The 72,089-nt window shown below is 40.9% G+C and overlaps 1 long non-coding RNA gene across 1 annotated transcript; it reads right to left on the bottom strand.

The window, feature by feature from the left end:
- Positions 1 to 42,059: 42,059 nt before the first annotated feature.
- Positions 42,060 to 70,358, bottom strand: LOC121133680. The gene is made up of 2 exons (XR_005870637.1): positions 70,222 to 70,358; positions 42,060 to 42,458 (listed from the first exon to the last, which is right to left on the bottom strand). It is a non-coding gene; the product is annotated as an uncharacterized LOC121133680 (long non-coding RNA).
- Positions 70,359 to 72,089: the final 1,731 nt, after the last annotated feature.

Below are 72,089 nucleotides of genomic sequence, written 5' to 3'. Positions count from 1 at the left end.
AAACGTGGTACCCCAGCACCTAGGGAGAAAAGCTGAACAGGCCTCACACCTCCAGCTTTTGGTGATATTGCAAACAATTGGGAAACTCATTAAGTTCTTGCAAAAGGACAGAAGTGTCACAGGGAGGGAGGGGTGGTTTCCCTGCGGAGTCAGTAAGAGGCCATGTGTGTGGACCATATGGGACGAGAAGAGGCCTTTCACAGATGCCTGTGGAGACAGACAGCAAGGCATATAGAAAGGCAGGAATGAGATACCCTGTGCGGAAACCACCGTGGACATGAGAAGAACCCGGACCGGGTTTCTGACTCCCCAAGCTCAATCATCTAAAGCCTTGCTCTTACATAAGCCCCCCTGGAATGCGGGCCATTTCAGTTGAGAGGATTGAAGTGAAGGGGAAAATTCCTAGTTTGTGTTTACTTGGAATTGACATGATTACATTTTCTACCATCGGAGAATGGAAGTATAAGGGAAAAATATCTTTCTGAAACTGCATAAAAAAGCAAGGAAACCATAGTTGGCATGAAAAATATCCACGGACCAAAAAATATTTCACCTATTACATGTAACCAAAACTACCTCACTTAAGTGTCTCGGTTTCTTTGTCTGTTGCTATGGGAAGATATTTCAACAAAAGCATCTTAGGGGAGAAAAAGTTCATTTTACAATGCCCAATCCATCGTGGCACACTGGGGAAGTCAAGGCAGGGTTGAGCTGAAACTAGTACATCTACAGAAAGGAATTGACAGTAATGAATGCAAACTGATTCTCAGTTTCCCTTCTCTAATTGCACACTTCAAGGATGATCTTTTCACACACCGTGTAAAGATGCACCTCTGTCCTTTCTCACCTGCCTGAGGCACCTTCTGGTGGTTTAATAAACAGCTGTGCAGGAGAGGAGAGGCGGGACTTCTGGGCAGAGACAGGAACTATGAAAAACAATCTGAGGAGAAGAAAGAAGCCACGTGGCAGACTGTAGATAAACATAAATGGGTTAATTTAAGTTTTAAGAGGTAGTTGGGAACAAGTCGAAGCTAAGGCCAAGCTTTCATAGCTAATAAAACGTCTCCTTGTCATGATTTGGGGGCTGACCATCCAAAGAAAGACCCATGACAAGAGAAGGTTACTGTTCACAGTGGATGGGTCCAAACTTGTAGGAGAAAATGCAGGCATGACCTGGTGGCCAGCCTCCCTGTCATACTGCGCTTCTAGATAAGGGACACGGTTCAGAACTCTGAACTTTGAAGTCACATGAGTAACCAGTAGATGCACTCCCTGTGTCTCCTTTAATGGCATCTGCTGCATAGAGACCCTGATGGTTTGAGTGTTTATTGCCCAATGTGAGGGAGTGTGCTAAACAATCACAGTCTATAGGCTTCCACTGCACAAATGGTCGCGCATGGGCGATAAAGCAGATGCTGTTTCCTGAAACTTTCTCTGAGGGGTCCATCTCTGAGCCCTGTACTAACTTCATAAGCATTACATTCTTATCAGGGACACCCTGGACAGCACCACCTCAGTTAACATAATCAAGAAACCCCTCACAGTCATGCCCAGAGGTGCATCGTGAGAGTCTGCCAAATCGATAACTAACACTACCCATCGCATTCGCTTTGCAAAAGCACCTTGAAATATTGGGTAGAAAGTTTTAGCAGCCTCTGCCTAGCACCTCTTTTTCTATGAGAAACACTGAAAAGTTCCCTTTGGGGAAGACTTTATCTGGGATGCTGAGGCTCTAGGTTCACCTAGACACAGCAAACCAAAACAGTAAAGCTTCTACATGAATGAGTCTCTGGTGGGTATGATCAGTAGGAGTTATCTATTTTTTGTTTGTTTGTTTTTCCAGACAGGGTTTCTCTGTATTGCTTTGGCGGTTGTCCTGGAACTCGCTCTGTCAACCAGGCTGCCTCAAACTCACAGAGATCCGTCTACCTCTGCCTCCCAAGTGCTGGGATTAAAGGTGTGCACCACCAAAGCCCGGCTCAGTAGGAGTTATCTTAAGAAACTTATTACCTATAAAACATGCATCAGTGGGTTCCAGGGTCAATACAATAAGGGATACAATGTTAAGATAAAACTAAAAGACTGAAAGGAAGACAGAGATAGAGAAACAATCTGCAGTGGGTTTATTATCAAACATCTCACAGTGGATTAGAATGTCCTCCTTGTTTCGTTTGCTATTGGTGCTAAGCTACAGTATTTTAAATTTTTTCTCACCTAAAATTTCTTTACCTCTGATCTCCTTCTAATTTGCTTTTCTTGCTGCTGTGGCCAAAAAAGGAACTTGGGGAGGACAGCATTTATTGCCGATTCCAGGTAGGTTTCAGCCCCCTATGGAAAGAAGCCAGGGCAGGAGCTGAAGGCAGTAATGTGGAGGCAGGAACTAGAGCTGAGGCCATGACAGAATGGCCTTTCTTACAGCCCAGACCTACTGTCTGCGGACAGCCCATTCTGTAGAGGAATGGGCTGTGTTAAGAATAAACAATGATTTTGTTAAAAATGAAATTGCATCATCCCAGGTATGTGTCGGGTTAACAAGGTAAACCATGGGGATACTGGAAAAGTCATAAAAGAAATGCATCTTGTCAAAATTAAAAACAAAACCCTAAGTTTTTAGCTTGACCTTCTAGGTGCTTATTATCAACTTCCTGCCCAACTCTATCTCCTTGAAAACCCTTTCTGCCTCTCACAGCCCCGTGGAGTTGCACGAGATCCTATCTAGAGTTCCTATGTAGAAACCCCTCGGTGTGCGAGCCACTCAGTTAAGCAGGGAAGGCGAGCCTAGATTCCCACCTGGTAACTGGCTCTCAGATCACTTCTCCCATTCTTCAAGTCTTGCTTCCTGAGTGACTAATCGAGCGATTTCATAAACAAATTGGCTACTGAGAAACAGGCCCTCTCTAGGCGGGCCGAATGTGCTCAGCGGTGGATAGAGAGGGCAAGGGTAGGTAGTGGAATTCACAGCTGCTTGGATCTGAGGACCACAAAGGCTGTGGAATATTCCACTCACCAATTGCCATAGTGTCTATAATACATATTTGGGGTGGGCAATGCCATTGGAGTGCAATGGTTCTGTAAGTATTTCATACTGTTACATAAGTTTGGTCAGTCAAGAAGATGCCGACTAAGCCACTCATGGGAAAAGACCCCAAAGACATGTTTCCTGTTCTTTGTACAGCAGCCTTGACATTTCATAGTGTTCCACCCAACATCTTACAGTTGAGGCTTTCAGTTTTTGCAATTCACTTCAAATCCTGCCTCCTGATTTCTTTACTAATCGTACCTCGTCTGTGATCTGAATCTTCTCATCTGCTGGGAATCTGTTGGCTTATAATAGAAAAGGATGCTCACTTAGTTTTCAAAGCCCTTTTCATTCAAACAAGGTTTTAAAGCTATGGGTGTATCTGTTTCTTTCCACGGACAACACTACACTTTCCTTATTACAGGCAACTCCCCCCTTCCTTGGGTACAACTTAATCCTTACAGAAACGACTTGCAGCTGTTGAACGAATCAATACTTTCTGTACTGATAGGAAGCAGCCAGACATCTCAACTATTCAGCTTTGTTTTAGAGTAAGTTCACAGTTTAGTTCATTCTTGAGACACCAGTGAAGGAATGGTAGAGGAATGTGTTTGTGGCGGACTGAATGTTTGTGATTAAAATACTGTGAAGACAACACAGATAGACTTGAAAGGAGTTAGGAGGCCCCGCAGACGGGGAGGCCTTCGCTGAGGAAGAATGCACTATCTCTCAAATTGGTAGCTTTTGACCTCTGGCACTGGTAAATACCAGGCAAACGATGAACAGATTTCACTTCTGAGCAAACTAGCCGCTATATAATTTCCTTTCCCTTGCATCTAACTCCTCAAGGGCTGCAGTACTCGGGGCTACAGAGTCATATACAGGAAGATTCGCTTTGATAGCAGGCTCCTCTAAAACCCAATCATTCTTTCCTTCAACCGTCATTCCTAAGCCACACTGATTTCCTTTCCTGAAAACTTGTGAAGCCTTGGGGAAACCAATATCTTGTAGACTTTAGTGACTTCATATTGACCACGATATTTATAAGGTAATGGCCAGAGCATAGGCCTGAGCGCTAAGGGTTGAGAAGAACGACCACAAACCTATAAAGAGGTGCTTCGACACTCAACATCTGCTAGTCTAAAGTGATTTAGATCCTATTTCTCAAATTCACTTTAATTTTCTATAGAACTGAAATAAAATTATTCATGTCATAGAGCTCGGGAGGCATTAAAGAAATCCATAATTAATATTTGATATATAATAATCCACCACCAAACTAGCCAATAGTTATAAATATCCAAGCTTAACTTGCAATCAAATGCTAACTTGCTTTAGGGTCTATCAGTTTTTACAACATTACATAAACTTGATTAATTATATTGAGTCATCCTAGAGATGTTCAAGTTCAGGACATGCACTAGACTCATGAGCAACTGGAAAAGAAACCAAAAAAAAAAGGGGGGGGGAGAGAATTTGGCCTCTCATTTCTTTATGTCCCTGAGTATCTTTGTCCTTAACGCCTCAATGGTTTCTGCCCCTTCTGTGGACCACATGGAGGAAGCTGGGATGATTAATATCCCCCAGGGGCTATAAGCAGAGCCATTCAAGAAGGACAATTGTCCATTTCCATGATAATTCCTGCTCTTTGGTGAAAGATTTCACATGTTCACTGGCTGGAGGGTCTAGGAAGACATTTGCCATGATTGTGTTGACAGAAGGGGTCAGCAGTAAAGAAAAAAAATCAGTTCCTTGAGAACAATTTTTGTGGGTGGCCATGTATTGCAAGAATTCCTTCCCTAGGGAAGCATAAGCAGTGTCTACACTCTTTTAAGGCCCCAGTGACAAGCCAAAGTACAATCTCATCAGCAGTCACTGTGGGGGACAAATGGGTTTATTGAACTTACAAAGAATGGATGAGGAATCCCTTAAAGGTGTGGGCAGGCAACCCCATGGTGGCCACATTAGTCCACCCACCATGGATTATGGCTTCCCAATAGACTCGTAAATGGAGCCCCTTTCAACTAACCTCCCCAAGTCTATACATTTCTAGCACCCCAGGAGGCCTAGTGCCATGTGCCATTAGGATAGAATCACAAGCAAATTTCTTGGGATGGTGGAAAAGCAGGTGAGGGTTCAATTGGGAGGAAGTATCAACAATCAGTCAATAGTACCATTCCCAGTAGCCCCTTGCAAGCAGACATGCTGATCTGAAGAAGATGGTGGTTGTTTTGCTTGGAGGACTATGTTCTACAACACCATGAAAATCACCAGCCTTGCCTGGTTCTTCTGTGAGGGTTCCTCTTAAGTTGGAACGTGTCTTCTCAAAGGGAGTATTGCCTTCTTGAGTCGTTGCATGGAGTTTTCCACAGATTGTATAGATGGCATCATCCTAACTAGCATCTGTTTTGAGCACAACTATTTTCATTCATGCATAGTTGCTCATACGATCGCCTGGCCAAAATGCTGTTTTCTTTCCCTCCTGATGTTTTATAGATGCTCAGCACCTCATCATACTTTTAGAAGATGAGGGTTTCCTACATACATACCACTTCTGACAAATACACACCCACACATGTTAATGCTGAGAACAATAAAATCCAGACAGGCTAAGTCCACAGCTAACATTATAGCAAATACGTGAAGACAAAACACAGGACTCAAGTATTGTAGACTACTTATCTTCTTCCTAAATTAAGCAGGCTATTTTTCCCATCACCAGTTACCACTTCTGATACAATAATTTATGCCTGGCACGTGCATTATTCTTGTGTCTGAAGTGTTTCTCTTTGGAAAGATTACCTGCCCTTCTCAACATACCCTGTAGATAACTCTGATTTCATCCAACTGGTTAAAAAAAAAAGCTGTGCTGTGTAGATGCCGAGAAATCATTTACAGTGACAAAGGCATCAGAAAGGGATTTAAGTTACTGTAAAGGTTACAGTTATCAGCGCAAATATGAAATAGCAAAGTATTTGGATAATGACTAAAATCTGAGGTATTAGAATCAGACAGCAAGGTATGGACTTGACAGATGGGGCAACAGACACCAGCTGAGAGAAATAATGAGGATAGGAGTCAGAGGAAGGGAATGCCTTGGGGCTCTTTCCAGGCGACCCCAGTTACCCTGTGCCCAGTTCTAGAGACTTCCTCAGCCCTTGGCCAACGTGGAAAGGAACCTAATTGAAAGAGAATCGACTGAAAAGTTCAGTTGACATGAAACACCCTAGTGGGACTATGTTTGATGTTTTCTTTACTATTAAAGGGGGTTTGATTATTTTTGTGCATTAGTTGTGGTTGAACATGTCCTAGACAATCTGATGGGAAAATTTCCTTAGAAATCTGAATTTCACAGAAGTGATCCTTGACAATCTACTTTCTGAAAATGGGACTCGAAGGAATGTGAAACTGGGAACAATGTAAGAACTTGAAATGGAGCAATGTCTGCTTCCCAAAGAGAAAAGAGTGACGATAACACACGGATAGTAGATCTCAATTTTTATTATTGAAAATAGATTCTTCTCTCATATACTGTAACTCAATAACAGTTTCCCCCACTACATTCCTCTAAGCACCCCACACACACACACCTCCCCTTTTCCCTACATCTATTCGTCCTCTGTATCCCTCCAGAAAAGAGCAGGCCTCCAAGAGATGGTAACCAAACAGTACAAAACAACACGCAGCAGACAAGGTGACATCGAGGTTGGACAAGGCAAGCCAACAAGAGGAAAAGTCAAGATGGAAGACGGCCACATTAAATGATGAAGAGAGGAGGATGTGTGCATGCTGACCTTGGAGAGGAAATACATCAGCATGTAGCAATTTAACTACATTCACTCTCAATTAGCTTTCGGGAGGGCACAATAAGGATTCCTGTGTGTAAGTCATCACAGTCTGTGGTCCCATGGTAGAGGGATGCGCTGGGGGGGGGGGGTCCAAAATTATTTTCTTTATTGAGGCTGCCATTTTACACATTTTCATCCTTCAGACCCCACACAATTTCACCAAAATGAAAATGCATAAGGGAACTCTGATAACACACACGGAATGGGAGTCATTAAAAGGGAAGGTAAAGAAGGTGGTAGAGAATTGTAGTAGAACTGCTGGGACTTTGTCAAGCAGCAATGGTCTCCACGTGGGCCATGCCATGTGATCCATGCCATGTGGTTCACAGGAAAGTCAGTCTACTTGTTTGTGCTGTGCTTAGTGAAGATGTTTTGAGGTTAGGAGGGATTTGCTACACGGGAGTAGAGCATCCTATCTAGCGCTCACACAAAGACGACAAAGGACCTGCCAACCCTGGCAAAGGGGATTTTAAAAGTCCAGTGATAACTGGAGAAGGGCACGTGTTCTCTGTGAAGAGGCCAAGAAAAAAACAGCTGAAAGTAATGGGCTAGCTGATTGTCTATGGGAGAGACCACACTGCGACATGAATGAATGTGAATGAAGAGAGAGAAAGGCAGAGAATTTGAGTCCTATCTTGTAACGTGAATCATCAACCAGATAATCGCTTTTGGCAATGCAGTGTCTTTACAGAAACATTATATTACAGATGAAAGTCCTCAAGCTTGAACTCAGTCAAAGGCAAACGTGCGACCAGGCTAAGAATCACGGCACTCTCTACATTAAAAGGTGCCTGACTTCCAAGTGTCAAGACTGAGGGTACTTAACTGGAATGATATCTTCAACTGAATTTGATGCATAGTATGTGACATTGAGAACACCTTAGCTAGTCATGCTGTTTCTGTTAAAGTATTTTACATCTAAGCACCCTTTTAGCATAATGTGTATAAAAGAATGTTAATATGTTTGTTTTGTATGAAAAGGGATAGAAATCTATTCTATAGGAACAAAAACTGGACATGGCATGGTACCTTATTTTCTGGAAATTATTCAAAATGGAGTATTATTCTCTTATCCCTAAGGCACGAATTAACATATCTTGGTTAGAAAGTTCTGTTTGTCATCAGGATAAGATATGCATGATTATTTGTGCTTCAAGAAATAATTTCAAAGTCTATATTAAGAATATAATTTTAACAGAAATTCCACATATACTTCCTTTACTTCACAGAGACGTGTTAGTTAATTTTTTAATCACTTAAATACACCTCTTATTATAAAACCAAACACATTGAGGCCTAATAAATGTAAATTTGGATTTTCATAAGAGCACATCAAAGAGTTATTAGAAAACTAATACACATTTAGTGTTGTAACACTTCCACAATTGTTAAGCTAAAAAACACAGTTTCTAAGTTCGCCTACATCCAAACTTTTATACCTATATATTTAGTTTTAAGGGGTAAAAATAATTAAAAATGTGGAATGAAAAGAAGAATAGGAAAGAGGAAAAAAGTGAGGTCAGGATATGTAGTTTTTTCTTCACTTCTCAAGGTCATTACATTTCTGCTTTTTCTCTAGAAAAAAGAAAAGAATTTGAAAGGACACAAGTACGCTAAGTTGAAACAGAAATATAATTGTGACTGAACTGTCCATGGGATCTTCCCCACCATCCTTATGGGATTTGGGAGAAATAGAACTCGTTTTTGAGATAGAAATAATAAAACTCATTTACATAGCATTTCCTGTGTATTTCACTGCTGTTGATTTGTTCCCACCTGGAAACTTCTTTTATCACCATAAAAATCATTACCCAAAGTCTCCTTTGGCCCACAATGCTCTCCCCAACAATTCCAGACCCACTGCAGCCCAACTATTTAAAAAAAATAATCTCACAACTAAAAGCAAAATAAAGCTGACCAGAGGTGCTAACCACTGTCCTTAAGAATAAAAATACTTTGCTAGACAATGTTGTCAGGGTCAGAGCTTTTCATTGACCCATAGTCTATTCAAGCTGAATAGTGCAAGTCTATTTTTATCACTGACTATATTATCATTTCACAGATGGTATGCTCTCCTTTTGTACTTCTAAAAAGTACTTTATGTGCTCATAAATTTGATTCATTGCCTCTTATAAATTCAAATGTTGTTATCTTAAATGTACTGGAGAATATTTTGATTGAAAAGACTAACTATAAAATCATCTAGTATAATCTTCAAAACTTTGTTTATATAAGTATATATACTCTGAGGTATGTGTATTTTATTTCCTTTTTATAAGGTTATATATTTTTTCTGTTTTTTGTATGAAATGTTTGAATTCTAAGCAAATGTAGCCACATGCTTGATGTACCAAATGGTATATTATTTAAAAACACACAATAGGAACACTAGAGCCACAAATTTAAATGAAACACACAACTTACTTTGTGATTTATTAGTGAAGCAGAATAACTCCCATATAATAGCAGATGGAGTGAGTTACCATTCTCATTGTTCCAAGAGTTTTCTGTTTTTAATACCCAACCACCAAAAGGAAACACAAAGCCCTCTTTCTGTTGTCCTCAGTTTCTGAGGTTATTTTGCATTAGTTTTGGTGAATTTCTCTTGTTTACTTAAAAAAAGAAAAAAAAAAAGGAATGTCTCAAATAGTTTAAGCTTGCCCCAAACTCCCTAGGTACCACAGAATGACCGTTAACTTCTAATCCTTCTGCCTCTACCTCCAGACTTCTGGGATTATAGGCATGTACCACCACACCCATTTAATGAAGGTTGTGGATGGAACCCAGACCTTCATGTGTGCTAGGCAGGCATTTCACCAATGGAGCTATATTGCTGGCCTTACATTAACAGAAACGAAAATCTGATCCACATAATCTGAAGCTGAAACTGAAGAAATACCCTCTGCATTGGAAGCATTTCTGCTATCTCAACTTTTCCTTCTTAAAATATTCATTTTCCACATTTGAAAATAAGAATAGCCAAGACTGTAAATCACTTGGACCTAAATGGCCAATATATCCCATCGTGTTAGTCTGAGTAATTGAATTCCATAAGTATACCTCAATTAAAGGCATCAAGACAGACAGAATTTATGTGAGAATGTTGCAAGACAGACTTCAATCTAAAACTCTGTGAGGATATGACTTGGTCATTATGTCACAGTACTCCATAATCTGGAACTCAGGGGTTATATTGTTGAGACAGAATAACACCAATACATTAACCAAAAAAGATGGGGCTGGATGAAGGAATCTGAGGCTGGCAGCATTTGAGTCAAGTCACAGAACTCGGTGGTCTCATTTGTGAGTATTCCTGATGCCAGTAATGATGTTGCTGGAGTTTATAATAAAGTCTCTTTTGCCATTTTCCATTGCAATCTGAGGATCTGAGAAACTAAGTTACAGGAAGATTTCCAAAAGCATTGCAGGAAGGATCTTCTAAATAAACTACTCCTAGGAATATTTCACAGGGTCAGTTTTGGGGGCCAGTAACACAGTGGAGTGTTTATCTAGTGCATATGGGTCCCCAAGTTTGATTCCTAGATTACTTTTGAAAAGAAGTCTGTTCTATGGCTAACTGTATTTGGGGACACTAAATGTCATATTATACATTCCTTAAGAAAATGGAATTTTTAAACTCCATGCTTCTCATTAAAAAAGCTTCTGCTTTTAGGAGAAAAGTCAAACAAAACAAAACAAGACAAAAACTGCTTGTGGGACCTAACAAATAGGTAGGAATTTGCCTATGGTCATGCTTCCTACTTTACTCTAGACTGTTGTTCATTTAAACTTCACTATGTAGCTTTACCAAGTAGACCTCACTGTGTGTGGACCCATCATGTAGACCTCACCATGTGGACCTATCATGTAGACTTTACCAAGAAGAACCATCATGTAGCCCTCACTATGTAGATCAGACTATGAAACTCCCACCATAGAGATAAAACCATGTAGACCTCATAATATTGACCTCATCATCTTGAACCCATCATCTTGATATCTTCTGTCTTCCAACAATGGAAACTCCCCTTGTATCTATGCTTAGGATTTGCTCTTCACCCTACTTGGATGCCACACTTTTAAAAAAAAGTAATTTATTTTGATTTTTTGAGACAAAACCTCATGTAAACCTGGAAGAATGACCTTTGTATTACATTTCACAAATTCTGGAATTGCAAGGCATGTACTACCAAACTTGTTCATATGTTCCTCTTTACCTAGCTAACCATACTTCTTGCTTCTGTTTAGATCTCAGTTCTTATGAGATGCTGTCCCTAAATCCATCCTCTAATTAAATTGATACCTTACTGTTTGTTCTTATGCCATTTTGAACTTTTTAATCTTCATACTACACTACAATTTACTGTCCAAATATTTATATCTTTTTTTTATCCCTGTCTTCCTGTTACTTTAGGAACTATGAAAACAGAACCCTTGTAGGTTTACTGATGCTCTTTTGAGCAAAGCATGGTGCTGTTCCCAGAGCACAGTAGGGACTAGATAAATATTTATTACCAGAGTGCTGTCCATAACGGTGATTCATCTGAGCGTGTGAAGAAGGAATCCTATTGAAATTTGCTAAAGCTAAGGTTTCTCTTTTTTTAAAAAAATAACTTTTATGAGTGTTTCACACTTGGTAATATTAATACAGGCTACAGAGCTTCAGTTTCCAGAAGCATTGTCCTAATTGTTTAGTTTATTTGCAGTTTAATGACTAAACTCTAAAGGCTGGAATTTGGAGGTTTAAGAGCACTGGACAAGTCTATGCATTGACTGAGGTTCAAACGAGTTAAGAGAACAGCAATATTTGAGTCTGTTAACCCCAATCATTTCAGAAGGTACTGCATAGCATGCTCATTCGTTCCTTTTCCTGTTTTCTGTGAGGAGGAGGAGGAGTTAAAGACTATATCATAAAGATCATGAACATGGATATTTGTGTAATACCAAACTGAAAAACCTAAACAAACTCCATTAAATAAAAAATTACTTAACCATTAGTTAATTGTTCATTAACTAATATAGTTTTGGCTTTTAACTTATGTATATTCTTAAGTTAGATAATGAAAATCAAAAGCATTATTATAAGGATGAACTATTACCCCAGGGCCAGATCTTAAGTTCACATAAAAACGTGCAAAAAGCCTGTTAAATGGTGATTATTTTAGTCATCTATTCATTTATACTTGAAATGTATGCTTTTGCAAATGCACCAAATTCCATGTAAAGGGATGTCATTTTTGAAGAAATCTCCAAAGGACTTTAAACTTGGCTTTTGAATTACCTTCCCAACATTACTTTCCCTTCGGGATTTTTTGGGCTTAACGTTCTAAATAAGTTCTGCCAGAAACCAGTGAGATGTGTCCAGGAATATTTCAAATGCTCTCATACATCAAGGATCAAATCTTAAAACCATGATCTCCATCTCAAGGGCAGAATGGTATGCAGAACTCTTAGGCTGGGCAGGTGTAAGGAGAGCTATTATTTGCTCAACTCTCTGGAAGGTGCTCCAAATATAGAATTCTTTCAAAAGCCACAAGTCCCTCAGTAACCACACACGGGGATACATTACTAACAAAGAGTGGGGTAAGTATCAATGGCTTAACTCGACACTCCTGCTCCCTCCTACCTGTTTAGCTCTATTCCCCAACTTCATTTAGAGCCAATGGACTTCAAATGGAAACTCAGCAAGACGTGTTCTGGCTTTTCTACTTGTGACTTGCCCAGTGTCATCTATGATGGCTTCTTTGATGTGACCAGATCTATTTTCAACAGCAGTGAATGGTAGGTTTTCATCACGCCACCAAACTGGAACACACATCACACTATTACCTTTCTGAAACTTGGCCTTAGGCACTGAACGACAAAAGTTACCCTGTGCTGCAGCTGAGTTCAAAGTAGACAGGGCCTCTGGGTCAGATGGAGCTCAAGTGTCTCCTAAGGCACACACCTTCCTCCTTTGCAACAGTCTGCTTTGCTCTTAGAAAGATCGCACTGAGAGAAAATTCACAGTGAGAGGTTTTTTTAAAAAAAGGATTTATTATTATTTTATGTCTGTAAATGTTTGCGTATATGTATGGATGTATGCTATGTGCCTGCTTGATGCCTTTAGAATCCAGAAAGGGATACTAGATCCACTGAAACTGGAATTGCAGGTAGTTCTGAGCCTCTTATCTGGGTGCTGGGAAGCAAAACCAAGGCTTCTACAAGAACAGTGAGCATTCTTAACTGCTGAGCCATCTGTCCGGCATCACAACACAGGAGTTTTCTAATCACTTCCTCTACAATATATTCCAACCGCCCCTGGTTTGGAAGGGTCTCTCATTTCTTCTATCAGAAGGAAAACCAATGAAATCCTAGTCATCATGGGAAAACGTCAGGAGGATAGAAAGCTTCTGTGGAGTGTGAATAGTGTTGAAAAGTGGGGTGGGGGTCAGAGAGAGGGAGAGGAATCCCTAAGGAGACAGTCTTCCCGAGGAAGCAGGGATAGAGGACATCGGTGGCAGAAAGGACCTGACAAGGTCAAAACTGCTGTGAGCACCCTGTTTGGAGGGAAGCTGGCTCTATGTGTTTGTGTGGATGGCATGTATGACTTGTCTTCCCTGGGGAGGGAGGATCCTACGCAAGCCTTTTAATGATCAAATGAGAGACAATTCTAACAAAGGTTAACAACAGGGTCTAACCCATCAGCGCGTGAATGGATAAAGAAAACACGGCGTGTTACTCGGGAGAGAGAAAGCATGTCACTGGAAGACAAGGGGTGGAAATGAAGGCTATCATTCTAAGTAAAGCCAGCTAGGCACAGACAGATGGGTGTCGGATGTTTTTTCTCATATGTGGAAAAACACTAACAGAAGGAAAGAAAACATGATCTGCAATCCGTAAGTAGACAGTGGAGGTGGCCCATGCCTTTTATACCTGCATTTGGGAGGCAGAGGGAGGGAACTTAAAGTTCAAAGTCAAAGTCAACCTGGTCTACAGAGCTAGTTCCAGGACATCCAGGACTACACAGAGAAATCTTGTCTTGAGAAAAAAGGAAGGAAGGAAGGAAGGAAGGAAGGAAGGAAGGAAGGAAGGAAGGGGTAAGGTGTCTGGGGTAGGGCAAGGGCAAGGAGACTGCTAAAGAGCGTGGATGCTAACAGGTCAGTTATGGATATGTCACAGTGAAACCCATTAAGCCACACAGCAAAATGACAGTAGTTATAATAGAAAAACACCTCAGAAAGTTTAGCAGAATAAATATATCTTGTCATAGACAGAATGAATAACTATTTGGGATAAAATTCTAAATCACTTTATATAACAGCAAACATATAGATACAAAGTATACCAAAAAAATCAGGCATATAGAAGTTCAATACATAATGAAAAAATTAATTAGAAAGTAGTTTGATGAGATTACTCATTAGGTAAAGGCACTTACTGCCAAGACTGAAGACTGGAGTCCTGTCTTTGGAACCCACAAGCTGGAAGAAGAGAACTGACTCCTACAGGTTACATCCACATGTACATTGTGGCATTTAACAACACATACAGGCAGACAGACACACACACACACACACATGCACGCACATGCACGCACGCATGCACCAGCATGCAGCACCTTTACTCAGATAAATAAACATAAATCTAAAAAAGTAAGAAATGTAGCTTAAATCTTACACACACACACCTTTACTCAGATAAACAAATATAAATCTAAACACCTAAAAATATAGCTTAAATCTTACAAACACACACACACACACACACACGATGATTGTCTTTAAAATAAGGTGCCTCCACAAACAAACAAACAAACAAAAAAATGACTAATGTCCTCTCTCTATTTTCTCAGACACACCTTGGTTCCCTGTGGTAGACAGTGATTCAAAGCATGAAGCTTCACTGTTGAACTGTGTCATACAAAGGCGAAAATACAGAAAAGCATATTCATATGTCTTCAAGTGCAAGCCAAGCATGAGATTATAAAGGGTTTCTCTTGTTTTCAACCCTACTGGGGTCAACAGCAACCTTACTGGGTGGAGGCCAGGGATGTTTAAACCAACAGTTGAGTACAATTTACCAGGCTTTAGCTGTGGCACAGTCACCACAGATCCTGACTTTCAATTTAGGACGCAGGGAGGCTTAATGAGAGTTCACAAAGCTTTGCATCAGTCTTGACTAAGAATGCATCTGACTCCAGAAATTAATTCTAATTTCTTTATTCAGCTAATCTGAAAATATGTGGAAATGTTGGTAAGCAAAGTCACCAAAGGTCTTAATGGCATTATGAAAAGAAAAAGGCACACAAATGAGTACAAGCATCTTTTACCTAAAGAAGAGGGGAAAAGAAGGAAAAGGGAGATTGGGAGACTCGCCTTTCAAACCCTGAAGTCACAAGCAATTAGAAAACCTATAAATGCCAATCAGGAAAGACGACGATCAACAAGATTATAAGAGAAGAAAGCTACAACGAGTGAAAGACAGAGAAGGCTGGGAATTTTAAAGTCGGAGCGGAGGTTTAGGGCAGCTGAGAAAGTGGTGCGTGCTTCGGGAGAGAAACCCCAGGTAACAAACACAGGTCTCTGTGCTTCAATGTGAGGCACATTAACGAAGGAGATGAGGCCAGCTATCAGATACAGTGTGGCGGATTTTCAAAGTTATAAATGGAAAGTGGCTGCTGTTCAGGAGGTCCCATGGCTCTACCTTGGGATCTGTCTATTTAATGAAATCCGAGCTTGCAGGAAGTTCCAGAAAGGAACCTCTTAACTTAGTGGGGGAAAGGAGCTATGTGAAATTGACATCATTTTAAAAGATCCAGGAGTGGGTACCTGACACCAGCAGTCATTGGGGGTGGGGGAGCAGGATTCTTGAAAACAGTATGGTACATTTGATTTTAAGTTTGCCATAATATAGTTCGCACCCCTGTAAATATGCTCATAGCTGAGGCTCCGTTATCAGTCACCACCGTTCCTCTGCCCCTCCTCATCCTTGCCACACACACATCGCAGATCCATCAGTCCTGTCAGCAACCAGAAAATAATGAGCAAAGGAAACCGCAATCAAATAATTAAACCTCATTGGGGGGGGGGACTTAATTCCCCTCATCCTTTTAAGATTGCTGTACTCCACACAAAAGTAGGTGCTTCTCTCTTCACTGATAATTTGTATGGAAGCTGTCAAGCACAGCCTATCCTGGGTGTAAGAAGAGCCCGGCAAGGGACCAGAAACAGGTGCTCCTGACTGAGATGACATCATCTGTACCCCGTGTGGTGGGTATGTCCATAGAGTTATAGGTATTTGAGGCCCAGAGAAACAAGTATCTGCGAAAGAAAATACATATCACTTGACAGCAGAAGCGAGCACAGAAGGGAAATCCCCAGAGGGTTCCCCCAGCAGAAACTCTGAAGGAGAGGCGGGATTTCTTGGTAAAAAGACAGGCCAGGGGAAAAATATGTCTACCCAACTCATTGCAGAGAGCAGAAGGTTGTACAAATCAGGGCTACAGAGTCTTCATAAACAGGAAGAGAGACACACACAGACTCGATAGTGAAATAACAAATGCGCCACCCAGAAGTATTAGTTTGTACTGAGTTCAAAGCCCAAGTAAACTAGAAACTGGATGAGGTTGGCTTTCTGTAATTAAGACCTAGGATCCAAGAGATTCTTACAATAGTTTAAAAAAACAACCCTAATCCAATTTCCCAGAATCTTCATCAGAGTTTCTTCCGTCCATCTGTCCTCAAAACACTTCTGAAAGACAGTGGCACACAGATAGCTAAGCCCACTGAAGAGAAGTATGGTAGTTAGTGAGTAAGATGTACTTCTCCAGTATCATCTCATGCAGACATCACAATTTAATTACCTACTTTGAATGCTTTAAACCTCAATGCCTCATTCGGTATGTACGTTTTTAAGCACATGGCCTAAGGTCATTGAAATAGCATGTCTACCATATTGGCATTAGAGTTTTATTTTTAATGTAGTCAGACATATTCTAGATTAGCTGTAATTCTTCAAATCAAATAGTTTCTTGATTAGATACCCATGTGAAAAGCCATGAAACTCATCTAAATATACTGTATTAATTAGTCACCATACTGAAAACTGAGACATTTTATCAAAATTTCATGGCTATTATGTTCCTACTAATTATATCAACACATACTTATGGGGTGCCTAATCTGTGTTGGATTTCATTTTAAAGCTACAGAGCTAGTGATTTATATATAAAAAAAGAACAAATATTTGGCCCCTTGGCCCTTATGTCCTAGTATGGGATTCAGCCAATAAACAAAGACATAGACATAATATTGTGTTTTAAAGAGGCAAGATAACATATGAGGGGATGGAAGGTTGTTCGTTTAAGTAATTTGAGAGTCAGAAGGGCATCTCTGAGGAAGTAATGTGAAGACAGAGAAAGCATGGGGACATTAAGTACTGAGAAAATGTGATGGCAAACCCCCAGGCAGAGGCACTGGACAGTGCAGAGGTGTAGCACATGTTCTAGTTGGTCTTAGCGATTAAAAACCCGCAGTCAGTTATTAGAGGGCAAAAGCTAAAAGATCAGAGAAGCAGAGCGGCAACCACTGGAGGCCTCACCTCCATGAAATCCTCAGACTGAAAAGAGACGGAGCTCCTGTCTCTTCCTGCCCAGCCATATCACTTCCTGTCTGTCTGTGCAAACCTCCAGACCTCTCCACGGTGAACGCTAGCTCTACCCTGTGATCTTCAGGCAAGCTTTATTTGTTTAGATACAAACAAGACTTCACCACATGAGAGTGCTGAGTCAGGGAGTTGAGCATGCTCCAAATGGAGCAAGAAATCAAAGTGGCTGATGAAAATGGACACACAAACCCTGAGATGAGAGAGAGAGACAAATGAAGAGGTCAGGTCAACCCACAGTGAAAATATTTCACATGGGCGCTGCTTTTATTTTTTTCATGTGATAGAAACTCCAGAGAGGAATTTCAGATGTGCAGTGATGATGTTTTCATTGTTGACTTGACCTGGGAAGACAATTTGAATGAGACACTATCTATCTAGATCCGGTCAATATATGGGCACGCTTGAAGAAACTTTCCTGGTGAAGAGAACCAAGTTGGGAAGACCCCTCCACCATGAGCGCTAGCCCCCTGGAGGAGGGTGTGGCACAAGCATATGCACATTGACCTCTCTGTTCTTGACTCTGGGTGTGACCAACTGCTTCAGACTGTGGCCCCCTTGACTTCCACACAGTAAGACACTGGACCAAAAGGCTTTGTGAGCTAAAAACATACTCTTTCCATCCTGCATTTACGTGTGAGTGTTTTATCTCAGCAACGGGGAATCAAAGCCAGAAGCACAGCTAATAGATTCTTGTCTCAGCTAAAAAGAGTAGGCCACAGGGGGGGGGGTCTAACAAACTCCAGGCTGGGAGAAAAGCAAGTTACTGCAAAAGTGGAAGACTGTAAGTTTCTGTCCCACCTGGTTCCGCAGCCATTAAGCCCCAAATAAACACACAGAGACTTATATTAGTTACAAACTGTTCTGGTCGATAGCTCAGGCTTCTTATTAGCTAGCTCTCTCTTAATTATTAAACCATGTCTACTAACCTGTGTATCTCCATATGGTCTTGGCTTACTGGTGATGCCCTACCTTTTGCTCCCTCTGCAGCTACATGGTATCTCACTGGCAACTCACTGTCTCAGCCCACTACCTTTCTCTACCCCTGTTTGATTTCCTGCCTGGCTAAATCCTGCCTGTCCATTGACTGAAACTGCTTTTTTCATCAACCCATAAGAGAATCACACATTCACAGCATAGAGGACATTCTCCATCATTTAAGTGCTACGCTTCCTCTGCAGCATAATAAAACACAAGGGTTCCTTTGTGCAGGTGTGAGAAGGGAGAAAACGAGCTGAAGAAGGAACTCACTGACATTTCCTCTGAGGCTATTCACTCTTGAGAAGGACGCAACACACAGGTAAACTACCATGATGGATAATCAGAGTAACTTGAAAGCTTTGAGGCTTAGCTTTGGTACAAAAACCTTTGCAAGCTCAGCAAGCCGGAGAGGCTGACATATAAGAGGGGGGCACCATCTTCAGCAAATGAACGATTCCTAAAGAACAGGGAAAGACGGTAGGAAATCACGTATGACTTCACTTCAGTTCTAGGTACACTGAAAGGCAGGTCAGCGTGAAACTCAGTCTCTTTGACAAACCCCAGCCACAGACCATACACAGATGGTTTCAGTGTGGGAATTCACATTTGCCAAGTGAGGAGTGGGCAACCAACAAGCCTCAGGAAACCAACACTGACACTATCTGAAGGAATGTGCTTAATGCTGGATTTCCCAGAAATTCTACATATACAATTGTGCAGAGCATCTTAATTTAAAAGAAACTCACAAAACACACAAAAAGCCACAAGTACACAGTCAGCAAGAGCACAACTGAGGACTCAGACTTGGGAGGCACAATGAAGTCATCCAGATAGCCAGCATCACTGTTATCAAGCTTAAAAATAAAGGGGACTATCTGGCAGGCCGAGCACGGTTTTAAAATAACCAATCGAAACTTTCCTTACAAATAATAGAAATTTTAAAAATTCCATGAATAGCTGCATGTTTAGACAAAGTCATTTTAAAAGACAGACCTGAATGTCAAAAGGAAAATAAATCTGAAGTAATTAGCTAGACTTCGATGCAGGGACACATAACGATGGGAAGTTTGAAGAAAAAAAAACATTGAATGTAGAGTTAATGGCATTGAAGACAATGGTCAGAATCAATGATCTACACGGAAAGGGAACAACATGGAGAACATGAAAGATTAGTGTTTCCCAGGACAGTTTGAAGACCCAGCTCCCAGGTGTAGGCAGACCAATGTATTCACAGCTGCGCTCCATTCAAAAATACCAGAGAAAGTTAACACGTGAAGGGAAAATGACGAACTTATTAAGTTCATGGTTCTAGAATCTCCCTTCACTCCAAGATCTGGCTTCCTCCATGCTACGGATCTCTGGCAAGGGTGGCAAAGACATTGGTGAGAGCATGTATTAGAGTAAGATGCACACAGCATGAGCTAGCAGAAAGATGCAGACAGATGGTGAGGCCTCATACTTCCCTTAAGGACACATTTCCATGACCCATGGCTTCTCATCAGGCTCTGATTTTTATGTGTCCACAGCAGCTCTCAACACCCTGGTGTAATGGATGACAAACCAGGTAGAAAGGTAGAGAACACCCCACCCCTCCGTCTTCTGCCCAGAGGAGTTGGAAGCTGTGATCCGATCTTCGATCACTATCCAAGAGAGCGAACACCTTTAGATCCCCCTTATCCTTTCTCACATAGCACCCGAGACCACGCCTTAATGGGCTGGTACCCCAAATTCTATTGGCTGAATGAGTTCTTAAAACACCCTGACCCCCAAGACAGCACCCCTAACAGGGACCAAGTGTTCAAATATATGAGGTTATTAGGGACTTGCTTATTCAAACCACCATACAATTTAATTTAATTTAAATGCATAAATATAAGCTAAGCAAAAGAATCTAAACAATGGTAGTTGAGCTCTAAAACAGATACACATGTAACCACACTTCATGGATATGTGTGACTCTCTCTCTCTCTCTCTCTCTCTCTCTCTCTCTCTCTCTCTCTCTCTTTTCTCCAAGGAAAAAGAAGGAATGCAGAGATACATTGTACAGAAATGGAAATCAAAAGGCCCTGGTATTCATCAAGTGATATATAGATGAAAATGGAGATTTCTAAATGCACAAAACAATTGCAAATGGATTAAAAACAAAAGATAAAACCTTAATGTTTTAATAAATATGTAGAATGATACTTTTAGGAAGAATTAAGACTAACATGAAACTGAAATATATTTCTTCAAGTCCTAAAGAAAAGGTCAACTCAAAGGAAAAATAGGAAAAGACACTATCAGCATTTTCCAGAAAAAGACTGTAAGAGACAAATATATATATCAAAAACTAAACTTGGGGGATTCAGGGCTGACTAAGAGGTAAGAAGTCTTACACTGCAAGCATGAGTAACTGAGTTAAAATAAACAGCACCCACAAACAACATCCCAGTGTTAGTGTGTGTACACAGCAGGTTCTTGACACTTTCTGGTCAGCCAGTCTCCCTGAAATGGTTGATGCATTTCCTGTTCAGTGTCAGACCCTGTCTCAGAAAATGAGATCAGAGTAACAGAGGTGACAGCATCTTCCTCTGGCCTCCACAGGTACGTGGACACATATGTGCAGCGTCTAGAAACTGACATGTGAAAAATGAGGCTTAAAGATGATATGGAAGGGGGAAGGGATGGGAGCAGAAGAGTCAGGTCAGGGGAGGATGGAGGGAGAGAGTACTGGGAAAGACAGCTTCAATCTGGAGCATCCCTAGAATGAGCCTGAAACCTAGTGCATTGGAAACTCCCGGGAATCTACAAAGGTGACCCTCCCTAAGACTCCTAGCAATGAGGGATACAGAGCCTGAACCAACCATTTCCTGTAACCAGACAAAACTTCCAGGGGATGGATTAGGACATCAACCTACCCACAAACCCTTAGACTTACAGTCTGTCCTTCCTACGAGATGTGTCAGGGTAAAGGTGACACAGAAATTGAGAGACTAACGAATTAATCACAGTCCCAACTCAAGACCCATACCCTTGAGAGGGAGCTCATCCCTGAGGGCCAGGACCCCAGAGGTAGAATAACCCAGAGACCTGGGATAGAATCAAACACAACTGACAAAAAAGTCAATGAAATTGATTCTTAATGATAATCTCCAAACTTATTGACAAGAGCCTAGCGTGATCTGTCATCAACAGAGAGGATTCACCTAGCAACTGAGGGGAAGATGAAGAGGTTCACAGCCAAACATTAGGTGGAGCTTTAGGAGTCCTTCAAGAGGGGGGGGGAGCATTTTATGAACCAACCCCCCTGGGCTCATAGGAACTCACAGAGCCTGACCTCCCAGCCAGGAAGTCTATATGGGACTGACCTAGACCCTCTGCATATATGTTAGAGCTGTATAGCTTAGTCTTCTTATGTAACTCCTCACAGAGAGAGCAGGGGCTACCTATAAATCTGCTGTTTGTTTTGGGGACCCATTCCTTCTACTGGATTGTCTCATCCAACCTTAACAGAAGAGGAGGTGAATAGTCTAAGATTTGATGTATCATGGCTGCCTGATAGGGGTGGAGACTTATATGAAGAGAAACAGAGGAGTATAGCAGGGGGAGAAGGACTGGGAGGACAGGAAGGAAAGAGAACCTTTGGGATGTAAAAACAAAAAGTAAATAAACAAAAAATGAATCCAGAGTTTTAACATATTACCCCCCTCACACATGCACACACTAAACCTAAAATTTGCTGCAGTGAAATAATATTTTACACTAAGTAGAGGTGCAAAACTTTTAAATGTGAGCTGAAGTGCTAATAAATACTGTAATTCAAAAAGAATTCTAATTGAGAATTCACAGTTCACCAAAGAATTTGCTATTGGCGGGCATGTAAATACTGTCATCTTTGGAAAACAAAGAGCCACACTTACCGGTGTTCAAATAAAAATGTATCAACTCTACACCATCTACACATATTTATGCAGAATTAAGCAGAAGACAGATTTTCAGAGCAGCGTCATTCGTATTATGAAATATTAGCAAGTTAAAATGAAGCATAATTTTTCCCACATTGGATGTCAACTATCCCAAGTTTTGTGAAACTCCGTGTCTTCAGTCATTTAGAAGTAAACTCCCATGAGACAATCTGCATTTGTAAAGATATATAAACTTGTGAAGTTTCCCTTGCATTGCTGATGTCCTTTGCAGAGCTAAAATTAGCCACGGGTATACTCAAATGATTAACACATCCTCCAAGAAGCTAGCCTCTTCCAGGAAGGCTCTTAACCTCAGGGTGGTAAAGCCTTTCTGTTTATTCTACAACAGCTATAAAATGACACTGTCACTTGTCACTTTCCTTGGGAGATGGTACTAAATGATTATTGAGAAGCTTAAAAGGAACTAGATGGCTCTAGAGAATGAAGGACAAGTAGGGTATTGTTATGTTTGGTCTTTTCTTTTTTACCCTAATGAACTTGGAAAACATTTTTTTGATTGGTATCATTCCAAAAATTATAAATGAGGAAAAGCTATGTGTTGACTCCCAAAGGGCAGTTGAACTTTGTGCAGAACACTTAAGAAAACATCCGGTGGGATATTTGCTGATGGAGTTGTCAACTCATCTTTAAGATTTCCCCTTCTAGAAGAGTACAGCAGCTACTGAGTCCAAATGCCAGGAATACTTTTGTATCACTCAGATCTCCTCTCCTGCTAGCCACAGAGCAGTTCCAACCAGCTACTGCTGGAGGCCTGCACGTGTTGTTTATCCAAGTGCAAACGGAAGGTTAAAGGATAACACAAAATTGTGAGAGGCAGGGTTAGGCCCAGGAACTCAACATGAGAGTTTCAGAAACGAAAAGTGTGTGTGTGTGTGTGTGTGTGTGCTCGCACATACATTTAATACCCCTCCACTTAACAGCACGGAAACACCACACCAAATGGCTAACAAAGGAAAATGTGTATGATTCTTACAATTAAGAACTGAAGCACAGAACATTTGGTCCTGACCAGATGAGATGAGGTTACTATTTGGCCCAGAAACTCCTTCCCTCATTTCCCTCATTTCCTCCTGTCTTGTCCCCTCCAGGGTTGCAACAGCAGGCATCTTTTGGATGGAGAGATTCTGAGGAAAGGACAAAGGTCACTAATGTGTGTATCTACAAAGAGAGGAATTTAAAAGGAGACAACTCAAGTAGTTTTTCTGTTCTTTTCATCTTTAATCAAATTATATATAAAAGTTACATAGTTCCAGGCATTCTAAAAACAGTCTTGATTTATTTTCCTCAATTTAGTTCATTTCCGCAAGTTCTATTGGATGCTAATCATGAGCGACTTGTCAAGGGGAGAGGAACCCAAACTTAGACTACTATCACACTTAGATAATGTGAAAAACTAAAAACAATTCAGAAAGGTGAGATTATTTGTTCAATCTTAGTTATTCTTTTAGCACTGGGATACACATTGGAGATTATTCATCACCTACTTGTGATTTGTAATCCAGTGAGATTAACTATAATTAAGTATCACCACAGAAATGTATACGAGTAATTACATGAGCATCAGTAAGAAAACCAGAGTCAAAATTGTACAGTGGGCTGAACTTGAACTGTTCTGACTACCCAGAGGTTTCCCAAGCCATTGGTGTTTCTTTTCCAACCTGAAGATGGTTAGAAGCTGGCTCCCCAAAAGACTCAAGGGAAAAGGACACATGAAGATGGTTATATGTACATTTTTAATAGCTTTCAAGATTTGAAAGCAGGGAAGATCATGTTTTGGCAGAGTGTCAAGTGTAAAATGACTGCATAGAGTCACTCACCCACATAACATGCACCACATATACCCTCAGAATAAAAAAAATAAATTAAGACAAGGTCTCTAAACAATAACTCAGACCCTGGGGTAATGCCACCCCTAGACAAGGTCCAACACCAGTGTCATGGAAGGATGCCGGGAAATTTTAAGGTCCAGATGTCTTCAAATATTGTGACACCTCTGTATCTTCTTGTCCCAATTTGCAGTGGCACAAAATTCCTATCATCAGTTTCATTCCTTTGGATTATACAAGCCTACAAGCCATGAATCATGACTGTTGGAGACCTGACAGGGTCTGGCCCTTATCTCTTGCCATCCCCCTGCTCTGTGTCTTCTTTTCCCCCACCTTCTGTACAGACCAAACGTTCTATCAAGTCTCCGTTGTTCAGCTACTGTCCCAAGTTCCTCCCTCAGGAGATTTCTTACAGGTCACCTCCCCTTGTCTTTATGTGTGTTTTTCTTCGTTATCTTATTTTCTAGTTAATACTTTTAATAAAGAACCCAATAAATTTCTCAGTATTATTTTCCAAAGGGATGTCTGACCTTACCTGCAGGCCAGTCTATTTTCATTCTAATGTGTGTTAAGATCCTATACTTAAGCCTATACTTTCCTAATTTCTAATGCTCATCAAAGACGTTGAAATAATCAGTAGCCACTTGAGTCTGCGTTTCTTGTTAGAATGAATGCAATGAATACTAGTTTTACAGAAGAAATGCTGTATTTGCTTTACTCATGATATCTGTAGACAAACAAGATAAAGAGGCAGGGAGGGAGAAGAGGGGGGAGTTTGTGTGTCAACATCCTTCCTTTAAAAGCTACCCATGGCCACTTCAGGTAGTGTAAGTATAGCTGATTCTAGCCTAGAACACATATATGACACAACCCTACCCTCATATCCATATGTGGCCCCTTTAATTTATTCAGAGATAGTCAAGTCTCTCGAACTGGGCCACTTAATGGCCATCCCCAGATTGCTTCTCCAAGACCTGTAAGAAACCATAAGAAACGTTCTTGTTTCACCCCAAAATCACAAGACAAAAGAAAATGCAAATGAAGGAGTTCCAATCATTTTCATTAACCATATGGGAGAAGTCATCCATTGTGGGAAAGAAGAAACAGACTCAAACTCAAGTCGAAATGTGGAGGTAGAGGAGCATAGCTACAGACTATAAACGTAGCAGAGACAAACACAATGATGTCTCATTAGGGCCTCTGGTTCTACCACAGGTGAAGGCTTGACTCCCTAAGTAGCAAGTTTTCAGTAACACAAATCAAATACTTACATTAAATTCGAGTTCCGTCCCTGAGAAAAACAGGCATAAGTAAGTGCTCTGCTTAAACAAAAACATCTGAATGTAAATAAGCACATGGAAAACACTCTTCATTTGGTGAATGGTTGAAAATGAATGAAAGAAATGGTGGAAATTGTAAATATTTGTGAAGGCACAGACAAGCTAAAGAAATGGAGAGATTACAATTTCAAAGTGAAATATGAAGTTCCTGACTGATAAGGGGGAAGTACAACTTTGAACAACTACAAGTAGATTAATAACAGTTGCACAGTAAACAAATATCGGCGGGGGGGGGGGTGTAGGATATAGAAGACCTGGGTTTGCTTCATGACCCAACTATTTAATCTACCATTAAAGTTATTGCTGAACAACAACAACAACCAAAACCAAAGAGAGAAAAAGAGAGGAAGGAAGGAAACAAAGGATGGAAGGAAGAAGGAAGAAAACAGAAGGAAAAAAGGAAAGAAGGTAAAAGAAAAAACAAGAGAGAAAAAAAGAAAAGAAAGAAGAAAGGAATTCAGAATTTAGTTGTACAATAAAGAAAGCCAAACCAAAGATCTAGAATTGTGGTCTCATTCCAGGCTCTAAGTTTTAATTGGAGTAAAACATAGTGACTATAGTATGACTTGGACTGTTGAAATGACATTGAACTTGGATTATTATATTGGAATATGATAAGTATAGTAAATGTTTAAGTATAGTAAATGTTGATATATTTAATGTCTAGTTTCAAATCTCATACATCTGAGTTATTTACAGAATCAAATTAAATTTAGTAAATATGCACCTATTTAAAGAAATTTAGCTACTAGTATTTTAAATTCCATTAATTGCTATGTTGATTCATGTAAAGATGGTTAATAGATTAAATGATAGAATATACCAACAACACAGCAACTACATGCTTAGTTGTAAGGCTGAAATTAAAGTTCAAAGGTTCGTTCAAATTAGTGAGCTGAATATCTAGATCTTAAGTAACTCCAATGAGTTATATACAGTGTTAGAATATATAGCAAGAACTATCATTAAACTGAAGGGCTAATAGTAAGCTAAGTTCTAAAATTTTGTTCAGTTTAATAACCTAAATATTAATACAGATTCAAAGGAGTTATTTTGTTCATCAAGAGCTGTCCCTATTCCAAATACGAACAGATAGTATATTCAAACAAATGCATTTCTATTAGTTGCTCTGAAGGTAAAATAGAACAGTGTGTCTAGGAATTTCTCAAGCAGACTAGTCAACAGTGGCGCATGCCTTTAATCCCAGAACTTTGAAGGCAGAGATAGGGGATCCTTGTGAGTTTGAGGTCAGCCTGTTCTACAGAGTGAGTTCCAGGACAGTCAAGGCTACACACACACACACACACACACACACACACACACCACCACCACCACCACCACCACCACCACCACCACCACCACCACCACCACCAACAACAACAACAACAAAAGAATTTCTGCAGGTCAAGGAGTTGATCATTACCATGTTACTGCAGTCTACCTGATTACTTAGCATGTTGATAAGATTGTTAGATAGATCCATCCTTAATTTACCAAGAGTACATTATCTTGGAACATGGTATGGATCTTTAAATTTGTTATGCTTTTGGAATTGAGTGCTGTATCACTATTAGCATGTTTGAGAATGTATTTCTTCATTTACACAGGAGCAAAGAGGGTTGATCTCCTGAGGACTGGAGAGACCCAGTAGGAAACAGGAGCTCATCTGATTACGCTTTCATGTATGCATATGTTTGTTCCAGGACAAGATGCCAATGAATTCCCCTAACTCTTCTCTCCAATTTCTAATTATTCCTAGAAAGAAACTGTAAAATAGTTTGTTGATAAGTTTTTATTTGGTGGCTTTAATAGATCATCTCAGTGATTGGTATACAGAACTTAATGCTACATAACTCTAGTGCGTGTAGAATCTGGGAAAGTATCCTGTTTTCCTTACTCTCTTCAGAAATGATGGTACTCATCCCTGGGAAATCATGGGTTCCATCTGTGTACTGACAGCTGTCAAGGGTGTGCTAGCTATTGCATGGAAATGACACAGAAAGGGAGATAACCTTTGGTTCCCCTGAAGTGAAAGCCATCTCCTTTGTAGATGCCATTCACTTCTGTCACAAAACAGAATGAAGTAATTCTGGGCATGCTCTTTATATGAGTGACAGGGAATACTTGTGTATATTTGGTATGCTGTTTTATAAATGTTATATTCTACATAATTTAGGTCACAGCCAATATGGTATGTGTGTGTTCTTTCAAACTTCTCTCCTTATTGTTATCATTTTTGTACAACTGAAGTTAGTTGGAGAAGATGGGTGACAAAAAAGGGACAATCTAAAGTATTTGCTTCATCTATTTCTTGTAAAGCATTCTACAAATAAATACGAGGGGGGAAATACACAAAATCTATTGAGAACTATGTTTCAGAAATGGAGAATTTTTCAATAAGGAATATGAGCAAAACTTCTGCTCTGGATGAATACATAGTCATCTTAATGCATTTGACATCAGTCAATGTGTGCATGAACTTCACATGCTAAAGGCGTATGAACCAAATGAATTGTAGACATCTGAGGAGGATTAGACTTGGCTATAAGCAATTCAGCAGTGAAACTTAGGTGTTAAATCTACCACTTACCTGCTTCCCCTAAGTCAGACTGGAAGGGCATATCAATGCCAGTATTGCTAAAATTGATTCTTGAGAGGTGAAAATTCTTAGATATAATAGTGGTTTGGGATAAACAAACAAATACACACACACACACATTGCTAAGATTACACAAGGAAGAAAAGTAATGAGGGAAAACGGGCTTAAAGCATTCTTTGTCAGAAGAAAAATTATCAAGTTGAGAACAAATATAATGGCAATCTTGGCTAATTGGTGAAATTATTGAAACTACATTTATCCAACATTCCTTTCTCCTTCTTGAAGTTTTTATTTTTTCTTCTAGGAAGATTCCTTTGCCTGTGTGGCTGCTCTTCTTGGATGTTAAAGTGTTGTGAGATTTCCCTAAGACCACATGTTTTCATTACGAATTAACTAGATTTGTTGGCAGAGGGATATATGTATGTAATATTTTCTGATGGTTCACTTGAATGAATTTAATTCAATCTTTGAGTGCCGTAAGAAGACTATAAATGATGGAATTACATTGACACACAAGTTATAACTTCTTGTTATTTGTAAGAACTCTACCTACTCAATCCTCAAGGCCCAAATCAAGCATCATATTTTTGAAGCTGAAAATATTACTTCAAGATAAAAACAATTATTCCTTCTGAACTGGCACTATAGGATATGAATGCCAACTTTCATACTAACCACACTCTATAGTAACAATTTTTCTGTATCCACCTTACCTTCTACATTGAGAATTCCAAGTGAAGAACAATTTCTTATTCAGCCATACTTATTGAAACTAGAGACCAACTAGAAGATGTGCCTCGTGCCACTGCTCAATAATACTTGCACACAGTGTACAAAGACAATTTGCATTTCAAGAAAACTAGCAAGTAGTCCTACCTTAGAGAGGGCCTCAGCATCAACCAGAAAGTACCTAGTTAACCCATAGCACACCACGCCATTATTGTACTATAAGGCACTGCTTGCTTGACAAGTCATTGTTGTTATATGCGGATTCACAGCTGAGTGGTACTGTTAATTATTTTACTAGTAGTTTACCTTCTGGCACTATGAAGGCTAGCAAAATGGGAGGAAGCTTGTGGCTCGGTTCTAGTTTGATTTATGTGTCTTATGTAAAAAAAAAATGCTCACTGTCTTTAGCAGTAAGCGCTGGTGGGCAACCAAGACCATTGGGAATGGCTTTTCTTGTTTATAGGACCTCTGGGAAAGGAAGTAGCCTCCAATCCATGTCTTTTCAGAGAACTACCATTCATCCATTAAAAACTGATTTTTATATTATAACTGACAAGAGTTAGAGTGAATTCTTCAAGTAATTGTGACTTGCATTTCCCTGTTGGCTACGGATTTTGAACGCTTTAAAAAAATACAAGAGCATCCTTTGTTAATACATAGCTCATGGAATAATAGATTTTCATGTGGCTTTTTCATATGTCTCCTCAGTTTCAGTTGCCCATCCCTCCTCCCTGTCTCTCTTCTCCATCATTCCACCCCGTTCTTTGATTTGCTGTTCCCACACTCATCATTCTGCCCTTTTATGTCTGATATGTTTTATTAACCCCTTTACATTAATGTGCTACCCTAATGACCTGTTTCTGTATTTCTGATTTTCATTGTCACTCAGAGTCACACACACTACTCTAAAAACGTGTTGCTATGATCAAAATATAAGGGCGAATTTGTGGCAACTGTCTTCCTGGGCCTAGATTGACTAAAATTCATACATATACATATATATCTATTTATCTATATATATATGTAAATCATCAGGTGATAGATATATATACTGACTATTTCCTTTCTTTTATGAATAGAGCTACAATGAACACGGAAATGCAGGTATATATTTTTAGGGTGTGGAATTCTTGAAGCATATGCTGAAGTATTGCTGTGTCCTGTGGCAGGTCTATTTTCAGTTATGAATAAACCACCACACTGACTTCCACAATGGCTGCATAAGTTTACACTCCCACCAGCAGCGAACATGGGTTTCCCCTTTCTCCACAACTTACTTAGCACTTGGAGAATTTGGGATTACTTTTTATAATAGCCATTCTGACTAGAGTTAGAAGAAATCTCCAAATAATTGTGACTTGCATTTTGCTGTTGGCTACTGATTTTGAACACTTTAAAAAATACAAGACAAGGTTGTTAACATATAGCAATGTGCACAGTGCAGTTAGTGCCACCCCTTAGCAGATCTTATCTTGACAACGAAAAATATGTTTTGTTTCCTTTTCTAATATTCATGGACCAAAGAAGAGATCTGACTCATGGAAGAGTCAAAGTCGCCATCAATTCATAGCTCTTGCCCCAGATAGTCATATTCTAACAGAAAACAACACTGCTGAGAGTCACTGGACTCTGAGTTACAAAACTCACTGGACCATCCATCCTGTACAGCCCAACTTGCAGCAAAACCAATATAATCCAGAGTTAGAGAAGAAACCTTTAATGAGTTCTATCCTTTCAAGGCTCAATATTCATAATTAAGCCAGCAATTAAAGGCAGAAAACTATGATCAGTGGGAGAGAATCCTGGTAACTGTCTACATAGATTAACCATTCACAACGACAACAAAAAGGAATTTGCCCATGTATGCTTCTATTGTAATAGGAATTTTCTACTTTGTACAAGAGGCTTTATACTTTGAGGTCGTCATGGCTCCTTAAAACATTCTGGAGCCACTGTGACTGGGCTGGTTGGTATTCACCTAATGTCAGTAATTACATCCCACATGCTGACATGGGGGCCACATTAAGTTCTTTGTTTTCTTAGATCAAAATATGTGCATTGCAAATACCAGAGTTATTTAAAAATTGGTGGGTTTGTAGTTAAAGTGTTTGTGGTAAAATATTCAAAAAGTCCACCCTTTGTGATAACAAATTCCCTATGTTTTATTCTTTTGATGCCCCTAATTTGCAGCCATCCAACAGCTAAATAACCCTATCAGCAACTACTTCTCTTTACTCTGTGGTGAGTTACCCACTGCAACCACGAATAGAAACTCCAACAAAATGCTTATAGAAAATTTCTTGGCTCGAACTTGGAGGACTAAATTATTCAAAACAGTAATTGTCAAAAATGACTAGTATCATACCTGGACATGTCGTCAGTGGCAGACACATGCCTAGGATATGTGAAGCCCTGGATTTTAGTCACGCACTCAAAGATAAAAGTGGCTGGTTTCAAAGAATGTCTAAGTGGCTACACTGGTCTTGATCCACATGTGTTGAACTTTGGTTCACACACCAAAAACTAGAGCTACATCTTGGAAAGCATTTGAGCTGTGCAAAGAGCTTGAAGAGTTTCTATCACTCAATATATCTACATTTTCTCCTTTTAGTTTTTAAAATTAAAGTATTATTTATACCATTTTTCTAATCCCTTTTCTCCAATCTTTCCCACATACCAGTACCCTGTTCCCTTTCAAAATCATGGTCTCTTTTTCTTTGTTATTGCTATACACACACACACACACATACACACACACACACACCTATATTTATAAGTCTAAATATATAAATATGACCTGCTTAGTCTGTTAGCAGTGCTTGTATACACATGATACATATATGATTTCAGGGATGGCCACTTGGTACTGGATAACTGATTGAGGGAACACGTCTAGGAAAGATTATTTCTCTGACTCTTAGCATTCTTTAATTTTGTACAGTCCTTTGTCTTGGGTGGGGCTTCATGAGATTTTTCCGTCAATGCTAGCACATATATATGTATATTGATAATGTATTTCTTTAGGTTTTGTTTAGGCAGCCATATTGTTCAAGTATCCTGGGTAAAGCTTTTCACTGCCATATCTGAGAAACTATCTTGCCGCAGATTTCCTAATCCTTTGGCTCTTACAAACTCTCTGTCCTATTTCTTATTATGTTCCTTGAGCCTTGGGTTCAGGAGTCCTGTTGTAGATTAGGCATGATCTATCTCTCTACATGTTTATAAGATAAACAAAATGTGTCTCTAACCTTTAATATACTTAATAAATAAATGTTTCTTTCTATGATTGTCTATCTAGCCTAAATTAGTCTTTAATTCCATCTCATCCCATAAGAATTTGATGTGTTTTGAAAAAAATATGCTGGAAGAGTTACTATACTTAAAATTAGCAATTGTGTTTGCCTGTTGAAACATGACACCTCATATGTCAAGTTTGAATATATATATAGCACACTTATAAAGTGTTTTTTCAAATAATGGCTGATTAAAACACACAGTATGCACACAGAAGTTTAGATTAACAATCTAAGGAATGATGTATTAGGGACAGGAAAGATAATAAAGGAATATGGTAAGCCATCTTTATAAATTTAAGTGGTCCTCCAGTGAAGTAGATGGTATATTTTCTCAGAAAACAGTTCTATTTAATAGTTTCTTGAAATTTTAGTGGGAGATATGTTCACAAAGCAGATGAAAAAGTGATAAATGAGACGAGGCAAAGATAACAGCAAACAGAACAGGGCATGAAAATTTATTATCAGTAATAACTACAGATCATGAATCAAGACATTAATGCACTGTCCAGAATACAAAACAAATAGTTATGACTTAACTATTAATTCTGACACAGAGCAAGTTCATGCTTTATCCAGAGATCATTTGTAATATATTTTTTTTCCAACTAGGAAATCATATTATGAGTGTTGGAATTAACGTGATGTTTTGCCTGAAGCAAAATTACGTATCCAAAGAAGATTATTAGAATACCAAGAAAGGAAAGAAACTCTTAATTCAGAAGGGAAAGGAAAGATAGAAAGTGCAGAAAGACAGACTTCAGATCATCGTAATCTAAGCAAGAAGATTTAACGACTACCAGTGAAATTGACTCCGTATGTCATTTTGGAGCTGTGTGTTCCCTGTTACAGATGTTCTGTACAGCTGTTGCAGAGCATGGATAACTTTTGTTTAAAGGGAATTTGTACGATAGCATCTTGTATTTCATTTTCTGCATATTTATTGACTGTCAGTCATATGCTAAGCATGCTGAATTATTAAAACCAGGTGCAACAAGAAAAGCAATTTTATTCTGCATCATGTCTATCACTGGTACATAACACATTCTACCAATGCTAGAAAAAAATGTAGTCAAGCCTGAACTCAGCTGTAACACCAACACCCCCAAACTTCTGCCAATCCTGTATCAGCTGCCAATAAAATAAAGGGAAGATCAACTTCCACCGTTACGTATGATGGATGTGAAAGACTGGAATTTTGATGCTCTACCAATGGCAACTAAAATAGTTTCTCAAGACCACGCTGTGGGTCTGGAATAAATGTGTGACTCAACTGGTGTCGTCTATCGCATTGATACCGCTATTCAGCATTTGCTCTTCATCTAATCTAGTACAGAAACACTGGGTAAGGATGACACGTGTTTCTACTGGGGAAAATCCTTCTTTATGTGTGCTTCCCCAGTGTTTTCATAGAGCCACTATCATTGTCAAGCCTGTCCCGCTTTGATTAATTATTCTGTCCATGCAACCACTGGGGTAAATGCATATTCATGACAGAAGTGCTTCATGGCCTTGTGTAGAAAACACACAGCAAGGAATCTATTTTGGTTAGTGCAAGCAGCATTTCATATAATAATACAATAATAATACGCAAAGTAAAGACTGCTTCTGTTTCTTATGTTTTATGACAGACCCCTTTTGAAGCATTTATATCTAACTACCTGTACCTGCATTTCCCTTCCTTACCCCTACCCTGTGTGTTATACAAGGAGATCTTACAAATTTGCATGTGAACTACTGCTTATTATTCCCATTTTCTGATACCACAAAAAGTATGTGAAGTATTCAACGTATAAAGATAATGCATTTATATAAATTTATATCAGAGACGCCAGTTCATGACTGTTACTGGCTGTTGGTCCTTTAAATATGAGCGTTATCACAAGTGGGGAACATATGGAGCATCAGATATGTTTGTCTCGTGATCAAGGATCAATAAAGACCAGTGGCCCTTTGTGGGCACATCCCCAATGACCTACACCTTGTGGTAGGTCCTTCCAAAAGTTCATTCACCTCTAATAGCATTAGACTTTGCTCAACTTCAGAGTTAATGCTGGTTTACCTATATTGGGTAGTACAGAGCCTACAAAAATCTCAGCTTCTGAGTTTTTGTCTCAACAGTTCATACATCTAAATGCTGTAAGCTATAGACAATGGTTCTCAAGCTTCCTAATGCTGCAACCCTTTAATATGGTTCATGTTGTTATGAATCCCAACCATAAAATTATCTTCATTGCTCTTCATTACTGTGAGTTTGCTATTGTTGTGAACCGTAATGTAAACATCTGTGCTTTCTGATGGTCTTGGGGTCATGACCCACAGGTTAACCCACGGCTATAGACAGTATTGTGTCTTACTCATTTGTGAATGGATTTTGCTTGATTATTTATTCTCATGGGAAATATAAGAGGCAGAATATAATAAATGCAAAAATTGTATGTAATATATTTGATGTAAATACTATTTAGAATTACTTACAGAAACTCTCTATCTGCATAAAGCATAGTCATCTGCATTTTAAAATAACTTCAGATAACAAATTTTTCTACCTTTGAGAGCATAATATAGTATCCAAGTTAAGAAAGAGGCTTTTTAAATTTTTAATTAGTGTATTTTAATTTCAGCTAACTTATTTCACACTATTTTCCTAAATACTCAACTACAAAGGAGTTCAATTTTAAAGGAGTTAATTATTAGAAGAGTTTAGACTGCTTTCATTATTATTTCTTCCTGCCTATGCTTGTTTCCTCTTCTTTCCTTTTCCTGTCTTTTAAGGACTTAGAGTCACTCGTTAAAATTATACCGCGAAAGTCGTAACACCGAATGGAGAGCGAAGCCTTCACTTTCAGTACCATCCACCCCATGTGACATTGCCGTCAATAGATTAATGAGAGAGCAAAAACTGCAATAAAACACTAAGTAAAAAACATTACACAAAATATTACACAAAAAACAGAAAGAGGTCCTAGATGAGGTACTGAATGGTGAAGTAAACTGTGGCAAGAACAGTAGCAAATTAAATTCTGAAGGCCATTTCCCACTGGGTTTCACAGACTTGTTGTGATTTGGTGACTTGGAAGTCACCACAGACTTAGGAGTAGGGAAAATGACAAGATGGAACAGATCACTTTTAGTCTCCAGTAAGTGCCAGTATCGGATGGAAGGGGAGGGAAGTCAGACGCGAAGAGCAGGTAGAACCCTGAGTGGTTTGGATCTGAGCATGGTTTTTGCAGGCAAAGACAAACATGGATGGGGACACCTTGCTGCTGAAGAAAGTGCTGTCACTTCAATGCCAATATATTATGCCCTTTAAAACAAGTGAAGCTGGCATTTTTATGAGCTTGTGTTTCATCTGCAGCTGACTGACATGTACTAATTTTATAGTTTATTAACACACACTGACATTTGGGTACATTATGAATAATGAGAGGATTCAGAAAAGAACCAACTTTCAAGATTTTATTATATTTTTAACTCCTAAAGAGACATGGATCAGAGGAATGCTAGCCTACAATCCCACTGCCATAGAGTCTGGGAAACAGGGAGGTACTCCAGAGAAGGGTAATGGGGCAAGATCTCCTGAGCAGATTGGGAGCATTGGGGAGGGGAAAGGATTAAAAAGAGAGAGGGAAAAGAGGAGGGGAGAGGAGGACATGGGGGAGCAGGAAGGTTGAGTCTGGATGAATAGAGAAGAGCAGGATGAGAGATACCATAATAGAAGGAATCATTATAGGCTTGAGGAGGGATCTGGCACTAATGAGATTTCCAGAAATCTACAAAGATGACACCAACTGGCAATCTAAGAAGTAGTGGAGAGGCAACCTTAAGTGCCGTTTCCCGATAATGAAATTAATGACTATCTTATATGCCATCCTTGAATCTCTGTCCAGTAACTGATAGAAGTAGAAGCAGATACTCACAGCCGAACTGAACTCCTGGAGCCCAGTTGCAGTGAGGGAGGAGTGATGAGCAAAGGGGTCAAGACTGGGCTGGTGAAACCCACAGAAACAGCTGACCTGAACAAGGGGGAGCTCTTGGACCCCAGACTGATGGCTAATAGGACAGCATGGGACTGATCCAGACCACCTTAATGTGGGTGTCAGTGAGGAGGCCTAGGCAATCTATGGGGCCTCGGGTAGTATATCAGTATTTATCTCTGGCATAGAAATGGACTTCGGTGCCCATTCCAAATGAGGGATGCTCTCTCAGCCTGGACACTTGGGGGAGGGCCTAGGCCCTGCCATGGATGAAATGACAGAGCCCCATGGAGGGTCTCACCCTCTCTGGGGAGCTGAGTGGGGATCGGGTGGGAGGCTGGGGGGACTAGTGAGGATGCAGGGGAGGAGGGGAGGGAGAGGGAGCTGGGATTGACATGTGAAACAAGCTTGTTTCTAATTTAAATAAAGAAAAAGAGAAAAAAAGAGTGTAAGTTGTACTTGTAAGGGCAATTTTTAAGCAGACTTTTGGGGTCAGAGACCATTATTAATGTTTACCACAAAGTGTACATATCCACAGAAATTAAGAGGAAAATCTTAAAGCAGAAATTGTTCTTAAGTTTTTAACTATCACAAACATCTAATTCCTTAATTCCTTCCTTCCCTCCTTCCTTCCTTCCTTCCTTCCTTCCTTCCTTCCTTCCTTCCTAAGCACTCTATTTTAGGATTGCTATGCTATCAACTAAATATTATTACATCCGGATTTTTTCATAAAATAATAAATGGGTTATTTGATTTACAGTGTAAGTGATAGGTTAGTGTCTCTTTTGCTATGTCAAGAAAAATATTAGTTTTGAATGGAGTGATGACTCTGACTATCAGAGAAATTCCCCCCATGCAGAACTAAATGTAAGGGGCTGTTGTTCCTGGAGTTTCCCGTGTAAGCGCATAATCGTATTCTAGTGCATTCTGTGCTTATATTTATGGACTTCTTATCATTGTGACATTCACATATTAAACGAAATTTGTAATTTAAACCTTCCTAATCTAAATGTGACTGTTGGAAATTGAGGCTATGTGATCAAAACCAGGCAAATGTCTGTTTCCTTGAAATTCCAGTTAACAGTAATAAGATGTGTGTCAGTATGAAACTTAGCCAGATCCCTGGGTAATGTTAAGTCACAATTTATGAAAGCTACTTCATTAGATAAGTAGACTCCTTTGGAGCCAGACCTCCCAAACCAGCAACTGTAATTTAAAGAAGAGGCTGTTAATAAGTCTCTCATTCTTGTTTATAGACTGTCCTGGTTTTGTTTTGCTTCTTTATTTTCCTGTTTCAAGAACTATTTTTTTAAAGATGAGAAGGGCCAGGAAATCTTTTACTTAAATGGAGAGAAAGGGACTACAAATGATGAGAAATGAAGAGCTTTGTCTAGTTCTTATGAAAATAGAAATCATCTGAGCTGAGGGTACAGGTAGGCTGAAAACATGCTTGTATAGCATGCACAAAACCCTAAGTTCAGTACCCAGGACCTCACAAAAGCAGTGAGATGCTGAGCAACTGTGATCTGAGCACTTTAGACACAGGCAGGGACATCATAAAGTTTGACTCAACCTCAGCTTTCAAAGCAAATTCTGTGTCAGACTAGAAAACAAGAGACCCTATCTCAAAACAAATTTTCTATAATCCAAGAATATAAACCTGTAATTTGTAATACAAAAAGATCACATTTTTATTCATTATCATTCTGAATAATGATAACAGCCCATTAAGTGATCAGTATAGAGAGCTATTAGTATACAGATGATAGACACATAGATAGATGATAGATGATAGATAGATGGATGATAGATAGATAGATGGATGGATAGATAGATAGATGATAGATAGATAGATAGATAGATAGATAGATGGATGGATAGATAGATAGATGATAGATAGATAGATAGATGGATGATAGATAGATAGATAGATAGATAGATAGATAGATAGATAGACAAATAGATGGATGATAGGCAAAATTACTTGAAGGAAAACTTTGTATTGGATGCAGGTGAGCAGACAGAGAACTGCAGCAATGTTACATGTGGAATGGGGAGTATGAGAGAGATAAAGCCTACATACACAGCCAAGAGAAAAAACACTTACATTTTTTTAAGTGCTTGATTTACGTGTAAGTGGTTTCTTCTTGTTTCCAAAAATGATGTTCGGAAGGCAGTTTCTTGTGATATCATGTGTTTTAATCAGCTATCTCAGATACTTATCTTTATGGTGCTCTGTCAAAATGTGGTCTTTTCTGACCCAGCCATTACAGTAGATAAATGAAATTCATTACACCATATTGTATTACACTTCATATATGTTATTAGACACAGAGGAGGTATGTTCTCAAATTCTCTGGCAGGGATACTCCTGTATACTTGTCCATCTTCTCTGCTTGATTGAATCTACCAGATGTATACATTAATGTAGACATGTTCTTCCGGAGTCTTTGCCTCATTCTTCCTCGGCAAATAAAATAAAATAAAATAACGTGTAAAATTGCAAGTTGTAATGTTTCTGGGTGAGCCTACAGACACTTGGTGCCTAAATAATTTGTAACTTAAAAGCCCCCAAGAGTTAGAAATCCTAACATCATCTTTAAGACATCCAAGAGGTTTTGTGTCTACATATTGAAGCAAGATGTTCCTGAATCCAGACACTGCAGAAGCTTCTATATATTAATAGAAATTTATTGTACATGCACAGATGAATAGGATCATATCAGCACAAGCAAATACTCAAATGTTCATGTCTGAGAAATGCATAAATAATGATACTATTAATTATCTACCTAAAATACTTATAATACACATAAGTTGGGTGTAAATATATGCACATAATTTAAATGAAATTTTCCTGTCTGGGCTGACAACACTTTCCCCAAAAGCAACAGATCATCTAACAACTCCAACTTTGGGCATGAGAAGCCCTTTTTTGAGTTGTTGATCGTGTCTCTCCAAGAGACTCCAAAAACATAAAGACTATTGCAAATACCCTTGGTTGCCCCCAAGAAGTGGAAAGTAATTTCCTATTGTTGAAGACATCATGCACTTTAGACACAGGGCCCAAGGGCCGCCTAAACTTGATCGGACCTGAAATCCTCCTCCTTGAAGAGTAGCTTTCATGATACCATGCAAACTACCAAATAAGGGAAACAACCAGATCCAGCTATGATGTTAATGAGCCAAAACCATGGCCAGCATGACAGGGTAACCCTAAGGGTACGGTTTTGGCACCCATACCTTGATGTTAACCCACAGCCCTCTGACTGGACTTGAGACAACCTCACCAGGAGGGAAAAAAATATCTGGTCCTAGAAGTCATGGATCTGAGTGGAGAACCTACAATTACCACTTCACTAAGTCAGTATAACCGCTAACTCCATTCTAAATATGTGCCCTTACACCTACAGATAAGTATAGTCTTCATCCCTGATGAAGGGAACTTCAGAAGGAGATGATTATAGAAAACTACAATTGATCAAAAGGCAGAGTTGTGGGGGGCTAGTCTTGCCTGATCCATCTACAACACAATACTTACTTGCCCTAAGCCCCAGAGATCATTGCAGAAGATAGAGCAGGATGATTGTAGGTGCCAGAGGAGCAGAGAGTTTACTGTGAGATTGCACCTCCCAGAAATTTCAGAAGATAACAGCCATGAAGTTGTGCCAACATGGCTGCCTCAACACGGACTGGGCAAGCACAGCACCAGTAGACATGCTAATGCAGGTAAGGGAGAGAAGTCTAAGGCCCAACCCTGGACAAAGAAACGCCAGCAGATAAGGAATGCCAAGGGCAGAAAAATAGTCTACCCAAGGCAAGAGCACACCAATTGGTTCTCCAACACCTAACAGTCAACCCTGAAAATGTATATATACAAGTAATACTACACAGACTGAGCAAATGGTATTTGTGTACTTAGGAATGCACACACACATTACACACACACACACACACACACACACACACACACACACACACACACACATATATATATATATATATATATATATATATAGAGAGAGAGAGAGAGAGAGAGAGAGAGAGAGAGAGAGAGAGAGGAAAAGAGGCCTGCCATGAATTTGAAAGCAGGGGCAGGATACATGGAATGGTTTGGGATAAGAAAAAATCAAGTGTTGTAATTACAATCTCAAAAAATGTACTTTAAAAAGACATGGATCTGGGGAGTGCCAGCCTACAGTCCCACTGCCAGAGAGTCTGGAAAACAGAACCTTCAACCAATGACTGATTGAAGCACAGGCAGACACCCACAGCTAAACACTGAGCTGAACTCAAGGAACCCAGTGTCAGAGAGGGAGGACTGATGAGCATAGGGGTCAAGACTGGACTTGTTTAACCCAGAGAAACAGCTGACCTGAACAAGGGGGAGCTCTCGAACCCCAGACTGATGTCTGGGAATCCAGCATGGGACTGATGCAGACCCCCTGAATGTGGGTGTCAATGAGGAGGCCTAGGCAATCTATGGGGCCTTGGGCAGTAGATCAGTATTTATCCCTGACATACAAATGGTGCCTATCCCACAATGAGAGATGCTCTCTCAGCCTGGACTCTTGAGGGAGGCCTAGGCCCTGCCCTGGATGAAATGACTAACTCTGGATACCCCCATGGAGGGCCTCAACCCCCTGGGGAAAGGAGTGGGGATTGGGGGAGGGGGATGGGAGTTTGGTGGGAGGGTGTGGGAGTGGGAGCTGGGATTGACGTGTGAAGCAACGTTGATTCTAATTTATATTTGAAAAATAAAAAAAAAGATACTTAAAAAAAGTCTATCCCTGAATTACGGTGCTTGTTCTTAACTACTTCTTTTTCTTGAGCATGGCCCTCCCCTTCAGCAGGTGGGCTCCCTATCCCTGGGAAGAGCGTGCTTCCCAAGGGGAATAATTGCCTCCAGAGGGAACTCAGCTTGATTTCTTTCTGTTCTTTTCTGGACGGTTTGTTCTATTAGTCTACTTTGCTCCTGTAGATAGTGTGTTAAGGTTGTTTGTTTGTTTCTCCTTATCTCCAATTTGTTTCTCAGAGATCCTAGAAATCCATGCATGAGTGTCCTCTGTCCAAGGAACGACCTATCCTCCCCTTCTTCCCATGACCAAGTGAATGCTGCTAAGGGAACAGATAAAGCTCAACACGTAATTGCTAATCAGGCTTGTTTACAGGACACGTTACGAGGCTCACACAGAAGTTTTGAGGAGTGAAGTAACTGATGAGCGTGTGTGGTATCTCACTTAGGAAACACATGCTTATTAGTAACGTATAAACAGACTCACCAACATGAACAGCGCCTGTATTCTCCGCTACGGCTATCACTTGTGCTCAGCAAAACCACTATTGATGGTTTCAAACACATGTGCGAGTAATTCTCTGAGTGAGAACAATACCTTTCCCCCAGCTTTCTTTCCCAAGTTTGCTAATCACAGACCTTCATATAGAGTTGCCTACAAGGAAATGGCCGCCAGACAGAGTGAAAGCACTTGCAGCAGCCAGTGGCAGGGTTGCATGGTGAGCAACAGCAGAGGATCCAGCAAAGCATGAAGCGGTCACAGTTGGGGCAATGTGAACATTAAAATATGTAATAATAAGACTGTACCAGAACCCAAAGAATAACATACATAATACCATACCAGCTCAAATATTTGTTTAAAAACACACATACAAAAAAAAAACTGAAAGAGAACAGCTTTTCCCTGCAGAGTTAAAATTAACAAACTACAGTTAATAGATGGTGAAGAAAAATAGAAAAAAATGACTATTTCAACTCTACAGCAGGAACTACTATTGTAATATTCACTGAAGGAGGTTATATTAAAGAGACACAGAAGGTAGGCGGGGACTCAGAAAAGGCTTTTATTAAACGCTGCTTTTAGCACCTCAACAGCTTTTGTAACAAATTTTCTTCCTTCCCCACTCTGAGAAGTGAAGCACAACACACGCACAGGATCACTGAGTGCAGTTTGTACTCTGTGATTCAGTTTTGAGAACGGAGGGATAATAAAAAGGGAGGGGCAGTGCCGTCGGAGGAAGAAGCTGGTGGGTTGATCCTAAGCATGCGACCAAGGTGAGTGTTTCTCCTTGTAAAATGTTGATATCATGATCCTTTTCATAAGGTGAGGAGAAGATTTTTCTCTGCACATTTCTTCCAATCCCTAGTTTCAGTCTCATGATAGGAAAATACGAAAGCATTTTAAGTTGAAGGACGCTCTACAAGGTCTGGCCAATAGTCTTCAAGATTGTCAAAAAAAAAAAAAAAGAAAAGAAAAAAAAAAAGAAAAGGAAAAAACTGAGAAATTGCCACAGATTGAAGACATACAGGAAGATATAATAACTGCCTGCAATGTGATATCCAGGCTACTGCAATCCAACAGCAAAAAGATAGTGGGGAACATGTATACCATCCATAGACCCGTGAATGCTGTTATACCAATCTTAGAGGACTCGATGATCATTTGACTATGCAAGACATAAGATGTCAACTTAGGGGGACCAGAAAACCCACTGCACCATCTTTGTGGCCCTTCTAGAAACTAGATGTATTTCAAAATAAAAAAAAAATTCTTTTTAAAATGTTAGAAGGAACCTTACAGAAGAGACAAAACTGTTCAACAACACATCTTTCAGGAGGCAATATTTCAAATCATTCTAAGAATATGAGCTCCATGAGAGGAAAGACCTTCCAGCATCAGAACCCCAACACCTTGGCATAAAGTGCAATGTGAAGTGTTTTTTTTTAATTTGTTCTAAATAAAATAATACTGCACTTAGGAAATCTGATTTACCCTTTATACCAAAAGTAAAATTTAGCACTTCTAACAACCCATGCTGAAGACACTAGGTCTATTAAGGAAGATATCATGATATTCTTATTTTATTGACATTATCAAAGTCATTTGCTGCCTTTCTAAAGAAGCTACAGGTACACAATAATACTGGACCTTGTTAGGGAAAGCGTTAAACCTGAAGATAGATGCTGCCTTCTGTGCATGGAACGAATAACTAGGGGGCTGTGGCAGCTGACCAAGCCCACCAGATACTGCAGAAGGTGATCTGGAACTCATTCCTGGTCACCAGGAACTTGTTAAATGGTGTCCTCTGTGACTGATGGGGGTTTTTTGAGTTAACACTCTGCAGGAAGCTGACAGGGCACAGGCTACACTCTGCTTTATCTTCAAACAGGTTTTCTGAAGAAGGGAAAAATAGAGGGAGATTACAAACACCTCTGGTGAGAATTCTTTAAATGTGAGAGTTTCACCCTGCTGTCAGAAGGCCCCATTCCTGACACTTCACTCTATCTAAAAGGAATCATCCTTGGAGTGTAAAAATGACATGATATGGCTTTTCCGTCACCGAAAGGCCAACCGTTGCTGAAGTGCTTCAACCTCTGTCATCCAACAGAACAGGAAAAAATATCTGTTCTATATTCAAAATGAGAAATTTAGAGCCAGGATACAAATAATATGTCTTCTTAGCAACAGAATTAGACAAAATAAACAACCTTTCCCTTTCTGTTTCTTACCTTTCTCTTCTATATATAATTCTTCCTGAAAACCAAAGAGAACATTCCATATGGAATTTTTTTTCTGATCTCATAAAATTACAAATAAAACTTTCACAGAATCGTAACATCTGCTTCAGTATTACCCTGGAGAAAAGTCATCCTTGCAAAACTGCATGAGGACATATAGTTTAATGTCCAACTTGCCTTCTCCATTTGGTATTCATATTGTCTTTGAGCGGCTAGGAGGACATCGGAAATAAATACCAGATGAGGACAGCACAGCCTCTGGACATCTGGACATAAAGTGGCACTCGCTTCATGATGCTGATAGTATTATCAAAATTGAGGTACGTGTTCTTCACTTTTTCAGGAAGAGTCTATGGTGAGATTTATAACACCCATTTTCTTGAGAAGCAAGTTGTCTGAGTGAAGGTGGAATGGGATGTTTGAAGGGTTTGAGATTCGTTTTCAAGCTAGAGCTGCTTGAAGGTTGTCAAGGGGAATAATGGGCTGCTGTGAGCCTGGTACATACTATGCCTCCTGTCAAGCTCTGTATATACTTCACAAGGAGAAATCATCCCTAAACGTTTTTCAAACATAAATTCCGCCTTCATTCCCCAATATGGTCACCAGAGTCCAGGCAACACATTTCTGCTTATCCCTGCCTTGTTTACATCTGTTCCAGTGGTGGGATGATAAAATGTCTTTCCAACAACAACATCAGAACTCAAACAACAAAACCAAAACATTCATTGGGATGTTTGCCAATTTCCAATGTGCAAATGCTCAGGTTGAGTCCAACTTTGAGCCTCCAATAATTTTCACTAGAAGTTCTCCATGTTCTCAAGTAAGAGGTGCTTGCCCATGCCAACAAGAGCTGGCTCAAATAAAACATTTCTCCCAAGCACAGTGCAATTCACACTTGTCTCTGTCATCAACTTACACAAGCTCTCAACATCTCCCATTTGATTTGCACTAAGTATCAAATTCCTTATGGATGTATGAGATCCTCTACCATTAGGACCATGATCACCTCTCCCCTCTTTGAGTCACACTGGGTTTGTTTCGCTGTCCTTATTGGTTTCTCTCTCCTTCAACTTACCATGGTATTTCTTCTCATAGGGCCATCAAACAGATGACCTTCTGTTCTCTTAACCACAGCAATTTCTGCTTTTTCAGATGTCTGCTATTTATCACCCAGGTTGATCCTGGCCATTCTAAATTAAGTATGTGTTTCTAATGCCTTAGCACTTCCATGCCTATAGGATTGAATGTTTAACTGTCATTCTATTCCAAACAATATAAAGCTCTCTGAGGGTGCCTTGTGTATCTGAGATCATCAGAGGCTCTTGCAGTCTTGATGGATAGCAAGTCAGTAGGGATTTTCATATGACACACTTCCTCTTTAGGTAGCATTCACATGTATGAACAAAATAAATTTATGGCTACATTCAGACTTAGGACATTTGCCATTTTTTGAAGATAGATAAATTACAAAAGGCCAAGTTCCCCAAACTCTTGAAAGAAAGGATTGTTGAAAATTAATATATTATGAAAGCTGGAGTCTTTTGAAACCAAAAGTCATGTAGCTCATTGTGATTAGTGAAGATTACCATCCTACAGGTGCTTTAAGGGAGAAATGCAGGAGCACGTTCCTTTATCCCCATTTCACACGAGGTTGAATCTAGGTTCAGAGCCTAGACCCCAAAGTTAAAAATTTAACAAATTTGTCAGAGTTAGTATGCAAGAGATCCATGCATTAAGAAACTAGATATCCTAGCTGGGCATTGATGGCACATGCCTTTAATCCCAGCACTTGGGAGGCAGAGGTAGGTGGATCTCTGTGAGTTTGAGGCCAGCCTGGTCTACAGAGTGAGTACCATGACAGCAGGGCAGCCTCCAAAATAATACAGAGAAACCCTGTCTTGAAAAGTCAAAAAAAAAAAAAAACTAGATATCCTTATGTTGACTTGTAACCCAAGGATTCCATATTTGATAAATGAAATGGGCTAAGTGCTAGTATAATTATATAATTCTACTCATCTAACTCTACTTTCTTGTTTGTTCTGGTTCTTCAGCAGTTCCCAGAACTTAGAAATTAGACTTGCTAATAAAGGCACACTTTGACTATGAAGTGCCCAGAAGGAAGAAATGGGGTACTGTTGTTAGAACAGTTTGCTGGGCATCTTTCAACCCCTTAGCTAATGTTAGTATTGGAAAAAAAATATATTCAGAGATTTTTAAGGACTAGAAGTAACTATAAAAACAAAACATAAAATGCCCAAGACGCTGCATGGGTAGTCTTAAACTTTATAGACATCTAGATGTGGTTTATCACATAAATCAACCCAAAAGTAGAGTGCTGTATAAACAATGCCTTATAAATATTAAAGTTTATTTTTGAAAGCTTAACTAAAATTATAGCCCCAGAAATAAGAAACAGCCCTTCATTCTTTTAGGATACAAGTACTCAGTGCTTTCTATTAGCTCTTCACAGATTGCTCTTGGTTTACAGCTGAATAGGACAGAAACTGTGTCTTCCAGTTATTCACAGAGCAATAAAAAAAAGGCAGAAGTGGTGAAAATACTGGTAATTCCGAGTGATAAGTTGGATCCCAAAGGTGTGGAGGTGTTTTCATGTGGTATCAGGGACTGGGTGCCATGTGCTTTCTTTTAATTACTTCTTTAAATACCCTGAAAAACTATTACACTAGATGTGCCCTGTTGCAGGATCCTGCCTAGGCCCCTGTGACATGTCAGTCCCAAATGAACACACAGGAGGCTATATTAATTATGAAGCTGTTGGCCGTTTGCTATGGATTCTATTCGACTGGTGCTGACGTAATTATTTACCCATAATTACAAATATATATATTTTTATAAGGCCTGATCTTACCGAGAACGCAGACTTGCGTCCTCTTCCCAGGAAGATGGCATGGCGACGAATCCCTTCACTTCATTTCCCAGAATCCTCCTAGACTCCTAGTCCCACATATCCTGCTTCCCTATTGGCCAACAGAGCTTTATTGACATATAAGCAGGACCTCCCCATCAGTGCACCCTGATTTTAAGTCATGTCATATATTCAAAAATGGCTGAACATTATGTTTACATTCAAGTCTGGAGAAAATAAGACGGAGAAAACTAACGTATGTCTGTTTCTGCTGAGGGAGGAGTTCTATTAATGGGGAACTATCATTCTGCAGGTAGATTTTCCTTGGGTGCTGGGGGTCTGGCTCAGTGGTTTGGGGTAAGGAATCAAACCAGAGTAAAACTATGTGATTCACAGAACTGGAAAAGATTTGGGTTTCCCAGGACACACTCACAGGTGAGGAAAACAGAAAACAAAAGAGGAAGGGAAGACAGGGAGAGCCGGGTGTGTGTGTGTGGCAGGGGGAATCACGAAGTGTGAATGTGGTGATTTTCTTACCACATTTGAGCTAACCAACATATTCTCACATGATTTCATGGCCTCTTTCTTCATTAATTGATGTAAATGCACATACTTACATGCATGTACATTCCTAAGTAAATCTACTCGTTCTATTTTTTTTTCTTTTTGGTTTTATGAGACAGGGTTTCTCTGTATTGTTTTGGAGGCTGTTGATCCAGCCAGGCCTCCAACTCACAGAGATCCGCCTGCCTCTGCCTCCTGAGTGCTGGGATTAAAGGCATGCGCCACCACCACCCAGCCTACTCATTCTGTTTAACGCTGGTTGTATGTATGCTTTCGGGGCTGATCACTTGGTATTGGATAACCTTTGCCATGCTCTCCTCTAGGGAATATGTGTAGGGTTGAGGCCCCATAGTCTTTCCCCCATCCACTTTGGCATGTCTGCTCCAAGATTCACGGTCTGCCACTTTCCTGACATCATTTCCTGTTACCTTTCTTATCTCCATTCTTTGCCAACCATGCTGAGTTTCTTGCGGCTTGTCACTCATGCTGGTCACTCCCATGCTCCCCACCACCTCCTTCAAAGCCTCCCCCTCAAGATACCCAGGCTTTTGTCCCTTCAGTTCTTTGTGAAGCCTATTCTCTATTCTCACTAAGCCGTCCCTGCTTCTGTGCAGTGTGATTGTCTCATAGCAAACTGACCATCAAGCACGTTGTACATTCACCCATTTGCTATCATCTTCAGTTGCCTTCTCCTGAGTGTGGATTCCGAGGGGCAGGGATTGCTTCTGGTTTCTATGTCCCTCTGTTCAGATGAGTAATTAACAGTGAATGAAAACTCAGCAAATACCTGAGAGAGAGAGATGCAAACCATGACTCCCAAAATGCTCCTAGGTGAGGCCACATCCCTCAGAATGTTCTAAGAAGACAGAGATCCCGGGTTTCGGGCATTTGTGGAAATAAGAGTTTAATCTCCTGCATCGCTATAACCAATCCCTTTCGTTGCCTCATTTAAAAAAATGTACTTCTTTTGGTATCTTCACCGTAATTGTCCTAAGTCCCTTGTCACCAGGAGGTGGTGAGGTGTAGAGAGCCATACTGCAGACACTTGAGGGACTGTAGAGGGGCTGTCAGGCTTGTAATCCAGCAGCTTAGTCAGGCACTTGCCTTGATTAACACCTTGGAATATTCTCAGTATGTCTATGTTATGACTTTCATAGTGGTGTTGACTTCTGGGAGATTCTCAAGCCAAGTGGCCTCTCTTGTTCCAGAGGTGACCCGAATATAAAAATTAGCCATTCATTCCAATATTAATATTACTCCTGACACAAGAAATCCACATCCCACTTTGTAAACTCCAGCCTAGCTATTAATAGTTAAGGCCTCAAAAACTAAAAGCATAGCGTATTATTTTAATAAACCCTGTCAAACGCACTGTTGTTTTTCCAAATTGTGAATCTACAAAGGAACAAATTCACGGTTATTTTTTAATATTTAAAGTACCTCTATAAAAGATTAAATGCTTTAACCAATGTAACTTCTGTTTGGAAGTAAATTATTCATTTGCAGAATGTCAGATCTACAAATGAACCTCAAGATAGATGGAGAATTAAGTGAAGACGTCTAGGGACAAAAGTGCTATTGGTGGACTACTCACATTCAGGGATTCAGTTGATACTATGTGATTCTCTCTGAGTGTCTCTGTCTCTCAGTCTGTCTCCTTCTGTGTCTCTGTCTGTCTGCCTCTCTCCCCTATCCTCTTTCACAAGTCTCTCCTCCTTCGGTCTCGAACTCCCCATTTCCATAGTTCTTTGCTACATGGTAGGCAAGATAACTGATGGGTTTCCTGCTCTATATTTTCTGCCATGCTATCAATCCCAATAGAAAGGGATACCATCACTAGCTTGCCTATCATTTATGGTGGAAAGCGAGGAAATAGTTTGTTGGGTGCAATAGGAGGCCACATGTCTACCTCTTCACCAATCTCTTCAGCTGAAACATGAAAACCTGACTGGCTATGTCTGGGTTAAGGATGTAGACATCGCGCTTTTGTGTTTGATGGAATCAGTAGGGTTATGTCAAATATAGAGCCACAGAAAATAGAGCTTCTCCTAACAAAGCTCTGTCATGGTCCCCAATATAAGCAATCAGAAAGCATCCAGTGGGATGTTTGGGATAACTTCATTTACGCCAGTTTGGGGATTCACATCTGAGACAATGGGAACCCTATGGAAACCAGGAGGCATGATGTGGTCCTGGCGTGGGCATACAGGTATACTGGTTGCCAGATAGGTATACCACAAGGTGCTATTACCCTGCTATTTCTTTTACCTTTGAAGGGACCCTAAGAGGTAGATCCCAGGAATCCTCGTGTCATGGTTGAGGTATTAAGGGTTCACATTTAAATGAGAATTGAAGTCCAATTTTGAACCCATATCTAATTTTGCAATTCATAAGCTGATGAACATATAGTCATATTCTTATTTGGAAATTGCCCTCTGGCAGAAATAGAAACTTTGCTTTCCATTTTCCCTTTCTCCACAAAAAAAAAAAAGGGACATGGTACCTGCTACAGATCAGCTCTGTGAAGATGAACATCTCTGGGATTGGGAATTCTAGATAGCTGGGGCAGTCTGTAACCTCAAGGTTAAAGTAGGGTGAACACGCCTTTCCATGCTAACCTTATCATTGCCTGCAGTTTCCATACACACTCAGAGCATGGACATTTGGCAGAGTTCCTTTTTTTTTTTTTTTTTTTTGAGACAGGGTTTCTCTGTGACTTTGGAGGCTGTCCTGGAACTACCTCTTGTAGACCAGGCTGGTCTCGAACTCACAGAGATCTGCCTCCCTCTGCCTCCTGAGTGCTGGGGTTAAAAGGCTTGTGCCACCACCGCCTGGCCTCAGAGTTCCTATTTCTGTGTGTTACTGACAAATTTATTTATTTTTGTCAAATTTATATTAATTAGTGGAGAATAACTTAGTTATAAAGTAATGGATCTACCACTGAATTTTTACTGTGGACTAAACATTTAAAAGAAGAAACTTATGGGCCTAAAAGGTGTTAAAACCATGAAACTATCAACCAGTGATAAGCACAAGTACCAAAAGGAAAGACAGAAATGTGAAAATTCCCCACAGATCTTCTAAGTACTTTGGCCATTTTCATTCCCTCAGACTGACAGGCAGAATGCATAGGGCCTACTTCATTTGCAGTTCTACAGCAAAAGTCACAGCAAATTGAGATCAGTGTGGGTTCCACACAAGTGAAAACTCCCTGTGATCAATTTGCTGGCATCTCACTACATGAAAATAAAACTCTACATGATTTCAAAATTCAACCTCGAAACATGAATGGTCCAGCCTACACAATCTTTTGGTTATTTGGAGCAACCTTCAAGGGCACTTAGTGGAATCCTCTAGAGAGCAAGGCCTTTACATTTTAGATTTTCACTTTTTTTTTAAAAAAAAATGTATCTATAGACAAAGATTCAAAATCACCAAAGGAAGCTAGACAGGGCTGGTTAACCCAGAAGAGACACCTCATATTCACAAATATCTGTAAATGGATTCTTCCTGTCCCGAAGCTGTTTAATCCCAAATACCCTGCAGCCACTTCCCAAGTTACCACACCAAAACTTTTATTACTTATAAATGCTCGGCTGGTAGCTCAGGCTCATTACTGGCTAACTCTTACACTTAAAATAACCCGTAATTCCGAACAGTGTTTAGCCATGTGGCTTGGTACCTTTTCTTAGTACAGCATTCTCACCTCATTTCTCCGCCCCTGACTCTCTGACTCCACCCTTCCTCTCCCCCATCATCCTTAGCTTGATCGCCCTGCCTGGCTAGCTGGCCAGTCGGTTTTCTATGAAGCCAATTCACAAGTGTTTGCAGTGTACAAGAGGGCTGCTCCACAGCAGATATCTATCCACAGAAAACGGCAGTTTATCAATTCCCTCCAGACTCCAACTGATGCCAGAGCAGCTCAGGCTTGGGTTTCTATTTTCAGGCTCTTCCTTCCCCTATCATGTCAAGCGATATGCCTTGCTGTTCCCAAACGTTGCCCTGCTCTCGGCCTCTGCGCTCCCATACACGTATCCCTGTGAAGAGGCATGCCTATGTCACACTCTTAGAGTTAGTCTGCTCTAAATTACGTGTATTTAATGGCGACAAAATCCTGGGGACTTTCGCCAAAGGGGGGAAAATATTCAGCCCAAGTTGAACTGCATCTGTTCTCCTAAAGTGTTTAGATTTTCCATACTTATTATCATATTAATTTATGTCAAATCGCACTGAATTAAAGACTATGTATTTTACTTGATTAGCCTGCTTTTAAGATAGTTGGGTTACAGATTTTTTTTAAGGGCATCATTTTGTTCATTTGGATATCCTCAACTCCTATGTTGCCTAAGCCAGAATAAGCGCTCACTTCATTCTTGGTTCACTCTTTTCCTGGGTGTCAGCTATACGCAAATGTTATGAACATTTAAGACAAAATGAAACATAAATATAGCACTGGCATTAGGCGTGGCCGTGCCTTGGGCGTGGCCGTGCCTTGGGCGTGGCCGTGCCTTGGGCGTGGCCTGCCTTGGGCGTGGCCGTGCCTTGGGCGTGGCCGTGCCTTGGGCGTGGCCGTGCCTTGGGCGTGGCCGCGCCACTCTGTTGCACCAGCTACTCAGGATACTAAAACAGGGGAATCATGTCATTCTAGGATTTTGTTTTTAGACCAGCCTGGACAACACAGTAAGATTCTATCTCTAACAAAAGCAAAAGGAAATGATAATGACTCTGACTCAAGACAGTTTGTAATCTTGCTGTTATAATGACAAGCATAAAAAAAGAATACCTCATAACAAAATAAAAGTATATTTAAATAGCACATATCATATGCCATAGATGTCTTAGGACTTCTGCTTGATTCAGTCTTCATAATAGCATCTGCTCATTTAGGCAGATGCAATTTTACTAGTGAGACAACTGAGGGATGGGAGGAATAGAAAATTTTTGTCTAGATAAGAATGAAATGGGATCACAACCACATACTTGAGACTTAGATGACTCTCAACTGGCTGATTATCCTACAAATCACCTAAAGTTAGTTTAAATGAATGAATCCTGAAATGTGGTAATATATTGTTTATGATCTAATAAAGCATGCCTGGAGATCAGAATGCAAAGCTAGCCATAGCTGTCAGACAGTGGTGGCCACAGATTTAATCCCAGCACTCCAGAGACAGGGGCAGATGGAGCTCTGTGAATTCAAGGCCACCCAGGGATGCATGAGAGTGAATCAGTCTAAAAGAGAACCAGAGCTCACGCCTTTAATACCACCATCAAAGAGTTATATAAGACAAAAGCAGGTTCTCAGTAACTCAACCAGTCTCCAGCCATGGGGAAGACAGGATATCCCCAGCTTTGGTACAGGTAAGAACTCTAGTGGCTGGCTGTTTTGCCTTTCTGATCTTCAACTTGAACCCCAAGTATCTCTGGATTTACATTATTTGTCCTACAGTGAAATGCTATCACTTATCAACACATGCAAAATAGTTTTATAATAAACATTCAACAAGGGTTGGAGAGATGACTCAGTTTAGAGCACTTGTTACTGCTGCATAGGCCCTGAATTCAATTTTTTAGGAACCACATGGCAGCTTAACCCCAGTTCCAGGTGGCCCAATGGGCTCTTGTAACTCCTTGGGCACCAGGCACATGCATGGTGCACATAGATGCATGCAGGCAAAACATTCATGTACATAAAGTAAAGTTAATAATTCAACAATTATAATTTCGCTTAAACCAAGTGTTGCCCTTTGACCCCATGTTTCTTCTTTGCCTGTTAAACGGAAGACCTTACTAACAGCTTCTTGTCAAGGTCTCCCTGAGGAGGAAAGTGGACAATGACAAACAGCCACACTACTGGACCAGCTTTACTCTTGTTTCTCTTACGTTCTGGAGCCCCTGTACAGTTTTGCCCAGTGACATTGTGAAATGTACTTTTAAAATCACTTGCACATCTGATTCACGTAAGACCATGTAAGGATCATGAGTAGTTCTAGATATAAGCGAAACACTAAGTACAACATGCCCACTGAGATCCCAGGGATATCTGCTGCTTTATTTTACCCCCCCCACCATGCCAAATATATTAATCCCCCACAGCGACCATTAAACAAACATATACTTAGACCAAGTCCTCACTGAGCAGAGTAGAAACCCGCACCCCAAACTTGCCTTGAGTAGCCAGGTCTAGACTTTTCAAATCTACCTACTGCCTGTGTCCTGGGCAATATTGCTTTCAAATCTCTGACTGCTTATTTTTCTCCTCGATGAACCAGCATGTATTGGGTGTAACTACAAGTACATGCTACCTCCAAGCCTCACAGTTTACCCCTTACTTCCTAAATCACCACAGGTGAACACCTCGCCCTGGCCCAGAACACCTTTTACCAACATTCCAGGTGACAAGTGTTCAGGCTTAAACTGGGTGACGCATGGTTGGTATGGGGCTGTGGCCTTAGTTGATTATATGTGCCTGACTTCTAGGAGTATATATTTTATGCAAGTCCCAGTAAATTTAAAAGAAGGGGTTCTGTTAGGAATGGGATGCAATGCTGGAGGCTTGGACTCCAGAGGCTTAGCTTCTTGCACCCTCAGAACTGACTGCCCCCAACACACTGTCTTCTGAATTCCTGACAAAGCCAGCTATGGTGTCGCCCACCTCTTCTGTTTCTCCAAGTTATTAGTTACTTTCTCGCTGCTGTTAAAAAACACCTAATAAAGGGAACTAAGGGAGGGAGGGAGAGAGAGAGAGAGAGAGAAAGGAGGGAGGGAGGGAAGGAGAAAGAGAGGAGAGAGGGAGGGAAGGAGAGAGAGAGAGAGAGGAGGGAGGGAGGGAGGGAAGGAGGGATGGAAACGTTTTGTTCGTGGTTTGAAGGTATAGAGACTGTCATCCTGGGAGGGCATGGTGGCAGAACCATGATGAAATGCAGCGACTGGCTACCGTCAGGAGGCAAAGACAGACAAATGCCGGTGCTCAGCTCAGTCTCGTTTCATCTACATTAGCCAGTCCAGGACGTGATGTGCTTCTCAGCTCTAGACACCATAACTGATGGGCTTTGAATAATGGTAAAAACGCATCCAGGACGAGAAAACCTAAAACCCTCAACCTTTAACTCGAGGCTAACCCTAGCTGTACTTTAAAATATCTATAAGGTAACACTGGGTAGCCTAAGCAGCGGTATATGCTGTTTGGAAGTAACCTTTTAAACACTGTGTTTTAAAGACAGGTTGAGATGAGCCGTAGGTCAAGTCTTCTATGCTACTCAGATTAGGGGTGTGGCTGCGGGCATGCAGGACCCTTGGGCTTCGTAACCGTGCAAGAAGAACAAGGGCCGCTGTACGTCGGACACAGAGGTGGAATACAAGCGTCCGGGTGGAGAAAAGGATGCGCAATCAGAAGATGAAACAGGGCGGCCATCCGATTCTCAGAACACAAATCCCATAAATCCCATAGCCAGGCTGTGCACATGAACGGCCCTTACCAAGGATGCTGGGGATTTCTGTGAGGCAAGAATCAGACGGTTTCTACATAGAGTAGTTACGTGGAGGTCAGACCTCTGTGAGCAGCCTTGCTGTGACTGGACAGCCTACATATACATTGGCTGAAGATCCACCGCATGTACATCTCTAGGGAGCGGAGGAAAATCACCTCAGAAACAGTAATGCTCCCATTCAGAAATCACAAGATGGTTAATACTCATTCAAGTGTTCGTGGGGGAGGGGTATTGGAGCGAGTTAACAGGGCATGGGCCTCAACTATTTGACCACCACCTCTATCTTCTGGAGGACCTTTTTTCTTCATCTGATTTCTACTGTCTTCCACTACACTTTACTTCTCCCTACGCACACCCTATATAACAAATTTAGCTAGAGAGTTCACACGTCTTTCACTATTTTCTTAGTACAACTGGAAGAGCTGAGGTTAACCTGTAAGCCCTACCTGCACAAGGACAAGGTAACTATTCTGGGAGCTGTGGCCACATGGTTTTACTTCCCTCAACAAGTTTGTTTGAACCAAATACACAGATCATATGTAGACTAGACATGCATAGGCAGAAAAAAAAAAGCATGCTGCCCCCTGATTGGATCTGATGGGAAATACAATGAATGGTAGGTTTTGCCTTTTTAAGCCCCTGCAAAACGTGACTCTTGGTCATCTCCCGAGAACCCAGAGGTGGACCTGGGCAGAATCCTTTTTACCTGGCCAGTAATCAATAAATGTTTGCTTCGATTTTGACTCAAAAATATGGGCCTGGTTTTTCTCTCACAAATCTCAGGATTAACACAGTATCCCAGTTCAGATCCCTGCAAAGCAGGTTATATACCCAATGGGTTTGAAGTTATATAGCACAGAATGAACCCAACTGTGCAAACTTTAGCAAATTACTTAATTCTTCATCTTCCGTATCCTCATTTACAACCTGAGATTGATAGTTACACATCTATCTCCTAAGCTTGTGACACATATCAAATGAGAATTTGGAAATAAACCTGATACAGTGTAATGATTTAATAAACTTCAATATTTATTATTATTACTATTGTTATTATATTTGGATTTTTCAAGACATAATTTCTCTGTATAGCCCTGGCTGTGCTGGAACCCACTCTGTAGATGAGGCTGGTGCCTTAAACTCAGAGATCAGCCTGCCTCTCCTCCCAAATGCTAGGATTAAAGACGTGTACCACCATAGCCCAGCTCAATATTATTAATGCTCCTAAGGTTTATTGGGAACTCCCAGTCCACGGTCAGATCCCAAAGACTGAGTTGTAACTTTCTTCTGAGGCCCCCACCACACTGCGTTTTCACAGAGACGCATCATTCTGGTCTCCATTCAAGGAAAGAGCAGCATCCTGAAGCTTGCAGAGAGGATGTCCATAGGCAGCCTGAAGGGCCATTTGCAGTCTGAAGCTGTCAGCTTCCATGTCTGCTTCTCCTGCCCGCAGCAACCATGTCCCACCTTCCCATGGCAAGCCCCACTCAGCCACAGACTGATGCGGGGGCAGACTTCCGACAGAAAATGCATTCCAGACACTCCAGAGTGCAGGCTAGTACTCTGGTTGACTATAACACACATTGGCTTTCCCTGCGCGCATTTCTGTTCCCTCCACCATCTCCTCACAAGCGCCCACCTGCATTTCTCCTCAGTAACCCCGTCCAGAGAGTCCCGCCCTCAGACGCCACCACAGTTGTAATCTGTTAGTTCGCCTATTTCTTTAGCCGCATCACTAAGAAGGGGAAAACAATCTTCCTCAGTTCTGTGTTGTCAGAAACGATCAACAAGTGACCAAAGGGAAAACAACCAGTCATGAATTAAAATTAAAATCATCTTAGAGGGGGGATTAAGCATTTAAAAAATGTGGGCAGAAAAACAGAACCATTACAAAAGCAACCATTACGTTTCGTTGCCATTAAAATGCTTCCGATGAATGAAACGGGTTTCAGGAGCCACACAGGTACGTTTAGAGGAAGTGAACGTTCCCAGTAAACTCACACTACTGGGGTAGAATCCACTTGGTCACAGCTGTAGCCACAGTTTCCTCTCTGTGCTCGGGGAAAGCATATAATGAACAATGCATGTCCGACATCTGCTGGCTCACAGATTATGTTACAGTCACCTTGCCGTGAGCCTGGGCCACAGACGCTGGGCGTCCTGGGAAGCCGAGCCTTTTCTTGCGCTGAACCCTCCAAATGATTAACAGGACTCGATTTGTCTATTCTGAGAGAATGGGGGGCGGGGGCTATTAATTTGCCGAAGATGCCACTTGTGACGAACAGAGCAGGCCGGCTCTTTTCATTTATATTGTCTCCAGATTAATCATCATTCATCCAATTAAATGCTCTGGGTCTGGGCCTCTGGCCAATTCCATGTCACAGATGGTGATAAGACCTATTAGCTGTAAGGCTTAAGTTAACCAGGATAGGACCCCAGAGAGTTAGTTATATTGCCCACATGAGGCACCGCCCTCCTACTTCTGCTCCACCCTGCTTAACGCTAGCAAATATCTCCATTTTACATTGCTACTCTCTTGGTCTGCACGTGGAAACCAATTAGCTTTCCATGATCCAATTAACAGAAAGATGAAGATGCCATAATAGACACAGGGACAACTGGTGAATCGAGTTTAGACATTTATAAATCTATGCAAATGTTTCTTAGCCTCACACCAAGTTGTGCAACACAACCGTTACCCAGCTTAAAAACACTTCCAAAAAGAGGAAAATCACAGGTAGCAGGATGAAAAATTTCATTTGTATCATTCAGACAGTTAACTTTTTCCTAATCTTGGTTGAACATGTATTTTAAAAGGAGTTAAGATGGAGATGTTTTTCTACAACACAGAAACTGGCAGTGGAAAAAAAGTCAAATGGAAATTTAGGAAATAGTTCCTGAGGATCTGCAGCTTCCGCGCGACGCAAAAGAAATGCAGCTTGATAAACATCTGAGGTATACACAGGTCTGAGCCCCTGCCCTTTTGTCTTGGGCTAAAACTGTCCTGAAAAATAGAAACTGATGAAAAGGGCCAGTGGAGTTAATCACCATGGCAATCTGGGCAGTTTTACACTCTTCCCTTTAGAAGCTGACAAGTGTCAGTAGGTTGAGGTCAACGCTGGTATTCAGTAAGCATGTATCAAACGTCCCTCATGACCAGAGTCTCATGTTATTAGTGGGAATGACAACAAACCCTCAAGCATTTTGGGGTTTCCCTAACGAACACGAGAAAATTTTCTTGAATGGTGATACAGGGAAAGATATTTTTATTAGTTTTCTTTTTTATTTATTTAGGTTAGAAACAATCTTGTTTTCACATGTCAATCCCAGCTCCCCCTCCCTCCCCACCAGGTTCCCTAGTACCCCACCCAATCTCCAGTCCTGTCCCCAAAAAGATTGAGGCCCTCCATGGTGGATCTCCAATAACTGTAATTCATACAGGGCAGGCCCTAGGCCCTCCCCGAAGAATCCTGGCTAAGAGAGCCTCCCATATTGTGGCATGGGCACTCAAAGTCTATTTGTATGCCAGGGATAAGTACTACCCAAGGCCCCATAGATTACCTAGGCCTCCTCACTGACACCCATCATATAAGCCCATGGATGCTCTAAATTGGAATACCAGACTTCATTGAATGTGATTCAGAAAAGGGTGGGAGACATTTCTTCATCAAGTTGCTGCTCCGCCTTCTGTCCTTTGCCTGATTCACAATGATTTGGACTTACCCTCATGACTACAGATTGTGCCATAAACACTTGATTAGCTAAGACATGGGACAATGTTTGATATTATCCACCATGAAGCATGTCGTAAATTCATAAGATAGTAAGGTGATCCAAATATACGTATGCACATACTAGCCTTTAATTCTTGTATGTTTCATACTGACTCTACTATCATGCTTCCTGAATGCTGATTGATGTTTAAACTTAAAATCCTTAAAAATTACCCTCATTGCTTTCTCTCCTATGTAATCTTCTATAGAAGGGATGTTATACCTAACTATCTGTCACCTATCTATAGAATGATTACTAAAGTTATCCTAACTATAGACTTTACCATTTATTCATCTATGTGTATGTGTCTGTGAGAATGTATAAAACACAATGTCTCCATAATTTTCACATTGTAATATGATATTAACTGTGGTGCTCACAATGTACATGAAATATATAGTTATCCATCTAATATATCTACCAGTTTTTACCCATTTGCTCAAATTTCTTTACTTTGTCTTCTCTCTCCTATTAGCCCCCCTTTTACTTCCTACTTCTATGGATTCAATGTTTTTATTATACATATAAGTGAGATCTTGCTCTGTTTACTTTCTTTCTGTTTTTAGTTTATTTCCCTTAGCACAGTATTTCCCAGGCTTACACTTGTCACTGCAAATGGAGGTTTTCTTCCTCTTAGAGACTGATTTATATTTTTTGGTTGTGTATAATCTACATTTTTGGCCTCCATTCATAAATAGATGGCATTAAACTGTCCCCTTGCCTTAGCCATTGTGGACAATAAAACAATGAAGTCACAAAAACATATGTTTAAGTTGATAATTAGCCTCCTTTAGACATATACTCAAAGAGGGATAAATGCTGGATTTGATGTCTGTTCTGGTTTTAGCATGATGGGCAACATGGGGGGATTCCCATATTATGCTCTGCAATGGCAATTACACGTCTATCTTTATCCTCACCATCACTAGCCTCATTATCTTTAACAACAGCCATTCTAACAAGTATATGCTAACTGAGGTTTTGATGTATGTTTTCTTGATGATTAATGATGGGAAGGACAATGTCTCATATCTATTGTTTATTTTTTAAGTCTTGAGAAAGTTTTCTATTCAAATCATCTGCCATGCTTATACTGGGTTACCTTTTTTTTTTACTTATGTCATTTTTTATACATTAATTAAATATTAATTCCATGCCACATTGAGTTATTTCCAGATGTTTTCTCCTCATCTACAGTCTGCCCTTTCATTCTGTGCTTGCTTCCTTAGATACAGAAGCTTTTAGTGTTACATAGTCCCAAGTATTGCTAGCTGTTCTGGAAATTCTTTCTTTCCCCTTTGGAAGAAACGTACAGTGGCTACACCATTATAAGGTCTTCTAAAGAGTAAATTTGTTTGCTAAATTTCATTTGTCTTGCACAAGAACAAAGTTCGACAAGATATGCTAAGTGAAATCAGTGCAATGGACAGCCTCCCAAGTCTCTCTGAGTGAGATCCTTTCATTTTCTCCTTGGGCTTTTTTGAAAAAGGCTTAATGGTATAGCCCTGAGGAGTGTGGACCTCACTTCTAGAGCAGGCTTCACTTTAACGTGTTGAAGTCCATCTGCTCTGATTCCCAGGTGCTGGGCTTAAAGTCCTGGTTCAAAGCATAATTGACTGATAGGGTAACCTGGAGTCTCAGGTGAGAAACAAGCACACACACACACACACACACACACACACACACACACACACACACAAAACAACAAAACATACAAAAATAGACTTTGCTGCAAACACAAAACCAGCACACAATTCATAGCACTGATTTTTTTAAATTGTTTCATCAGTGACCATTTTCATCACCTTCACAGGTCTGCTGCATTCCCAGAAGGCATCTTGTCATTAAAATATTAATTTGTTCCCATTTCAGGACTAGTTATATGCAATCCACATTAGTAGTTTTATTCATGACTCAGTTTGACTTTTCCCAAATTTGAGTTAGTCACTTCTAATAAACAAATCTAATTATCAAAATGCTTCAAACTTTAGGAAATGAGAGAGGCATAGTTTATGGAGGTTTAAGTTTATAATTACTATGAGAAATGAAGGAATAAGCTACAGAAATTATGACTTTTCTATTGACAATGAGTCAGCAGTAATCTATAGGACATTTTTGTGCATGTGTATATCTGTGAGGAGCCGCCCTCGCTATCGCTATTGCCGTTAGAAGATGGCGCTGACATCCACTGTCAGTTGGAGTTAACTGTCGCTGTCAGTTAGAGTTAACTGTCGCTGTCAGTTGGAGTTAACCGTTTAAACTGTGCCTCTCCCGTGACGTCATCTGGGGTGATGTGCAAACCACCAATCCCGGCTCTACACATCTCACTCGGAGCTCCTAGGCTTATATAAGGGGCTGGGTTTCTTAGCTTGGGGTCTCCCTCTAAGAAGCTGATCATCTATCTCTCAAGATGCATTAAAGCTTTACTGCAGAAGGATCCGAGTGTTCTGCGTCGTTCTTGCTGGCGAGACGGTAGCGCGGGACATCTGGTGCCGAAACCCGGGAACTCTTCAACATCGCCGGCGCCGCGGGAGACCCCTCGGAAGACGGGGCGGATTCAGAACTGCAGGGACGTAGGTTCAGAGAGGTATGCTTTATCCTGAACAACCCTTTTCTCGACTTTGGCCTTAGTTTGTCATCACCGTGGGACGGGTCAGTGGAGGCTTTGGTGCTAGTCCTGTTTGTCCTTCTCCTTCATCGTGGCTGGTGCTGACAGAACGGCGCTGTCCGTCTGGCGCTGTCCGTCTGGCGCTGTCCATCTGGCGCTGTCCATCTGGCGCTGTCCATCTGGCGCTGTCAGTCTGGTGCTGTCAGTCTGGTGCTGTCAGTCTGGTGCTGTCAGTCTGGTAACGGAGTTGAGCGCGTTTTTAGATAAGCTGTCAGCGCGATGGGGTCGTCACAGTCAGTGGTTACAGCCTTACAGACTGTGCTAAAACAAAGAGATCTTAAAATTGCACCACGAACACTTCAAAATTTTGTGAAGGAGGTAGATAGAGTGGCACCATGGTATGCTTGTTCCGGGTCCCTCACTGTGGCCTCATGGAACAAGCTAGGTAAAGAACTAGACAGGAAGCATGCAGAAGGAGATCTCTGCTTAGGTACCAAAGCCATTTGGAAGCTAGTTAAAAACTGCTTGGAGGATGAGGCCTGTCACCCTGCTATAATAGAAAGTCAGGGAACCTTAGAGGAAGTTCAGGATAGCATGTCAGAAACTGAACGGAGTGAGAGAATGGGAGCTCGCAAAAGAAAAGACATGTCTAAGAAAAAAGGCCCTCCCCAGGAAGTTAAGAAAGGGGAGAGAAAGAAGGGAGTTATCATTCACCCCTTAACAAATCTAAGAAAAAGAAAAAGCCAGAATCTAGTCTATACCCTGCAGTAGAGCTAGAAGCCTTGGAGCTAGATAATTCTGATTCTGACACTCTGGATTCTAGCGAAGAAGGTGGTCTAGAGGGGAGGTGGCACGGTATGAGGAAAAAGATATCACCCTGATAGACACCGGCCACTGAAAACAAAAATGAATGTGAGGCCACCGCCTATAAATCCGGCGGGCTCACGCCCCTCAGCGCCTCCGCCATATGAGCTTCGGCTGAATACTGGTACTGACTCCTTTTTACCTTTAGAGGAATGGAGAAAAATACAAATGGCTTTTCCAGTATTCGAGAATGTGGAAGGCGGAAGAGTACATACCCCCGTAGATTACAATCAAATTAAAGAATTGGCCGAATCCGTTCGTAATTATGGGGTCAATGCTAACTTTACCACATTACAGGTGGAAAGGCTTGCTAATTTTGCCATGACTCCCACTGACTGGCAAACGACAGTGAAAGCAGTGCTTCCCAACATGGGACAATACATGGAATGGAAGGCTCTCTGGTATGATGCAGCCCAGGCACAAGCTAGAGTTAATGCCACGGCTGAAGATGAGAATCAGAGGCAGTGGACATTTGAAATGCTGACAGGTCAGGGTCAACATGCCCTTAATCAAACCAACTACATCTGGGGCGTCTATGGTCAGGTGTCGGCCGCCGCTATTAAAGCATGGAAGGCCCTCACAAAAGGGGAGAGTCCAGTGGACACCTTACAAAGATTGTCCAAGGACCCCAAGAGCCATTTTCAGACTTTGTGGCCAGAATGACAGAGGCCGCCAGTCGCATCTTTGGTGATTCAGAACAAGCTATGCCCCTGATTGAGCAACTTGTCTATGAACAAGCAACCCAGGAATGTCGAGCGGCTATCGCCCCTCGCAAAAGCAAAGGTTTACAAGATTGGCTCAGAGTGTGCAGGGAGCTGGGGGGACCCCTAACCAATGCAGGACTAGCTGCCGCCATTTTACAAACGCACAGGTATAGAGATTTATCTAATCGAAAAGCTTGTTTTAATTGTGGGAGAATGGGGCACCTTAAGAAAGATTGTCAAGCCCCTGAAAGAACAAGAGAATCGAAGCTTTGCTATCGTTGTGGTAAAGGTTATCATAGGGCTAGCGAATGCAGGTCAGTCCGGGATGTAAAAGGGAGGCTTCTGCCCCCTATTGAAGAATCCAAGGTACCCCAATCAAAAAACGGGTCACGGGGCCCATGGTCCCAGGGCCCTCAGAAATATGGGAACCAATTTCAGAAAAGCAATCAAGAGGAAGTAGAGGTTTCCGAGGAACCTCCGGAATGGACTTGCGTGCCGCCTCCGACTTCTTACTCATGCCCCAAATGAATGTTCAACCGGTCCCAGTCCATTCCCCTGGACCTTTGCCCCCTGCCACCATTGGGCTTATTCTGGGCCGTGGCTCCTTAACTTTACAGGGACTCATTATATATCCTGGGATTGTTGACCCATATCATAAAGAGGAGATTCAAGTTCTCTGTTCTAGCCCTCGGGGTGTATTTTCTATAAAGCAGGGAGATAGAATTGCACAACTGGTGTTGCTGCCCTCCCTCGGGGATGGAGAAACCTACACTTTACAAAAAAGGGCTATGGGATCTTCTGGAAGTGATTCAGCCTATCTGGCTATACCCCTAAATGAGAGACCTACAATAAAATTGTTAATTAATGGAAAAGAATTTGAAGGGATAATGGATTCGGGAGCAGACAAAAGCATTATTTCACTCCATTGGTGGCCGAAGTCTTGGCCCACTGTTGTTTCATCTCATTCTCTACAAGGTCTTGGATACCAGTCCTCTCCTGCCATCAGTGCCTCAGCCTTAACCTGGCGGGATGCTGAAGGCAAACAGGGATGTTTTACCCCCTATGTGTTGCCACTCCCTGTAAATTTATGGGGACGAGATGTGTTACAAGCCATGGGCATGACCCTAACTAATGAATACTCCCCCAGGCATCAGCCATTATGGCAAAGATGGGGTATACAAATGGTAGAGGCTTGGGTAGGCAAGAACAAGGCAGAATAAAACCCATTACACAACACGGAAATCGGGGTAGAAAAGGACTGGGTTTTATTTAGGGGCCGTTGAGGCTTCACGACCCATACCATGGAAAACAGAGGAGCCGTTATGGGTCTCTCAATGGCCTCTATCCTCTGAAAAATTAGAGGCTGTCACAAGATTAGTGCAAGAACAGGAACGGCTGGGGCATCTAGAGCCTTCTACCTCCCCATGGAATACACCAATTTTTGTTATTAAGAAGAAATCTGGGAAGTGGAGATTACTCCACGACCTGCGGGCCATTAACAATCAGATGCATCTTTTTGGCCCTGTTCAAAGAGGCCTTCCTTTGCTTTCTGCACTTCCTCAAGATTGGAAGCTTATTATTATAGATATTAAGGATTGTTTCTTCTCTATTCCACTTTACCCACGGGATAGACCAAGGTTTGCCTTCACTATCCCTTCTCTTAATCATATGGAACCAGACAAGAGATTTCAGTGGAAGGTACTGCCGCAAGGCATGGCCAATAGCCCAACAATATGTCAGCTATATGTGCAGGAGGCTTTGGAGCCAATTAGGAAGCAATTTACATCTTTAATCGTTATCCATTATATGGACGATATTCTTATTTGTCACAAAGAGTTAGATGTTTTACAAAAGGCTTTTCCCATGCTGGTGGCTGAATTAAAACAGTGGGGATTAGAGATTGCCTCAGAAAAGGTTCAAATTGCAGATACAGGCCTCTTTTTGGGCTCAAAGATTACTCCCAAAAATATAGTTCCTCAGAAAATAGAAATTCGCAAAGACCACTTACAAACATTAAATGATTTTCAGAAACTTCTGGGAGATATAAATTGGTTGAGGCCCTTTTTAAAAATTCCATCTGCTGATCTAAAACCCCTCTTCGATCTCCTGGAGGGTGAGCCTCATATCTCCTCACCCAGAAAATTTACCCCTGCCGCCCACCGAGCCTTACAGATGGTGGAAGAGGCCTTACAGGAAGCACAATTACAACGAATTGAGGAGTCACTACCTTTTAATCTGTGTGTTTTTAAGACAGCTCAATTGCCAACTGCAGTCCTGTGGCAACATGGACCATTACTTTGGATTCATCCAAATGCTTCCCCTGCTAAGATTATTGACTGGTACCCTGATGCTGTTGCACAGCTCGCGCTTCGCGGAATAAAAGCAGCTGTTACACATTTTGGCAGGGATCCTGATTCCTTGATTGTGCCTTATACTGCTGCACAAGTTCAGACCTTGGCAGCCACATCTAGTGATTGGGCAGTTTTAGTTACTTCCTTTTCAGGACAAATTGATAATCATTTTCCAAAGCATCCAATTTTACAGTTTGCCCTAAACCAGGCTATAGTGTTTCCACAAGTGACAGCTAAAGACCCACTCCCAGATGGGACTGTGGTGTACACTGATGGATCAAAAACTGGTATGGGAGCTTATGTGGTCAAGGATAGGGTTATATCTAAACAATATAATGAAACTTCACCTCAAGTTGTAGAATGTCTGATAGTACTGGAGGTTCTTGAGGCTTTTCCAGGACCCCTCAATATTGTATCAGATTCCTCTTATGTGGTTAATGCAGTTAATCTCCTTGAGATAGCTGGAATAATAAGATCCTCCAGCAGAGTTGCTAACATCTTTCAGAAGATACAAGCTGCCTTGTTAAATAGGAGATTTCCTGTTTTCATTACCCATGTCCGAGCACATTCTGGACTCCCAGGTCCCATGTCCTTAGGGAATGACTTAGCAGACAAGGCTACAAAGCTGGTGGCCGCTGCCTTGTCTACCCATGCACAAGCAGCAAAAGAATTCCATAAGCGCTTTCATGTGACGGCTGAGACCTTGCGCCGTCGTTTTGCTCTATCCAGGAAAGAGGCTAGGGAAATTGTTACTCAATGCCAGAATTGCTGCGAATTCTTACCTACTCCCCACATGGGAATAAACCCACGTGGCATTAGACCATTGCAGATGTGGCAGATGGATGTTACTCATATTCCCTCTTTTGGAAGGCTTCAATATGTTCATGTTTCTGTTGACACCTGTTCTGGCGTAATGTTTGCCACACCCCTAACAGGGGAAAAGGCCTCATATGTGATTCAACATTGCCTTGAGGCCTGGAGTGCTTGGGGAAAACCCAGAATTTTAAAAACAGACAATGGACCAGCATATACCTCTCAAAAATTCCGACAGTTTTGTCGGCAAATGGATGTTACCCATCTAACTGGCCTACCTTATAACCCTCAAGGACAGGGCATTGTGGAACGTGCCCATCGTACACTCAAATCATATCTGATTAAACAAAAGGGGAGTATTGAGGATGTTCTACCCTCGGTACCAAGAGTTGCTGTATCCATGGCACTTTTTACCCTTAATTTCTTGAACTGTGATGCCCAAGGCCACACTGCGGCTGATCGCCACAGTTTAGAGCCTGATAGGCCAAAAGAAATGGTAAAATGGAAAGATGTCTTGACTGATCTCTGGAAAGGCCCGGATCCTATTCTTATAAGATCCAGGGGAGCTGTGTGTGTTTTTCCACAGGAGGAAGAAAACCCCCTGTGGATCCCTGAAAGACTCACTCGAAGAGCTCCTTCACAACTCCAGAATAAGAAGGATGGAGGCCAAGTGGGTGATGAAGACTCTCCTACTCAGGATGATGGTTCCTAGTATGATGGGAGAGTTACGGTGGGCCATCATGTCTACCTTCCCCCTACCGATGCCAGTGATGCAGAATGCCCAGGTGTTCCCTAGATTTTTCACAAATAATAGAGAGTTGGGGCTTGCCTTTTTGCCTTTAGATCCTCAGATACAGAGTTTTCAGGATGAGAGAACCTTGTCATTAGTAGGAAGCTTGTGCTTTACTGTGATTTCTTCATTAAAGGATAATTTTATTCATATGGATCCAGAAAGATCTAATGCTAATCCTTTTGAATTAATGGAAGCTGTACTGCTCTTTCTCCTATGATAGTGAGAAGGGACAGATTACTTTTGATTGGAAAGGGGCATTAGGCAACAGTCTGAGTGAGGGACAGAGCTATGGATCATCTGATTGGTCCTCCTCCAATGTTAAGTATACCCCTTTTAAGAGAACTAATTATTCAGCTGCCCTTTATTTGGGTTGTGAGTAATGATACCTTAGGTAAGAATCAGAAAGAAATAAATTGTTCTGCTTAGAATTGTTTTTATGCATTATGCTGGGATGCTATTAAGCACCCTTTTGCTTTGGTAATGCGCATGCCTCGATTTATTCCAGTTCCTGTTGAGGCGCCAAGTAATTTGAGTTTGTTTAGGGAAAAGCGAGATTTTTGGGATCTCTGCTATTATTGTGGGCCTGATAGCCACCGCCGCGGTTACTGCTTCGGTTACCGCCTCGGCCCTTGCACTTTCTGCCACTGTGCAGACAACTCAAACCATTAATGAACTATAGGCCACTGTGACCATGGTCCTAGATAAACAGGCCACTGCCAATTCTCAGATACAAGGAGGCCTGATGTTGGTAAACCAACAGATTAATTTGGTTCAGGAACAATTGGATATATTGTGGCAGATGGCCAAATTGGGATGTGAACAAAGTTGCCTGGCCTTTGTGTCACTTAGTACAATATGAGAATTTTACAAGAGCAGCTAACCTGTCAAAAGCTCTGTCTCAACATTTATTACAGAATTGGACTTTTGAGTTTGAGCAGACACTCCGTGAGTTGAGAATGGCGATCCTGCAAGTGAATTCGACGCATCTGGATCTTTCTCTGATGGAAGACCTCTCCCCCTGGATTTCATCTGCATTTTCTTATTTTAAGGAATGGGTGGGGGTAGGATCATTTAGCCTAGTTCTCTGCTGTGGAATAGTGTTGATGCTTTGGATGGTGTGTACGCTCAGAGCCCAAACAAAAGGAGAAAGTGGTGGTGGCACAAGCACTTGCTGCCTTAGAACACGGAGCATCCCCTGACATTTGGTTAACCATGTTAAAGCAATAGGTCGCTGGCCTCCCAGCTCTTGCACCCCACGAGGCTAGTCTCATTGCACGGGATAGAGTGGGTAGGCTTCAGCAGCCCAAGGAGTTGCAAGGCTAAGCACTGCACAGGAGAGGTCTGCGGTATAACGACTTTCTCCTGGGAGATAAGTCATCTTGCATGAAGGTTCTATGTCATGATCTCCTTCCCCCAGAAAAAAGACATCGGACTGGTCAGGACTTCCTCTGGGGATAAGACCCTGGAGAGGAGCTTTGTACATGTTCCGAATTTGCACATGGGGATTTGACCTCTATCTCCACTCCAAAGTTGTGGGTGTCCTATTGCTTCAAAAATAAATGAATAGGGGGAGATGTGAGGAGCCGCCCTCGCTATCGCTATTGCCGTTAGAAGATGGCGCTGACATCCACTGTCAGTTGGAGTTAACTGTCGCTGTCAGTTAGAGTTAACTGTCGCTGTCAGTTGGAGTTAACCGTTTAAACTGTGCCTCTCCCGTGACGTCATCTGGGGTGATGTGCAAACCACCAATCCCGGCTCTACACATCTCACTCGGAGCTCCTAGGCTTATATAAGGGGCTGGGTTTCTTAGCTTGGGGTCTCCCTCTAAGAAGCTGATCATCTATCTCTCAAGATGCATTAAAGCTTTACTGCAGAAGGATCCGAGTGTTCTGCGTCGTTCTTGCTGGCGAGACGGTAGCGCGGGACATATATCAGTATTGGAGACTGAATGCTGGGTCTTACCTACATTAGGTAAGTGCATTTATGACTAAGACACATTCCCATGAAAGTATGCAGGAATTTTATAACCCCAAACAAACAGGCCTCCAAGGCAGGTTTATTTGCAACTCTGGCTCTACATGTCTCCAAACTAGGTGACTTGAGATGGCAAAGTATCTTTCATCTAATTCCTTCATTTGGTAAGGCTGGGCCTCGGATACAACTAATAGACTCATACAGTTTTCCAATAATTAGGCAAGAGTGTAGTCAAAGCTCATACCCACTATCTACAAGACATAATACTCAGTAGGTGCCAGTTATCACCACTAACAGTGCTACTAGCACAGAGGGTGATGGATTTTCTCTGAAAGAGGTTTCTTTTGTAATGTTTGTTTCACTAGCTAATTCCAAACTCTGGAACCACATCAAAAAAAAAAAAAAACAGAAATAGTCAATAAGAAAAATACCATTTTTGTTAGCATGAGTATTTATATAGTATCTATTCAACATATTTACTTCACATCTAGTTGAATCCATTCCTAGGCTGATTTTCTGTTAATAAAACTTAGCCGAATCTGATCACAACTGTTTGAGTAGGAAAGACATGACCCGTCTGTTTGCAGAAAATATTATTTGCCTAGCAAATAACTGAAGGTAGAAGCTCTATATTAAAAAGGAGATTTAAATCATCCAAAATATTTAAGCATTGAAACACCCATTAACCATTAAATGCATTAATTTGGGGGCTCATATGCATAATTGGGCTATGGATAGTATATAAATTATAACAGATCTTGGGTAACCATATATTCCACACCAAGAATTTAATTAATTGTGGATTAAACATTATAGGAGGAAAAGTGAATCTGTATTAAATCCATGCAGATTTATCATCTTGTTATTGCTCTCTGGACTCTACATTAGACAGCTGTGTACTTAAAATGTATGCGGACTGGCTATTATACACAATTGGGAGATGATACAAAGAATGCAGGAGGACGTATGTAAATCAGAGGCAAGTAATTCGCCATGTGAGGGTGTGAGCCTCCATGGGGTTTCGTATACACAGGGGCTTATCGATCTAATATTTCCCAGACACTGAGAGACTGGCCCAGACTGACAGCCAGGACTTTAAAGCAATTATTATCTTCCCTGTTAAAAACATAGAGAAAGGTAGTTTTCTAAGGTAGCGTTACTGTGTCATTTAATCAAGCTGGGTCACCAAGGACCCCGGGTTCAGGAAGAGCTCATTCAAAAATAGTGCATCCCAAACAGGCCGCCACTGATGTTTATAGTCAGTCCTGTGACAGATGACTGTTTAACGTTTCTGAATTAAAAAGCTACTGAGACAATAGTAGTTCAAGCTCTATATGTTTCCAGACACCCACAATGGAAAAGATGTTAAAGCAAGAAGTTTGAAGCCGGTGAATGCAACATAATTTTGGAGAAGTGCAACAGGCTAGACCCAGCACCACTGAACTACCTGGAACACATTTAAGACATGTCAGACACTTTCTATGTAGTATGATTTCCCGCCAGTCTGGTCCCACAGCCACAGGAGCCCCAAATAAACACGCAGATGCTATATATCAATTATGAAACTCTCGGTCGATGTCTAGAGTTTCTTATTGGCTAGCCCTGTCTTAATTATTAACCCATTTCTATTAATCAAAGTATTTCCACGTGGTCTTGGCTTACCAGAGAAAGGTCCGGACCTCTAGCTACTTTGGAAACTCACATGATGACCGCTAAGCGGCTCCAGAGAGAAGAGAGTGATTTCCTGTTTGTCCCTGCTTATATCCTGATTCTGCCCAGCTACGTCACTTCCTGTCTAGCCAATAAGCCCATCAGTGTTTTATTCATGAACCGACAAGAGAAACATATACACAGAAGACCATTCCCCGCCACTTTATATATTAAGAAACCTTCTCCTCATTTTTATCCTTGATAGAGTTTCAGTCTTTCTTTAGGCTGCCGTAACATTACAACCATTTTGGGGTGTTAGTAGTTAAACAGTGAGGATACAGGCGACTGAAACACAGACACTTAAAAAAATATTTTAAAACTAAAATCTGTGCAGATGGGGGCTCCTTGAGACTGTAAAGCACAGCGTATACTTATAATGTTCAACCTGTAAACTAATGAAATAACTATTGGCTCTGCTCCTTCGACTCTTGGGGGCTTGCGGGAGGAAAGGGGCATCTTTAACCCTCAGATTTATAACCCCAGATTGCCAGGAGAGAAGCCCATGTTCATTTTGTGTAGGTTTTAGCTCCCATGGGAGGCCTCATGAAATCAGTCACACAGAGGAAGCTCCCTGCACCTATGAGGTGAGTGTTAAGGAGAGAACCACCAGGCAGATTTGCAACTGCACAGCAGGTCGCATCTAAGGGCAGCCAAGTCGGGGATGCACAAGTCCTACTTGTCACATTCTTCTGTCCCTTGACTTTCAGATATAAAAGCCTTCCCTTCCTGTGGGCCTGAGACTGTCGCCTGCCTCATAACGGTGCCGCGATCTCTTCCAGGAGAGGGTGAAAGAAAAGATAAGTTTTATGGCCTGCTCCAGGAAGAATTCATAATGAGGTTTTCTCAGTTTCCTTTCAATTTCAAAGAGCTCAGTGCAAACAGGCAACCTATTTGGAAAGAGTGTGTTTGTGAAATCAGAGGGGATAAAAACAATACAAGCATAAAATGAAAGGACATTCAAAAATTCATATTTGTTGTTTCGATCCCATTAATTTGTAATTCGTATGCATAAAAGTAGACAGCATGACAAGGAGGACGTAGGTCTGAGGGAAAGGAGAAGCCACATCTCAACCAATATTGTTATTGTAGTGATTGTCTGCTGCATTTTAATAGGAAGAAATAAGTCTCAGGATAAACTTCTAACTTCTTTGCATTGTGAATAAAGAAGTACAAACTACAGAGATATGTGAGCATGGGCATTGTGTCTACCCAGTCTATAGTTGGAACAAAGCAAACTAACTCTCTGTGGTTACTTCATGTAAAATACCTGAATTTGTTTTAGCTGTGTCAAACCGTTTTTGCCAGAATTGAAGAGGCAACAGAAACATGATATGGACTATAGCAACGTGTGTGTAAAGCAGCAAAGCTAATTATTCATTTAGGCTTTGTCTTGGAATGACATTTATGAAATTATGAACACTTCCACTTTTAAGGTAGTCTAATTATTGGGTTAAAATTTAAAAAGCAAACATTGGAAACTTTCTATTATAATGAAATCATGTTCTTCAGCTCACTTGACAGCATCACTTTCAAAGCTATAATTGCAATTCACGGAGACTATAAATTTGTAACAATGTGGACAAGAAAATAACTCTTTGCTTAATATTGACAAACAACTTAATAACCATCTGTACTAGTGAAATTACAATCCCTAATACTTCAGAATAATGATTTGTATGTTAATTTCCATGAAGTCAAAATGTATTTAGATATACTGCTTTATTCTAAATAAAGCTTATTATGAGGCTTACTGTTTCAATTCTATAAAATGGAAAATAAATAAGAATACAATCCTATTAAAGGTTTGCTACTTAAGGCAA

This window comes from Mesocricetus auratus, unplaced genomic scaffold (genome assembly GCF_017639785.1).
Source record: "Mesocricetus auratus isolate SY011 unplaced genomic scaffold, BCM_Maur_2.0 Super-Scaffold_100023, whole genome shotgun sequence".
NCBI lineage: Eukaryota > Metazoa > Chordata > Mammalia > Rodentia > Cricetidae > Mesocricetus > Mesocricetus auratus.
This window is presented reverse-complemented; position numbering and strand designations above follow the sequence as displayed.